Below are 72,089 nucleotides of genomic sequence, written 5' to 3' on the forward strand. Positions count from 1 at the left end.
GACCCAGGCTCTTCTGGCAAGAATACAGGCCCTCCCAACTGTCTGCTGCCCAACACAGCCTTAAACTATTCTCCTTCCAGCTGGTGGTCCCATTTGGCTGTAAATCTCCTGACCTACTTCCCACTTGCTTTCTAAGCCCATCAAGAATCCCCACTCATGGCACTGGAAGGACCCAGCACAAGGAGATGCCATAGTGGGTAACGACCGTGAAGTCAGTGCCTTCTAGCTAGCACTGAGGAAGCATCCTCACCTTCCTGCCATGAGCGTCCAAGATGCTGTGCCGAGACACATCGATCAGTGCTCCCTCCAGCAGGACACCATTTCCCCTGGGGATGAATGGGAAAGAAAGGATAGTCGGTTCTGTCACTCCTCAGCAAATCTCACCTGTGTCTCCTATTCACCCAACCCTGAGCAGGCTGGGTATTGAGCAGTTCCCTTCCCCGTGCTTCCTACATAGGGGTCTCCAACCCTGCAAGGGTCCCAAAGGCTGGGGCATTGCCCAGACGCCAGGAGGCACCTTGTCAGGCTGTCCTAAGATCAAGTTACGGTCCCCTCCTACAAGGCCACTGGGAGTTACCGGAACCAGAGTCTCAGTCTTATCTACAAAATGGGGAGGAAAACAGCCGCCTCACTCTGCTCCTCTGATGATGACACAAGATCATGTGTGTGAAGGCGTTTTGTAAGCTATTAAGTGCTTACTAAATATAAAAGATTTTACTTTTTTATTGGGCCAAATGTGAGGGTAGGTATCTAAGCTGCAATAAGCTATTTTCCCTTTCCACCTGTTTTTAAACACTCTCATATTCCTGTTCTCATTCATATCCAGGTGGTCATTAACCCGAGGAAAAGGTTATTTCTGAGAGGTGAAGAAACCAAAACTCAGAAGTCTGGGACTAGCACAAGATCACACAGTCCTTCACTGAGGGGAAGTGGACCCCTGGTTTCCTGACTCTAGCTTTCATAAAAGCAGAACCTGGAGACTTCCTTTTTTGCATCCACAGAAATGGAGAAGGGTGGGGACAGCTGAAGATGACAGTGGAAGAGGGATGGGAGTGGGAAGTGAAAACTCTACCTAAATCCAATCCATCCCCACTACCCCCCCACAATTATTTTTCTAAATATTTAACTGACAAAGACTGTATATATTCAAGGTGCACAACGCGATGATTTAAGTACACACTATGTAATGATTACCACAAATTAATGAACACACCCACCAGACCCCATGCTGTACATTAGATCCCCAGAAATTGTTTATTCTGTAACTGAAAGTTTGTACCCTTGATCATTTCCCCACCCCCATCCCCATCCCCGTCCACTATCCCCTGGCAATCACTGTTCACTGTTCTACTGTTTCTTTTTTTTTTTTTTTTTTTTTTTGAGGCGGAGTCTCGCTCTGTCGCCCAGGCTGGAGTGCAGTGGCCGGATCTCAGCTCACTGCAAGCTCCGCCTCCCGGGTTTACGCCATTCTCCTGCCTCAGCCTCCCAAGAAGCTGGGACTACAGGCGCCCGCCACCTCGCCCGGCTAGTTTTTGTATTTTTTAGTAGAGACGGGGTTTCACCGTGTTCGCCAGGATGGTCTCGATCTCCTGACCTCGTGATCCGCCCGTCTCGGCCTCCCAAAGTGCTGGGATTACAGGCTTGAGCCACCGCGCCCGGCCTACTGTTTCTTTTCTTTTGACAGAGTCTCGCTCTGTCGCCCAGGCTGGAGTGCAGTGGCACAATCTCACTGCAACCTCCACCTCGCAAGTTCAAGCGATTCTCATGCCTCAGCCTCCCAAATAGCTGGGATTACAGGTACCTGCCACCACACCCGGCTAATTTTTGTACTTTTTAGTAGAGACAGGGTTTCACCATCAGGCTGGTCTCAAACTCCTAACCTCAAGTGATCCACCTGCCTTGGCCTCCCAAAGTGCTGGGATTACAGGCGTGAACCACAGCGCCCGGCCTGTTCTGCTGTTTGTATGGTTCCACCCTTTTATAGATTCCACATACGAGATCACACAGTATTCGTCTTTCTGTGTCTGGCTTATTTCACTTAGCACAATTCTTGAGTGCAATTGTAAATGGAATGGTCCGTTCAGCCTCATAACCCTGTGACGACACGGCCTGGCCCTCCAAATCCTCCTCACCTAGGCAGGCCCTGGTCTGGACCAGCACGCCCGCTGTTCCCGCCACAGCACGGCCAGTGTCCCTTCTGGGGCAGGGCATGAGCCTGTGCAAAAGCAGCGCGGCAAGTAGCTGGAGTTTATAGTTATGGGGGTGGGGTGGGGCCGGAGGTCGGCGTGAGGCGAAGCACAGCCTTCCGAGACCTGTCTGGGGGTCGGGACCCTCTCTCCTGTCTGGGGTTCGGGACCCTCTCTCGAGGGCAGGAGGACAGGCGGGGAGCTTTAAGCCGATCTGTGTCATGGGGTCGCAGGACGGGCGCGGTGGCAGGGGCGCCGGGAGGGGTGGACTGGAGGCGGAGAGGTGGCTTTGGCAACCCCAGTTTTCCTCCACCCGCATCCCATTCCCCGATCCTGGAGCGGGGTTCGAGCCAGGGCAGGGGAGGCCGACCCGAGGCCGTGCGCCCAGGCCTACCCCTGGTGGGCGGCGGGGTCCCAGGCCCCCGGTAGCCGGACGCTCTGCACCGCCTTGTTCCGGAGCGCGCCGTGGTGGTAGATGCGGCTCATTCTCCCGACCACCCAGGCACCCACGCACAGAGCCGGCGCACTGGGCTGGGGGCGCGGCGCGGGAAGCGCTGCAGGACGCGCTGGGAACCCGCGATTCCCAGCCGGCGGATCCGGGAATGGCGCGGCCCGGCCCTCGGGCGTTCCTCGGCGGGATTTAAAGGGACCGAGTTCCATTCCTGCCCGCCAGGCCGCGCGCGGCAGGGGTTGGGCTTCCGGGAGGACCCTGGCTGGGGGTTTAGCACAGTGGGGCAGAAAGGCCATGCCTTTCTCTTGTCTCTCTCTCTTCCTCATTCCTAGAGGAAGATCCCTGCCCCAGCACACGCAAAAAGGGAAATTGAGGCCCCGAGATCCTATTAAAGAAGATCCTTTGTAGGATTAGCCCGTGAAGGATGGGTTTCTGGGAAGCAGGAAGGGAGAACAGCCACTGGGGAGGATTGGGTGGTCAGCTTAGAAGCTATCCGTTATGCCCTGCCCGCGGCCCTACAATGGCTGAGTCAGGCATCCCAGGGATCTGTGACCAGGGAGCTGGGGCATGGGTGTCAGAACAGAGACGCCTAAGTTTGAATCCCAGCTGTGAGCTTGGGCAAGCTCCTCAACCTCTCTGAGTCCATGCTTCCTCTGTAAAATGGGGTTGGTATCAAGGGGATTGTAAAGTTTAACGAGCTCACCCTTTTTACAACATAGCATTGCCCTCCTCCTTCTTCCCGCACAGCTCCTGAACTCCTCCCTGGCCCCACAGTGCCCTTTCCCCAAGTATGTCATAGTCCATAGGTGCATTTTCCAAGCCTGGTACGGGAGATTCTTCTGACCCTGGGATTGCTGAAGAATCTTGTTCTTTTGTTTGGTTTCTTAGTGCCAGACCTGGGGCAGGTGAGCCCATTCAGGGAGGCCAGGTGTAACCCCGGTGGGGGGGGGGGGCGGCATTTAAAGGGGGTGGTGGCCAGGCGGATGCCTAGGAGTCCAGCATGAGCTGTCAATGTTGAAAGAAGCAAGCACTTTCTCCCTTCCCTGGTACACACACACACACACACACACACACACACACACACCCCATGACTTTCTTGGGTCCTAGGCACTTTTGTTTTCAAGGGACCCTTTCTCCATTAAAAATTTTTTTAAAAATTATATCTTACCACTGGGTTGGCATAAAGATGAATATATGAATTTTATATATTTTATTTTATTTTATTTTTTTGAGACAGAGTCTTGGTATGTTGCCCAGGCTGGAGTGCAGTGGTGCAATCTTGGCTCACTGTAACCTTTGCCTCCCAGGTTCTAGTGATTCTCCTGCCTCAGACTCCTGAGTAGCTGGGATTACAGGCACACCACCACACCCGACTAATTTTTGTATTTTTAGTAGAGATGGAGTTTCACCATATTGGCCAGCCTGGTCTCAAACTCCTGACCTCATGTGATCTGCCTGCCTTGGCCTCCCAACGTGCTAGGATTACAGGCCTGAGCCACTGCTCCTGGCCTGAAGTATTTTCTTCAACCTAAACATATATATATTTTTTTTTCTGCATACAATCATCCATTACTAAACATATTTTTAGGAAGAAAGAGCACCTGTAGTTCCAGCTACTCAGGAGGCTGAAGTGGGAGGATCACTTGAGCCCAGGAGTTTGAGTCCAGCCTAGGCAACATAGCGAAACCCTGTCTATTAAAAAAAAAATAATGAAATTAAATTTAAATTTCAAAAGAATAAAAACATTTTGTGGACCACTAAAAGTATGATGGGCCTAATGGATGAATCAGTTCCACTCCTATCTGGCCTACCTGGCTGCCTGGTATATGTCTGAGAAGGAAAAACATAGAAAAGCCCTACTGGAAAGCCCCTCTGGGCAGAACTGTCCCTTGGCCCTCTCTGCTCAAAACCTTCCAGCTGCTCACAGCCACCTGGCTGGCATGCCCTCCTCCTCTTTCCCCTTTCTGTGTCATGTTCCCCCTCACTGTGGCTCCAACTCTGCATAGCCATCTATGGTAGCCACTAACCACATGTGGCTACTTAAATTTAGATTCTAATTGATTAAACCTAAATAAAATGTAAAACTCAATTCCTCACTTTCACTAGCCACATTTTTAAGTGCTCAATAGCAATGTGTGTTTAGCGACTACAAGACACAGAACGTTTCTTCGTTGCAGAAAGTTCTATTGGACAGGGCTACTCTACACCCTCTCAGGAAGAGTCATCTGCTTGTTAGGCTCTGCAACTTCACCCCATCAGCACAATCTGTAGGCCAGGCACCAGCAAGACAGAGGAACCCAAAAGAACAAAAGGAAAATTTTGGAAAGGTTTTGACATTTATTTCCTAAAAAGCATCAATCATCATGGGAAAAAAACCCAGAATTTTGTTGGACTTTCTTACATGTATTTTGCAGTTTAATAATGTCTCTATATTAAATTATAAACTGCAAGGTACCATGGAGACAGTATCAAGTCATCTTCGATTAACACCATTCAACATTTGATTCCTACACTAACTCCCCTTGCTTTGATTTCTTCATCATCATCAAACTTTCTAAAATGTCCAGTTTTTTGTTGTTTTTTGTTTTCTTGAGGCAGAGTCTCACTTTGTCACTCAGGCTAGAGTGCAGTGGTGCAATCTTGGTTTACTGCAACCTCTGTGATTCTCCCACCTCAGCCTCCCAAGTAGCTGGGATTACAAGCGTGCACCACCATGTGCAGCTAATTTTTTTTTTTTTTTTTTTTTTTTTGAGATGGAGTCTTGCTCTGTCACCAGGCTGGAATACAATGGCGTGATCTTGGCTCACTGCAACCTCTGCCTTCTGGGTTCAAGCGATTCTCGTGCCTCAGCCTCTCGAGTAGCTGGGATTACAGGCATGCGCCACCATGCCCCGATAATTTTTGTATTTTTAGTAGAGACAAGGTTTCACCATGTTGGCCAAGATGGTCTCAATCTCCTGACCTCAGGTGATCCGCCCACCTCAGCCTCCCAAACTGCTGGGATTACAGGTGTGAACCAGGGCACCCGGCCCTCTTTTTTTTTTTTTTTTTTTTTAATTGTTAGCTTAAACAAATTTATAGCTACAGATGCATGAGCTTTGGGCCTCTCAGTTCCATGAGCCCCTACTTAGGCCAGTGTTGGAAGGCTCTCATAACATGTTCACATGGGCATCCACTTTTGTAAAATTTTCATAGATAAAGCAATTTTGCTTCAAGCAGAGACTACTTTTTTTGCTCAGAATTCTCCTTTGCTTCATGTCAAGTGATGGTGGTATGAAATACGAGTGAGGGGAAGCTGACATGGAATACATCTAGTTTGGGTTTAGTGGAATACTTTTATGTGGTCTGTACTCTTTTCCACCTATAATTAAATTATTGCCAGCCATCCTGGTGTAGAAATATCCTACCTCCCTCTGTGCCAACTCATCTGGTACAGAGCACAAAGTAGATGACATGAAGGAGTAGGGCCAGAGGTTACATCACAGTAGAAATGTGCCCTACAGTGCCTGGCACTGAGACTTTGTGGGTGCTGGAGAAGGAAAAAAGTGTGAATCATAAAGTGCCAGAAGCTGGTGTGTAGAAAATTCTTTGGGCCAGGCACAGTGGCTCACACCTGTAATCCCAGCACTTTGGGAGGTCGAGGCAGGCGGATCACTTGAGGTTAGGAGTTCGAGACCAGCCTGCCCAACATGGTGAAACCCTGTCTCTACTAAAATACAAAAATTAGCCAGATGTCATGGTGCACGCCTGTAATCCCAGCTACTCGGGAGGCTGAGGCACAAGAATCGCTTGAACCTGAGGAGACGGAGGTTGCAGTAAGCTGAGATCGCACCGTGCACTCCAGCCTGGGGGACAGAGCGAGTCTCTGTCTCAAAAAAAAAAAAAAAAGAAAGAAAAGAAAAGAAAATTTTTCCATTTATCAGACAGATGAAATTATAAGCAGAAGATTCTCCTTAACTGTAGTCAAAACCAAAGTTCTCTCAGGAATGTCTTCCCTAAAGCTGTGCATGTAATTATAAACATACCAACCATTTTTCTCCCTGTCTTTTGATGGGCATCAGGCAAAATAGAATTTATCAGGATTCCTGTGTAGGGCACAAATGTCTAGCAGTAAAACAAACAGAAAATGCATTTGTGTGTTGAGTTTTAGATTTTAGGCATCACATCAGATCTTAGCATATCTGACACATCTTGTCCTGACAAAGTCTGGTGGTTCCAGAAGAAATAGCATGCCTGGCCAGGCGCGGTGGCTCACGCCTGTAATCCCAGCACTTTGGGAGGCCGAGACGGGCGGATCACGAGGTCAGGAGATCGAGACCATCCTGGCTAACATGGTGAAACCCCGTCTCTACTAAAAAATACAAAAAACTAGCCGGGCGAGGTGGCGGGCGCCTGTAGTCCCAACTACTCGGGAGGCTGAGGCAGGAGAATGGCATAAACCCGGGAGGCAGAGCTTGCAGTGAGCTGAGATCTGGCCACTGCACTCCAGCCTGGGCGACAGAGCGAGACTCCGTCTCAAAAAAAAAAAAAAAAAAAAAAAAAAAAAGAAATAGCATGCCAAATTGCCACCAAGATAGTGAAAAAAAAAAAAAAAAAAGGCTGAAGAAATTGTATACACACCACAGAGCAAAAGAAAAACAAAGGAATCGCTCAAGAGAGAAAGCATAACATGATGCCAGAATGAAGACCAAACCTATCCATCACATCACATCAATAAATGCAAATGGAGTAACCCTACTTTGGAAAGAAAATCTATGATATGCCTTTAGATTAGACATCTCTTTCTTTCTTTGTTTTTTTTTTTTTTTTTTTTTTTTGACAGAGTCTTGCTCTGTCAGCCAGTCTGGAGTGCAGTGGTGTGATCTCAGCTCACTGCAACCTCCACCTCCCAGGTTAAAGCTATTCTCCTGTCTCAGCCTCCCAAATAGCTAGGTTCAAGCAATTCTGCCTCAGCCTCCCAAGCAGCTAGGATTACAGGCGTGCATCACCGCACCCAGCTAATTTTTGTATTTTCAGTAGAGGCAGGGTTTTCACCATGTTGGCCAGGCTGGTCTCAAACTCCTGACCTCAGGTGATCCACCTGTCTCAGCCTCTCACAGTGCTGTGATTACAGGCAAGAGCCACTGCACCTGGCCTAGATCAAACATCTCTTAATGCCACATCAGAGCCTCTTGGCCTCACATTCTTCCCAGGTCTTTGACCTATTCTGTCCTCACCTCTCTACAGTGATCAATTCTGCCTAGGGCCCCACTGATCTCATGTGGAAACAATCCCTCATGACAGCAATAGGTACACTATTACTAGTGGTAAGGGGCTCATGATAACCCTTGACATGAAGTGGCATCAAAATTATTAAGGTTTTCATTTGTAGTTAATTGGGGGTGAGCTGTAGGTGGAGAGTGAAATTGGGCAGGTAAATGGGGTGTCTGTGGCATTTGATTGGTATGGAGCAATGATCATTATAAGAAATGTTGAGTAGGCTAGCTTTTATTGGGCCAGGTGTGGTGACTCACGCCTGTAATCCCAGTGCTTTGGGCAGACAAGGAGGTAGGATCACTTGAGGCCAGGAATTGAAGACCAACCCAGGCAACATAGTACGATCCTGTCTCTACAAAATTTATTTATTTATTTATTTATTTATTTATTTAACCATGCAACAAAAACCTTTGTTAACATTTTGAACACTTTTAGCTATTATTGAAACTGGTAATTTTACCAAAAAAAAATGTTTTATTTAGCTGGGTATGGTGAAATATGCCTGTAGTTCTAGCTACTCAGGAGACTGAGGTGGGAGACCATTTTAGCCCAGGAGTTTGAGGCTGCAGTAAGCTATGATTGCCCCATGTCACTCCAGTCTGGGCAACAGAGTGAGACTCTGTATCAAAAAAATAAAGAAAAGAAATATGGGGTAGACCAGCTTTTATTAACAGCATTGAAATCTTACAAAAAAGAAAATGATAGTCTCAGGATAGCTAACAGCCAACTTTAGACATGTACAAGCCATGGGGAGGCTGGGTGTAGGGACAGGATACAATCATTTTAAATTTTTTTTTTTTTTTTTTTGCAGGAGACCAGAGCTTAATTATTCATTACTCAAATCAGTCTCTAGAAAACTATTTTGGTATCTGTGAAAACTGAACATAGGCAAACCTTATGACCTGGCTGTTCCACTCCGAGGTACACAACCAATAGAGACATTTACATATGTACACCAAGAGATATAGACAAGGCCAGGCACAGAGGCTCATGCCTGTAATCCCAACACTCTGGGAGGCTGAGGGGGAAGAATCCTTTGAGCTCAGAAGTTTGAGACCAGCCTGGGGAACATAGTGAAATCTAGTCTCTACTAAAAATAAAAGAAATTGGCTGGACCTGGTAGATTATCCCTGTAGTCCCAGCTACTTAGGAGGCTGGGACAGGAGGACCCCTTGGGCCCATGAAATGGAGGCTGCAGTGAGCTCTGGTTGCATCACTGCACTCCCATCTGGGTGACAGAGCAAGACCAAATCTCAAAAAAAAGGAGGAGGATCACTTGAGGTCAGGAGTTCGAGACCATCCTGGCCAACATGGTAAAACCCTGTCTCTACCAAAAATATAAAAAATTAGCCAGGCATGGTGGCACACGCCTATAATCCCAGCTACTCCGGAGGGTGAGGCAAGAGAATCACTTGAACCTGTGAGGCAGAGGTTGCAGTGAGCCGAGATTAGGCCATTGCACTCCAGCCTGGGCGGACAGAGCGAGACTCCACCTCAAAAAAACAAAAGATATATTTGAGAAAATGTATGGAGGCTGGGTGCAGTGGCTCACACCTGTAATCCCAGCACTTTGGGAGGCTGAGACAGGAGGATCATGAGGTCAAGAGATGGAAACTATCCTGGCCAACATGGTGAAAACCCATCTCTACTAAAAATACAAAAATTAGCTGGGCGTGGTGGCGCTTGCCTGTAGTCCCAGCTATTCAAGAGGCTGAGGCAGAAGAACCACTTGAACTCGGGAGACAGAGGTTGCAGTGAGCCGAGATTGTACCACTGCACTCCAGCATGGTGACAGAGCAAGTCTCTATCTCAAAAAAAAACAAATAAATAAATAAATAAATAAAATTTATAGCAACACTTTTCATAATAGTTCAAAACTGGAAACAATTCAAATGTCTAGAGAAGGTAGAATTTAGAAATAAATTGTGGTGTAGTCCTATGATGGAATATGATACAGCCATAAAAATGAATGACTGCAACTCACAACAACGTGAGGACTGTCACAAATAGAATGTCATACAAAAGAAGATAGTCACTAAATAATTCATAGAGCCGTAGATTATATAGTTTCATTTATGCAATGTTCAAAAGTTAGGCAAGACTAAACTATATTGTTTGGAAATAAAAGCTTGGGTGGTTATATTCTAAAAGAAAAGCAAGGAAGTTATATTTGTGGAAGGGGAAGTAGTGATTAGGAGAGCCCAGAGGGGCCGGGTGTGGTGCTCATCATGCCTGTAATCCTAGCACTTTGGGAGGCTGATGCGGGAGGCTTGTTTGAGCCCAAGTGTTCAGGACTAGCCTGGGCAACATAGCAAGACTTCATATCTACTAAAATTTAAAAACCTGTGGTTCCCAGCTATTTGGGGGACTGAGGTGGAGGATCAGTTGAGCCTGGGATGTAGAAGCTGCAGTGAGCCCTGATTATCCCACTGCACCTTAACCTGGATGAGAGAGCAAGACTTTGTCTCAAAAAAAAAAAAAGCCATGGGAGCTTTGTGGCAGTTTTTTTAAGGAGACTCTCACTTCCTGCAGCTTCAGGGACAACTGCTAAAAATCGGACTTGGTATCTGATGACGACAGAGCTGTCAAAGAAGGCTGAGTGTGCAGCCTTGATAGGTCTGCCTCTCAGCATGATGTTCAATTTGTATTAAAAAACAAAAACAGGCTGGGCGCGGTGGCTAACATCTGTAATCCCAGCACTTTGGGAGGCCAAGGTGGGCGACTCGTCTGAGGTCAGGTGTTTGAGACTTCCTCTCTGCTGAGAACTGTCCTAGGTGCTGGAGATATAGAGGTGAACTGAACAGATCAGATCCAAATTGTCATGAGGCAGACATCCTGGTAGAGGAGAGGGGTAATGAACAAATAAAGCAACCCAGAAATGAGAGAGGTTCCGGCAGTAGTAGATGCTATGAAGGAAACTCAACAAAGGGATGGGGAAGGGAGAGACTGGGCGCACTGGGGTGGTCAGGAGACATGTAGCCAGGGAAGACTTCTCTAGAAGGTGCCTTTTGAGTTGAGGCACTGGGACCTGCAAGAACAAAGGTCGGGGACAAGAGAGAATGTAGAGTGCTGAGGGCACAAAGAAATAAGGCTGATGGAGCGCAGTGACTCTTAGGGAGTCCAGCATAGATGAGGTCTGAGTGGTAGGCAAGGCTCAGAATTTGTATTTTATTCTAAGAACATGTTCTTAGTGCATAAAAAACTGGGGATATACATATACATATACATATATTCCTGAATGATCTCAGTTCACTACAACCTCCAACTTCCGGGTTCAAGCTATTCTCCTGCCTCAGCCTCCCGAGTAGCTGGGATTACAGGCGTGCACCACCACGCCGGCTAATTTTTTGTATCTTTCATAGAGATGGGGTTTCACCATGTTGGCCAGGCTGGTCTCGAACTCCTGACATCGTGATCCATCCACCTCAGCCTCCCAAAGTGCTGGGATTTTACACCCATGAGCCACTGTGCCCAGCCTGCTTCTTTATGTACATAATATTTCTGGAGGGAGAAACAAGAAACCGATTATGGTGGCTGCCTCTGAGGGACTGGGGCTCCAAGGCGGGAAGGAGACTTATGTTTCATAGTGTACTTTTTTATGCTGTTTGATATTTTTACCATGTACATGAATTACTTTTTCAATTAAAAACTAGTTAATTTTTTAAACTGTGAAAACATCTTAATATTCAATCTCAGTTGTAATCAGATAAATGCAAATTAAAACATCAGGGAAATAAGATTTTTCAGGAAGGATTTAAAAACTCAAAAAGCTCATTGTTGATGAGGATACGAGAAAATGGACTCACGTGTTGTTTGTGTATTTTATTTGTCAGAATGAGTATTGGCAAACCTTTCCTGAGGATCACTTGACTATTTTGGTATCAAAGGCATTAATTTTTTTGGTATATCCTTGCCTCAACTATTCCACGTCCATGAATTTCCCCAAAGAATAAGAAACAGATGCAAAGATTAAGCAACAAAGATATTCATTCCAGCAGGTTTATAATAGGGAAATTATAGAAACAATTTAAATTTTAACACTAGTCACTTATTTAAATAAACTATGGTATATCCATGTAATAGAATTGTATGACTATATTTTAAATGCTGTCAAAGAATGCTAATGGCATGCAAAAATATTATCAATTTACTGTTGGATGAAAAACACAGTTACAAAAGAGAATGTTCCATATTCCAATTTTAGCACACACACACATGAAGACTACAAAAAGCCCGGGCATGGTAGCTCGCATCTGTAATCCCAATATTTTGGGAGGGCAAGGGTTCAAGACCAGCCTGGGCAACAGTAAGATCCCATCTCCACTTAAAAAAAAAAAAAAAATGACTGCAAAAATATTAGCAAGACCTAATAAGTCATGGATGATTTATGGTCTCTTTATTATCATACATTTTATAAATGACTTTTACTTTTTGAGCTTCAAGTGCATGCAATTAATAGACAGTAGGTTGGGTGTGGTGGCTCATTCCTATAATCCTAACACTTTGGGAGGCCGAGGTGAGCGGATCACCTGAAGTCAGAAATTTGAGACTAGCCTGGCCAACACGGTGAAACCCCGTCTCTACTAAAACTACAAAAATTGGTCAGTCATAGTGGCAGGAACCTGTAATCTCAGCTACTAGCTACTTGCAAGGCTGAGGCAGAAGAATTGCTTGAACCTGGGAGACAGAGGTTGCAGTGAGCCAAGACTGGGCCACTGCACTCCAGCCTGGGTGACAGGGCAAGAGTCCGTCTCAAAAACAAAACACACAAAAAAAGACTGTAATTCTTAATTAAGAATATGTTATAGGCTGGGTGCAGTGGTGAATGCCTGAAATCCCAGCACTCTGGGAGGTGAAGGTGGGAGGGAAGCCAAGTAGGTCAAGACTGTAGTGAGCAATGATCGTGCCATTGCACTCCAGGCCTGGGCAATAGAGTGAGACCCTGCCTAAAAATATACATTAAATTTAAAAAAAAATTTTAGAACTTAAAGTGTAATTTTTTAAAAATTGAAAAAAAATTTTTTAAAGAGTCCACTATCATTATTTGCCCCACACATGGTTGAGTATTTTTATAATAGTAATAAATAATAATAATACTTTTTATAATACACTCTCCACCACCCAACTACAACATTGCCAATAACTATTGCCAATAACTATCCATGGCTTGTTGCCTTTACCATCCCCATCCTCCCCCAACTAAAAGTAACCACCATCCTAATTTTGTGTTTATCAGTCCCCTCCTTTTCTTTATTTTTTATTTTTTCAATTGTGATAAAAGATGCATAACAAAATTTACTATCTTTACTATCTTTAAGTGTACATTTATGTGTCATTGAATGCACTCATTTTTTTTTTATTTTTTATTTTAGACACAGGGTCTCATTCTGTCACCCAGGCTGGAGTGCAGTGGAAGGATCACAGCTCACTATAATCCTGTACTCCCGGGCTCAAGCAATCCTCCTGCCTCAGCCTCCCATGTAGCTAGGACAATAGGTATGTACCACCATTCCCGGCTAATTTTTTAATTAATTAATTAATTAACTTATTTATTTATTTTTGAGACAGAGTCTTGCTTTGTTGCCCAGGCTGGAGGGCAGTGGCGTGATCTCAGCTCACTGCAACCTCCATCTCCCGGATTCAAGTGATTCTCCTGCCTCAGCCTCCAGAGTAGCTGGGATCACAGGCGTCTGACACCACGCCCGGCTAATTTTTGTATTTTTAGTAGAGGCAGGGTTTCGCCAAGTTGGCCAGGCTGGTCTCGACTCCTGACCTCAGATCATCTACCTGCCTCAGCCTCCCAAAGTGCTGGGATTACAGGCATGAGCCTCCAAGCCCGGCCAATTTTTTTAATTTTTGAGAAAAATTTTTGAGCCTCATCCAGGCTAGAGTGCAGTGGCATGATCATGGCTCACTGCAGCATCCACTTCCCCTGGCTCAAGCAATCCTCCTGTCTCAGCCTCCCGAGTAGCTGGGACTACAGGCACATGTCACCACATTCAGCTAATTTTTTCTACTTTTTGTAGACATGAGGATTCACTATGTTGCCCGGGCTGGTCTGGAACCCCTGGGCTCAAGTGATCCTCCCACCTCAGCCTCCCAGACTGGAGTGTAGTGGCACCATCTTAGCTCACTGAGTTCAAGTGGCACCATCTCAGCTCCACCTCCTGAGTTCAAGAGATTCTCCCCCATCAGCTTCCCAAGTAGCTGGGACTACAGGTGCCCACAACCTTGCCTGGCTAGTTTTTGTGTTTTAATAGAGATGGGGTTTCACCATGTCGGTCAGGCTTGTCTTGAACTTCTGACCTCAGGTGATCCGCCTGTCTTGGCCTCCCAAAGTGCTGGGATTTCAGGTGTGAGCCACCGCACCCAACCAACAGAATTTCATATAGCAAATGTTACAAATGGATTCTGAAGACCCTTACTCTTCCCAAATCAACATAACCTGACTACAACAGGATGTGGATGACTTGACTGAGGGACAGAATGTGGGAAATGATTCCTTCTCCCTGATCCCTGATATTTGGTACAAGTATGACAGTTTGCAAGGTAATGTTGACAGGATACCTCCCTAATTAATTTCTCTGCTTTGAGAAATATCCTTGATATTCTCAAAGCAGAAATATCAAGGTAGAGTTTCTCCAAGATTGTTCCCATTTAGCAATGCCTGTTTCTTTATGAACACTGAGGAATTGTTCATTTAGATCAATATTTGCAGTGGAAGCTTTAGGAGAAACCCCTGGTTCTGACATTCTAATCCTCAGCGATAAGACAAATAAAGATTTAAATACCATTAAAATGTGACCAGATGTCCAAGCAGACAGACCAGATGTCTGATCAGGCAAAATGATATCTAGTAATAAGAGCAGAGGAGCCAGGAGAAGGTCCCTGAATCAATGCCCACAGAAATTACACTGGCCACACCACTCTGTCAAAGGGTTTCCTGTACAGTCAGCCTTAAAACGTTTCCAACTTTGACTATGAAGAGCATTATTTTCTAAAACTCTGTCTTGCAGATAACTTCAGGAATAAAGAACAAAATGTAATACCAGCAGACAGGAGTCTCAGGCACCTCTGAAACCACAGCTATCCACTGACAGACCTGCGCCCAGTGTGAAGGCCTCTAGTCAAAGGGAAAAGAAGGTTAATTCGACCCTGGAAACAGGGAAGTTTTTCAGGTGCTCTGGTCCAATCAGCCACACGGGGTGGAGCAGCAGTAAAGACCCACTAAAAGAGGGCAGTTGGCCAGGTGTAGTGGCTCACACCTATAATCCCAGCGCTTTGGGAGGCTGAGGCGGGCAGATCATTACAGTCAGGAGTTCGAGACCAGCCTAGCCAACATGGTGAAGCACTGTCTCTACTAAAAATACAAAAGTTACCCATGTGTAGTGGTGCACACCTATAATCCCAGCTACTCGGGAAGCTGAGGCAGGACAATTGCTTTAACCCAGGAGACAGAGGTTGCAATGAGCCTAGATTGTGCCACTGTACTCCAACCTGGGTGACAGAGTGAGACTCCATCTCAAAAAAAAAAAAAAAAAAAAGAAGAAGAAGAAGAAAAACTCAGTCTGGCATAATGGGAATACCTTAGGGGAAGTTACCATCACTGACTGTGATTACCATGGAGGTTCTTGCTGGACAGAGAGAGACCTGCCTGGGAGGCCCAGCATCATTATGTCCTAAGCCCTGATAATTGATTGTCACTCCAGGGGCTCTAATCGTTCTAGAATAGATACACCTAGAAAAACAAGTGCCACAGGAAAATTCAAGGTCAGATTGACAGCCAGGACTCACAAAGGGGAACTTGCCCTGTTGGTTATTGGATTATCTCATAAAACTAAAAAAACGTAAACCATGGTACTACATGTACAGATCAGTGGACCAGAATAAAAAGCCAGGAGGCTGCTCTATGTAGTGGCCATTCTTTTATTCCTTTACTTTCCTAATAAACTTGCTTTTACTTAAAAATAAAATAAAATTAAAAACCAAGAAATATTTGCAAGTAGAGTATCCATATCTTGGGCATGGTGGCTCGTACCTGTAATCCCAGCACTTTGGGAGGCCGAGGCAGGCAGATCACCTGAGTTCGAGACCAGCCTGACCAACAGGGAGAAACCCCATCTCTACTAGAAATACAAAATTAGCCAGGCATGGTGGCACAGGCCTGTAATCCCAGTTACTCGGGAGGCTGAGGCAGGAGAATCGCTTGAACTGGAAGGCAGAGGTTACGGTGAGCCAAGATTGTGCCATTTCACTCCAACTTGGGCAACAAGAGCGAAACTCTGTCTCAAAAAAAAAAAAGTATCCATATCTTTTTTTTTTAAGGATATTACAAAGATGGCATTTCAAATAAACTTTCAGGGTTATATTTAGTTCTGAATATAATGACAAATTGGGAAATATGAGAAGCTGTTATTGATTAATGAGAGAAAGATCAATGCATTGATACAAAAATGGCTTTGCAGTTACCCACAGGCACTTCATGGAGTGTCTGAGTCAGGGTAGACCTGCACAGGCTCATGGGGTCCCTGAAATCCTTGTGCCCTCTGACCCTGCATCCTATCTGCCAGCATCTTCCTTACACATGATGATTTTGTTTCAGAGCTTCATACTCTTTCCTGCATGTGAGGGAAGACTCTAGTTCATCAGACAAGTTTGTGTGTATATATCAGTCTTCAAGTTTGAATGTGGAGAAATTGAAACCCTTGTTCACTGTTGGTGGGAATGTAAAATGGTACAGCTACTATAGAAAACAGTATGGCAGTTTCTCAGAAATTAAAAATAGAACCACCATATGTCCAGCAATTCTACTTTTGGGTATATATCCAAAAGAACTGAAAGTAGGGGCTCGAAGAGGTATTTGTCTATGCACGTTCATAGTGGGCATTATTTGCAATAGCCAAAACATAGAAGCAACCCAAATATCCATTGACAGACGAAAGAATAAACAAAAGGTGATATACACAATAGAATGGAATATCATTCAGCTTTACAAAGGAAATTCTGACACATGTTACAACATGGATGAACCTAGAGGACATTATGCAAAGTGAGAAATGAGCCAATTGCAAAAGGATAAATACTCTATGATTCCACTTACATAAGGTACTTAGGGTAGTCAAATTTATAGAAACAGAGAGCAGGATAGTGGTTGCCAGGGCAGAGGGAAGAGGAGGGGGGATGTTGTTTAACAGGCACAGAGTTTCCATTTTGCAAATTGAAATGAGTTCCATGGATGGATGGTGGTGATGGTTGTACAACAATGTGAATGGGCCAGGCATGGTCCTCATGCCTATAATCCCAAAGCTTTGGGAGGCCAAGGCGGGTGGATCACTTGAGGCCAGGAGTTCGAGACCAGCCTAGCCAACATGGTGAAATTCTGTCTCTACTAAAAATACAAAAATTAACCGGGCATGGTGGCATGAGAATATAATCCCAGCTACTTGGGAAGCTGAGGCATGAGAATTGCTTGAACCCGGGAGGCGGAGTTTGCCATGATCCGAGATCATGCCACTGCACCCCAGCCGGGGTGACAGAGCAGGACTCCGTCTCAAAACAAAAAAACAAAAAAACAAAAAAAAAACAAAAAAAGAAAAAAAAAAGAAATAATGTTTTAGGCTGGATCATGTTTACAATCCTAACAGTTTGGGAGGCCAAGGCAGGAGGATCATTTGAGCCTACGAGTTTGAGACTAGCCTGGGCAACATAGCAAGACCTCATCTCTTTAAAAAAAAAAAAAACTTTTACAACCTAATACAGTTGACCCTTGAACAATGAGGGGGTTGGGGCAGTGACACCCCCCTTCCCCAATACAGTAAAATATCTGTGTATAATTCTTCACTCTCCAAATACTTAACTACTTTTCTTTCTTTTCTTTTCTTTCTTTCTCTCTCTCTCTTCTTTCTTTTCTTTTCTTTCTTTCTCTCTCTCTCTCTCTTTCTTTCTTTCTTTCTTTCTTTCTTTCTTTCTTTCTTTCTTTTTTCTTTCTTTCTTTCTTTCTATTGGAACAGCAGAAATCACTTTACTACTAATAGCTTGCTGTTGACTGGAAGCCTTACCAATGGCATAAACATTTTACTAACACATTTTATATGTTATATGTATTATATGATGTATTTTTACAATAATGTAAGCTAGAGAAAAGAAAATGTTTTAGGAAAATTGTAAGGAAGAGAAAATATATTTACTATTTATTAAGTAAATCATCATAAAGTTCTTCATCCTTGTCATCTTCACATTGATTAGGTGAAGGAAGAGGAAGAGGAGGGTTGGTCTTGGTGTCTCAGGGGTGGCAGAGGTGAAAGAGGTGGAAGGGGAGTCAGGACAGGCAGGCATACTCAGTGCAACTTGCAGAAGTGCATCAGAATTTCAGTCTGACTTTTTGCTTTTTTATTTCTCTAAAAAATGTTCCTATATGGTCCCAATCCTTCTTTCACCATTTGCTTTAGTTTCAGTGCCTGTATCACAGAAGGGTCCATGTCATAAAAGAAGTCAAGGCAGTCTTAAATAATCGAAACCCTTCTGCCAGATTGTCTAATGTCAATTTGTGTCTGGCATTGCTGCTTCAATGTCGTCTTCCTCATGGTCTGGGAGCACTCATCTCCATCAAGACGTCTTGAATCAGTAGCTTATGTTTTTAGCTTTTTCTTGCTCCTAAGTGTTGGTGGTCTTCCAGAGCACTACCCTACCTTCTGAGCTCAAGTGCCCACCCTGCTACTCCTGACTGCAGGCAGAGGCCTCTGCTGTCCTGTTTTGGTACAAGCAGGGGAGGAAAGCAGGAAGCCAGACCCTTATTCCTACTGTGATGCCTGAATTAACCAACTTCATGGTGCCCCAGAGCTTCCTTCTGTTCTCTTACCTACCATCTCCGAGCTCAGAGCCCACAGCCCTGTTTTAACTTTCATGTCATCGGCATTTTTTTCAGAGTCCAAGCTAGTGGTCTTGTAGAAGGACTCTATCTTTTTGATCCTCAACAATGGCTTGAGGCCAGAAGTTCAAAATCACCCTTGGGAGCATAGCTAGAATAGCTAGACCCTGCTTCTACAAAACATTTAAAAAATTAGCCGGGGCTGGGTGCAGTGGCTCACGCCTGTAATCCCAGCACTATGGGAGGCAGAGGTGGGAGGATCACCTGAGGCCAGGAGTTTGAGACCAGCCTGGACAACATGGTGAAACTCCGTCTCTACTAAAAATACAAAAAATAGCCAGGCATGGTGGTGGGTGTCTGTAGTCCCAGCTACTCAGGAGGCTTAGACATGAGAATTGCTTGAACCCAGGAGTTCAAGGCTACAGTGAGCTGGGATTGTGCCGCCACACTCCAACCTGAGCAACAGAGAGAGACATACATGTCTCTAAAATCTAAAAAAAAAAAAAAGAAAAAATCATTACATTAAATTAAATAATTTACTTTTTACAAAATATTAAATAAATTCTAAATTAAAAAACATAATTTTAATAACTGTGTAAAAATCCATTTTATGCATGTGTAGTAACTTGTTAAATCATTCTCCTATGACAACATATTTGTTTCCACACTTTCATTTTTCTAAATGTAGCAGGATCTTAAAATGCAGCTCAACTATATCTGGGATGTAAAGAAAAAAAATGTAGTTCTTTTATTTTTTCTGGTCTTCCCAAGTTCTCTTCTCTGGTTAGTGTGGGGGGAAAAGTTACCTTGAAAAGTTAGTCCTATCCAATAATCCTTACACACAGGTCTCAGTCTCTCTAAGAAAAGCAGCCCATCTTCCGCTCCTGTCCCAAGGGATGGCTGGGGAGTATTAGGGGCAGGACTGTGGCTGCTGAGATCCCAGGGGCAGGAGTGGGAGGGAGGCCGAGGGGTCTCTGGCCATGCATGGGTTTGCTCAGGCCTCTTCTGAACCCAGGGTGATCCCCTCTGGCAACTTCACAGCCCACCCTAGCGACATCAGGATCCCATTCACCCCACAGGGGCTGTACAGAAGTTCAGGAAGGCTGAAGCTCAGCTCCTTGCTCTGCCTACTCAAACTGTGCCTTAATTTGATGAGACTGTGCCTTGGAGAGTTACAGGGCTTCCTCTGAGGAAACCTCCTTCAGGGGCTCCAAGCAGAAGAGAGGCAAAGCCCCCCTCACCATGAGTATCATTGAGTTACTGACTTCTCTAACTCTGGTCGCCCTTCTGCCTGAATCCCTCTCCTCCTTTGCTCCCTTTTTATTGTTGCTATTGTTGTTGTTGTTGTTGTTGTTGTTGTTGAGACGGAGTCTTGCCTTGTCATCCAGGCTGGAGTACAGTGGTGCAATCTCGGCTCACTGCAACCTCTGCCTCTCAGGTTCAAGCTATTCTCGTGCCTCAACCTCTGAAGTAGCTGGGATTACAGACGTGCACCACTGTGCCCAGCTGTATTTTTTTTTTTTTTTTTTTGAGATGGAGTCTCGCTCTGTTGCCCAGGCTGGAGGGCGGTGGCCGGATCTCAGCTCACTGCAAGCTCCGCCTCCCGGGTTTACACCATTCTCCTGCCTCAGCCTCCCACGTAGCTGGGACTACAGGCGCCCGCCACATCGCCCGGCTAGTTTTTTGTATTTTTTAGTAGAGACGGGGTTTCACCGTGTTAGCCAGGATGGACTGGATCTCCTGACCTCGTGATCGCCCGTCTCGGCCTCCCAAAGTGCTGGGATTACAGGCTTGAGCCACCGCGCCCGGCCTTAATTATTGGTTTTTTTTTTTTTTTTTTTTTTTGAGACGGAGTCTCGCTCTGTCGCCCAGGCTGGAGTGCAGTGGCCGGTTCTCAGCTCACTGCAAGCTCCGCCTCCCGGGTTCACGCCATTCTCCTGCCTCAGACTCCCGAGTAGCTGGGACTACAGGCGCCCGCCACCTCGCCCGGCTAGTTTTTTGTATTTTTAATAGAGACGGGATGTCACCATGTTGGCCAGGCTGGTCTCGAACTCCTGACCTCAAGTGATCCGCCTGCCTCGTGCTCCCAAAGTGCTGGGAGTGAGCCACCGCGCCCGACCCTTCACTGCTTTCTTCTTCCCACTTTCCCCATGGCCTCAAACAGGCAGCCTTCCACCTTGCTCTGCCACACACATCCATCCAGCGAGGCTGCAAGCCTAGAGGCCCACAGTCTAGGCTGAAAGGGCTCTCTTTTAAACTTAGGGGACAACTCTACAGGCTAAGTCCTCTGGGCTTGGTTGTTGAAATGCTAAAGGATGTCTGTGCACAGGATCGAAAGAAAATAATTTAGAAGATCTCTTAAGACAAACACCTATTTTGCAAGGCTAATGTCTTGCCGCATAATCTATTTTGAATGTCAGAACTAGATATTAATTCCTTCTTCTCTCCTCATACTTTCTATAATTTTGCATTTCACCACAACTAGCACCATCAGTTGTAAGATGCACTGTTATTTTAGGTACTCCTAAGAAAGAAAAACAAACTGCCAATTAAATTGTGAACAATGCATTCTTATTTAGAATTTTGGTTTACACTCATTCAAAAAGCTCTTTTTAGACTTATTTAGACATATATTTTTATATGTCATCTTGTGCACATGTAAAAAGGAAAATCTAAGTGAAATAGTTGGAAGGTATTTCTATACCTTCTTTACAGAAGAGACTGATGTAGACATTAATTCTTCTGAACCCCTTTTCATATCAAAGTCAATAATGATCGAGTCTCTATACAGCATTGCTGCCTGTGCATTGAGAGAGTTGTTGATAAAGGATTTCTTCATCCAGTGCTCCACCACTGCCTCTGGGATTGCCTTCCCAAATGGCGACACTCATTTGGCAAGTTTTTTTGTTTTTCGTTTTTTGAGAGTCTTGCTCTGTCGATCAGGCTGGAGTGCAGTGGTACGATCTCAGCTCAATGCAACCTCTGCCTCCCCCGTTCAAATGATTCTCCTGACTCACCTGGGATTACAGGTGCCCGCCACCATACCCGACTGATTTGTTTTATTTTTAGTAGAGACAGGGTTTCACCATGTTGGCCAGGCTAGTCTTGAACTCCCGACCTCAAGTGGTCCACCCGCCTCGGCCTCCCAAAGAGATGGGATTACGGGCGTGAGCCACCGCGCCCGTCCTCATTCTGCAGGTTTTTATGCTGCACCTCCTGTCCTTTTTTTCTTCTTTTAATCTTATAGAAGGTTTTTAGGCCAAGTTTTCATATATGCAGACAATGACAACCATATCGTAACTACTGCCTGGCCAACAGCTATTGTCAGCAAACATTGATTATAGGGACACATATGAATTTCAAAGAAATAATGAATTCTAGTAAACCTTAATACTATTCCTTCTCCCACCTCTTCTCCATCCTCTAGGAAGGCTGGATGCTTCAAACCACACAGGGAGAAGGTCATGTACTTGGAAAGGCTCTTTGATACTTTCTAAGATATTAATCCTATTACACAAATACTGCTGGAAAGGAAATCTTTGAATATAAAACTTTGACTACAACTCAGCTATTTCTTCAGATAGAATCCTAGAAAAGAGAGTTTAGATATTTAAAAATAAGGCTTTTTTTTTTTTTTTTTTTGAGACAGGGCCTGTCTCTGTTGCCCAGACCAGGGTGTAGTGGTACGATCTCAGCTCACTGCAACCTTTGCCTCTCAGGCTCAAACAATCCTCCTACGCTCAAGCAATCCTTCCACCTCAGCCTCCCAAGTACCTGGACTACAGGCACACGCCACCACATCTAGCTAATTTTTGTATTTTTTTTTTTTTGTAGAGATGGGGTTTTGCCATGTTGACCAAGCTAATCTCAAACTCCTGAGCTCAAGCGATCTATCTGCCTCTGCCTCCCAAAGTGCTGGGATTACAGGCACGAGTCATTGCACCGGGCCTATTCTTTTCATGAATACAAATCACAGTTTTTGGATCAGATGTGAGGTAGGCACATAGATACACACACACACACACACACACACACACACACACACACAGTGGCAACACTGGAAAACAGAGTGCTCTCAGTAGACCATAAATGATCAGGGACCCCCGAAAGGCAGAAAGAGAATGAGGCTAGACTACAGGAGGAAACCACAGCCTAAACCACATGCAAGAAAAGATTGCTGTACAAGTCAAAAGCATCTTAGGGGCTCTAAGCTTGGAGATGGTAGGTACGGGGAAAAGAAGGAAGCTCTGGGGCATCATGAAGGTGGTTAATTCAGGCTTCACAGTGGGAACAAAGGTCTGACTCTCTGCTTTCCTCCCCTTTTTGTACCAAACAGAGGACAGTAGAGGCCTCTGCCTGCAGTTAGGAGTAGCAGGGTGGGCACTTGAGCTCAAAAAGTAGGGCAGTGCTCTGGAAGACCACCAACACTTAGGAGCAAAAAAAAGATAAAAACCATAAGCTACTGGCTCAACCCACCCAGCAGAGTATCCCGTTCCTCTACCACAATAATTGGATTCAGGATGTAGCAAACAGTCACAGTGTCACACACTGGTCACATTAGTTAGTAATGTTTAGCAAATAAGGAATCTGACTAATAGTGACTCAAGCAAAAAAGACATTTAATGAAATCACATCATGAGATGTCTAGAGATAGGTGGTTTCAGGTTTAGTGTCTCTGACTCAAGGAAGCTATACAGAAAACAGATTTTCTACCTTTCCACTTCATCATCCTTAGTATACAGCTGCCTTATGGTCACATGATGGATGCTGCACTTCAGATTTAACATTGAGAAGTGAAGCCAGCTGGACTTCCTGGGCCCAGTGGGGACTTGGAGAACTTTCCTGCCTTACAAAAGGATTGTAAAATGCACCAATCAGCACTCTGTAGCTAGCTAGAGGTTTGTAAAATGCACCAATCAGTGCTCTGTAAAAATGCGCCAATCAGCGCTCTGTAGCTAGCTAAAGGTTTGTAAAATGGACCAATCAGCACTCTATAAAATAGACCAATAAGCACTCTGTAAAAGAGACCAATCAGCATTCTGTAAAATGGACCAATCAGCAGGACATGGGCGGGGACAAATAAGGGAATAAAAGCTAGCCACCGCCAGCCAGTACTGGCAACCTGCTGGGGTTCCCTTCCACTGTGGAACGTTTGCTGTTCACAACACATCTTGGCTGCTGGTTAGTCTGTGGGTCTGTGCCAACTTTAAGAGCTGTAACACTTACTGCAAAGGTCCATGGCTGCATTCTTCAAGTTAGCGAGACCATGAACCCACCGGAAGGAACCAACTCCAGACACAACATCTATGGCAAGGAAAAGAAGAAGGGAAAGATGCAGTGTCACTGAGTTTTCACTCATAAAAGTGTCACTTTTATGATATAGTGAAAGTTTTCCCAGAAATTCGTAAGTAGGCTTCCACTTACATCTCATTGGCCAGAACTTTGTCACACATCAGCCCTGCTGCAAGAGAGGCTGGAAAAAAACAGAATTAGAATTACAACAATTGCTTTAGAACCATCATGATTTGTTACCTGAGCGGGCTGAACATGCAATTGCACAAACTCAATTAACTTTCTGCTGGTCAGGAAGCAAGAAGTGAGAAATACCTATTACTAGCCCATTGTCAAGGTCTTCGGTGAAAGCTAACAAGGATGGTCAAATATAAAAAGACAGTCGCACATTCAGCAATCAAAAAATATTTGAGGAAAAATACAACCTTAAAACAGAGATACCAAACTCAGGAAACAGAGAAATCAAGGAGCCTTCAAATTAATTATATACACTATGATGCAGTATATATGGATAGATGGCAAGGCTCCATGGGTCACACCTGTAATCCCAGCCGAGTTGGAGGATTGCTTGAGCTCAGGAGTTCAAGACCAACCTGAGCAACATAACGAGACCTTGTCTCTACTGAAAAAAACCAAAAAAAAAAAAAAAAAAAAAAAAAAAAAAAACATTGCCAAGTGTGATGTCACGTGCCTGTGGACCCAGCTACTCAGGAGGCTGAGGTGGGAAGATTACTTGAGCACAGGAGACCAAGGCTGCAGTGACCTACGATCACGCCACTGTACTCTAGCCTGGGTGACAAAGTGAGACCCTGTCTCCCCCGCAAAAAAACCCATGGAGGTTCTTCAAAAATTTAAAAATAGAGCTATCATATAATCCAGCAATCCTACTACTAACTATATATCCCAAAGAAATGAAATCAGTATGTTAAACAGTTACCAGCACTCCAACGTTTCCTGTAGCACTATTCATAATAGCCAAGAGGCCAGGCGCGGTGGCTCAAGCCTGTAATCCCAGCACTTTGGGAGGCCGAGGCGGGCAGATCACGAGGTCAGGAGATTGAGACCATCCTGGCTAACACGGTGAAACCCCATCTCTACTAAAAATACAAAAAAAAATTAGCTGGGCATAATAGCCAAGATAGGTCATCAATTTAACTGTCAATGGATGAATGATTAAATAAAAAGGTGGTATAGGCAGGGCGTGGTGGCTCACGCCTGTAATCCCAACACTTTGGGAGGCTGAGGCGGGCGGATCACCAGGTCGGGAGATTAAGACTATCCTGGCTAACATGGTGAAACCCCGTTTCTACTACAAATACAAAAAATTGACTGGGCATGGTGGCACGTGCCTGTAGTCCCAGCTTCTCAGGAGGCTGAGGCAGGAGAATCGCCTGAATCCAGGAGGCAGAGTTTGCAGTGAGCCGAGATTGTGCCACTGCACTCCAGCCTGGGTGACAGAGCAAGACTCCATCTCAAAAGAAAAGAAAAGAAAAGAAAACAACGTACTATATACTTGAAAATTGCTAAGAGAGTAGATTTTAAGTGTTCTCAGTACAAATAAGTACGTGAGGTAATGCATACATTAATTAGCTTGATATAGCTATTCCACAGTGTTTACATATCTCGAAACATCATGCTCCTCACCATAATATGTACAATTTTGTCAAAGAAGAAAAAAATGAACTATACCCAGTGACAGTGTGGTGACATCTCACAATATCAGAGACAAAAGATAAGTCTTGGAGTGGGGTGTGGTGGCATGTGTCTGTAATCCAACAAGATAACTTGGGAGACTGAGGCGGGAGGACCACTTGAAGCCAGGAGTTCAAGACTAGCCTGGGCAACACAGTGAAACACCCATCTCTAAAAATATTTTTTTAAAGAAATCCTTCCTTAAGAGAGGAAAAACAGATCAACTAAAAAGGGACAAAAAAATGGATTGCATCAGCCCTTCTTTTGGTAACACTGGATGCAAGAAGATAATGACAGTCTGGGGAGGAAAAATATTTATTTTTATTTTTATTATTATCTTTTTGAGATGGAGTTTCACTCTTGTTGCCCAGGCTGGAGTGCAATGGTGCGATCTTGGCTCTCTGCAACCTACACCTCCCAGGTTCAAGCAATTCTTCTGCCTCACCCTCCTGAGTAGGTGGAATTACAAGCGTCTGCCACCATGCCTGGCTAATTTTTGTATTTTTAGTAGAGACGGGATCTCACCACATTGGCCAGGCTGGTCTTAAACTCCTGACCTCAGGTGATCTGCCCACCTTGGCTTTCCAAAGGGGAAAATCATTATGAGCCCAGAAATCTATCCCCATACGTACTCTCCACCAAGTGGGAGAATAAAACAGGTTCATTTCAGACCTCTGAGATCTAAAACTTTTATTTATTTATTTATTTTGAGACAGAGTCTCACTCCTGTTGCCCAGGCTAGCGTGCAGTGGCCATGATCTTGGCTCACTGCAACCTCCACCTCCCACATTCAAGCGATTCTCCTGCCTCAGCCTCCCGAGTAGCTGGGACTTCAGGAGCATGCCACCACACCCGGCTAATTTTGTATTTTTAGTAGAGACAGGATTTCTCCATGTTGGTCAGGCTGGTCTCGAACTCCCAACCTCAGGTGATCCGCCCACCTCGGCCTCCCAAAGTGCTGGGATTACAGGCATGAGCCACCGTGCCTGGCCGAGCTCTAAAACATTTTACCAGTCAAGAACCACATATGAAAGAATTATTAGAGGATGTGCTTCAACAAGAAAAATTAGTAATTTGTGGCAGACAGACACTAAGAGGGTCCCCAGTGATCCCCACCTCTTGGTGTTCACTCCCTTGTGTAATGCCCTCTCCATGAGTGTGGGTGGACCTGTGACTTGCTTCTAGCCAATAGGAGACAGCAAAAGTTCTGGCTTCTATTTTGCTAGAAAATTTTCTCCTTTGCTTGCTCAGAGGACCTAGCTGACATGCAATCTAGTCTCACTGCAACCTCCGACTCCCTAGTTCAAACAATTCTCCTGCCTCAGCCTCCCGAGTAGCTGATATTACAGGCATGTGCCACCATGCCCAGTTAATTTTTGTACTTTTAATAGAGATGGGGTTTCACGACGTTGGCCAGGATGGTCTCGATTTCCTGACCTTGTGATCCGCCCACCTTGGCCTCCCAAAGTGCTGGGATTACAGGCATGAGCCATGGCACCCAGCGGAATATTGATAATTTTTAATGCAGTGACAGATAATACAGAATCCAAGAGGAAAATGTGAGATATAAGAAGGAGTGGTGGGTAAAGAACCCAGTAAAACTTTTTGATGTCCAAGAAGGTGTCAATTAAAAATAAACAAAACAAAACTCTGCAATGGGAATCTCTGATTATTTCAACATGGGAGGTGGGAAGAGGAGAATAAATGAAAGAGGGAAGAAAGAGAGTAAAAGATTTCTTGTTTTATTTGAAGGTATGATATAGATTCTTATTAAAATCTAGAGGTTGATACATAAATATAATTCTAAATATTTATTTATTTATTTATTTATTTATTGAGACAGAATCTTGTTCTGTTGCCCAGGCTAGAGTGCAATGGTGCAATCTTGGCTCACTGCAACCTCTGCCTCCCAGGTTCAAGCAATTCTCCTGCCTCAGTCTCCCAAATTGCTGGGATTAAGGCATATGTCACTATGCCCAGCTAATTTTTGTGTACTTAGTAGAGACAGGGTTTCACCGTGTTGGCCAGGCTGGTCTCAAACTCATGACCTCAAGTGATCCGCCCACCTCAGCCTCCCAAAGTGCTGAGATTACAGGCATGAAGCACCGCACACAGCCAATTCTAAATATTTATATAAAAATTTCAAGGTAGAGAACTTCCTGAAAAAACAATTAAATTATGGTAAAGTATTGTTTAAGAGACATATAAAGTGGAGAATGGTGGAGAGGACAATAGTAAGACAATAAATAGATGGATGGATGGATGGATGGATGGATGGATGGATGGATGGATGGTAAATGATGCAGCACACCCAGGAAGACTGAGTCCTAGAGCAGGAGTTGGAGGCAGATATACTGCAGTGAAAGGATGCCATAGAAAAGGAACATTCAGGAATTTTCCAAAAATGAGAATTTTTGGAAATTAAAAACATGACAATAGAAATGAAGAGTTGGAATTGAAGTGGAGGAAATCTCCCAGAAAATAGAGCAAAGAGACAGAGACAAAGAGATGGAAAATAGAAGAGAAAATAGAAAATAAAATCAAGCCTGGCATGGTAGCTCACGCCTGTAATCTCAGCACTTTAGTAGGCCAAGGTGAGCAAATCTCCTGAGGTCAGGAGTTTGAGACCAGCATGGCCAACATGGTGAAACTGTCTCTACTAAAAATACAAAAACTAGCTGGGTGTGGTGACACATGCCTGTAATCTCAGTTATTCAAGAGGCTGAGACAGGAGAATTGCTTGAACCTGGGAGGTAGAGATTACAGTGGGCTGAGATCACACCGCTGAGATCACACCACTGCACTCCAGCCTGAGTGACAGAATAAGACTCTGTCTCAAAAAAAAAAAAAAAAAAAAAAGAAGCCAGGCATAATGACACACACCTGTAGTCCCAGCTACTTGGAAGGCTGAGGCAGGAGAATCATTTGAACCTGGGAGGCAGGGGCTGCAGTGAGCTGAGATCGTGTCATTGCGCTCCAGCCTAGGCAACAGAGCAAGACTTCGCCTCAAAAAAAAAAAAAAAAAAATCAATACAGGAAGTCCACTGGTCAAATAAAAAGCAGTTAAGAAAGAAGAAACAGAGAAAGTGGAGGGGGAAGTTTATTTTCAAAGCAATTTAATTTGATAAAAATTTCCAGAATGTTTACCATGATGCACAGCACTGCTGTGAAGTCTGTAGTTAAGAACACATTATCATTGTTTAACTCATGCTTTATCTCTTTCATTTTGTTCACTTTGATTTGGTTATGTATGCATTTATGCATGTATTTATTTATATAATGAACTCTCATTTGAATCCACAGCCCAACTAGCCAATAATATCCATGGGCTTATTGCTTTTCCCATCTCCCAGACTCCCACAACTAAAGATAACCACTATCCTAAATTTGGTATTTCCTCTTCCTCCTCCTCCTCTTCTTCTTCTTCTTCTTCTTCTTCTTCTTCTTCTTCTTCTTCTTCTTCTTCTTCTTCTTCTTCTTCATTTCATTTTATGAGACAGGGGCTCACTCTGTCACACAGACTGGAATGCAGTGGTGTGATCATAGCTCACTGCAGCCTCCACCTCCTGGGTTTAAGCAATCCTCCCACCTCAGCCTCCAGAGTAGCTGGGACTACAGGTGTGCGCCACCACGCACAGCTAATTAAAAAAAATTTTTTTTGGTAGGAAGGAATCTTGCTATATTGCCCAGACTGGTCTTGAACTCATGGCCTTAAGTGATCCTCCCACCTCAGCCTCTCAAAGTGCTGGGATTACATGTGTGAGACACAGCATCAGGCCCTTTTGATTTTTAAAAATAACTTTATCACATATATAGGGGCCTGAACATGAATTGTTGCCTTTCACTTGGTTTAGAATGTTATAAAAGGGGTATCACTCTGTGTGGTCACCTGAGACATGCTTTTTCCATTCATTATGATACCATCCAGATTCATACTTGCTGTTCCCTGGTTCTTTAATTCATTCACTTTCAGAGCTGTATAACATTCCATTGTGCAAATATACCAAAATTTATTCATTCATTCTCCTACCAGTTTGGGAGAATTGGGGAGGTGCGTGTGTGTGTGTACGTGTGTGAATGTGCACCGATAGTGAAAGAGTTCAATCTTCATCCTCTATGGTGGAAAATCAACAGATGATAACTAAAATTGAAAATGATCAAGAAGCAGCAATATATGTGTAATATTTAGAGATAAAGAAGTAAATATGAAAAGAATCATCAAAAGGAATAAGAGGCCTACGCTGGGCGCAGTGGCTCATGCCTGTCGTCCCAGCACTTTGGGAGGCTGAGGCGGGCGGATCCCTGAGCTCAGGAGTTTTAGACCAGCTTGGGCAACATGGTGAAACCCCGTCTCTACTAAAATACAAAAGATTAGCCAGACTTGGCAGCACATGCCTGTAATCCCAGCTACCTGGGAGGCTGAGGCAGGAGAATTGCTGGAACCCGGAGGTGGAGATTGCACTGAGCCGAGATGGCGCCACTGCACTCCAGCGTGGGCAACAAGAGCGAGACTCTGTCTTAAAGAAAAAAAAAAAAAAAAAAAAAGGTGGCCAGGCGCCTATAATCTTCGGGAGGCCGAGACGGATGGATCACTGAAGGTCACGAGGTCGAGACCAACCTGGCCAACATGGCAAAACCCCGTCTCTACTAAAAATACAAAAATTAGCTGGGCGTAGTGGTGGGTGCCTGTAATCCCAGCTACTCAAGAGGCTGAGGCAGGAGAATTGCTTGAACCTGGGAGGCGGAGGTTGCAGTGCACTGAGATCATGCCACTGCGCTCCAACGTGGGTTACAGAGTGAGATTCCGTCTCAAAATAAAAAATAAAAATAAGAAAAGGAATAAAAGTGGTTTCCTCTGGGGAGAAAGAGATGGTAGAGGGAGGATGGAGGAGACTTCTGTTTCTCATAACAAGATTAATTTGATGATTTGACTGTTCCACTAAGCACATGCATAACACTGAAAAATTAAGGATAACTAGCAGAATAACAAAAATAGCATATATAACTTGCAAACCACAACTGAAAAAAAAACAAAAACGGGACAAAGAAAATGTGATAAATTCAGCAGATGATAGGAAAAGAAACAACAAAAATAATTCTTAAAAACAATTATTTTTGGCAGGGCGTGGCTGCACATGCCTGTAATCCCAGCACTTTGGGAGGCTGAGTGGGGAGGACCACTTCAGGTCAGGACTTTGAGACCAGCCTGGCCAACATGGTGAAACCCTGTCTCTACTAAAAAACAAAAATTAGCTGGGCATGGTAGCAGATGCCTGTAATCCCAACTACTCAGGAAGCTGAGACAGGAGAATCGCTGGAACCCGGGAGGTGGAGGCTGCAGTGAGCCAAGATCGCACCACTACACTCCAGCCTGGGAGAGACAGAGCAAAACTTCGTCTCAAAAACAAAAAACAAACAAACAAACAAAACAAAAAAAGCAGCTACAGAAGAATTAAGAAATCAGATAAAAAAACAAAACTGGAAAAATTTTAGCAGAGAACTTAGACGGCTGTCCTTTATAACATGGAATAGGGAAAGATTTCTCAAGCGAGCTGCAAAAAACATTGACAATAAAATATAAGATTGACAATTAAACTATATTACAATTAAGACTTATTTTTGCAAAAGAAAACTTAGAGAAAGAAAAAGACATACACTGACAAAGAATTCAGCTCAAAAATGGATAAAGAACTTAATTCATTAATATTAAATGTATAAACAGGCCAGTAGAAAAATGGGCTCTTCAGGTGCATAAAAATTAAAATGTAAAAAATAAAAACAAACAAAAAAAGAAAAACAGGCAAAAGACATGAACAGCCATTTTATAGAAAGGGAGCCACATATATCAATAAATATATGAAGGGATATTCATTACTAATGATCGGGTAAATGCAAACCAAGACCACAAAAGTTATTATTTTACATACTTTTCACTGGCAAAAATTAAAAAGGTTGATATGGGCAGGTGCAGTGGCTCAAGCCTGTAATCTCAGCACTTTGGGAGGTCGAGGCAGGCAGATCACCTGACGTCAGGAGTTTGAGACCAGCCTGGCCAACACGGTGAAACCCCGTCCCTACTAAAAATACAAAAATTAGCTGGGCATGGTGGCAGGCGCCTGTAATCCCAGCTACTCGGGAGACTGAGGCAGGAGAATTGCTTGACCCAGGAGGTGGAGGTTGCAGTGAGCCGAGATTGCACCACTGCACTCCAGCCTGGGCGTCTCAAAAAAAAGAAAAAAGAAGGTCGATATGATCAAGTATTAGAGAGAATATAAATCCGTAAGACCTCTTAAACATCGCTGATGAGAATATAAATCGAGGCAACAAGTTTCAAAATAGTAAAATTGATGCAACCATGTCAGAAAACATACAATTTTTTAAAACCCAACAAGTCTACCTTAGATACATATATCCAAGATAAATTCTTGCACAGCCACACCCAGAGACACATATAAGATTGTTCACAGCAGCATTATTCAAAATATGAAAAACCTGGAAAAAATCACGGTAGGGTTGGTAAACTAAAAAAAATAAAAAGAGTTAAGTTTAAAAGAATTCCCAGGTATTGATCGGGTATGGTGGCTTACAACTGGGAGGCGAGGTTGGCAGATCCCTTGAGCCCAGGAAGTCAAGATAAACCTGGGAAACGTGATGAAAACCCGTCTCTACAAAAAGTTAGCCAGGCCTGGGGATGTACACCTATAGTCCCAGCTACCTGTGAGTGTGAGGCAGGAGAATCACCTGAGCCCAGGAGGTCGATTCTGCAGCGAGCCCTAATCCGGTACCACTGTACTCCAGTCCAGGCGATAGTTTAGATCCGGTCTCAAAAACAAAAACAAACAAACAAAACAAAACAAAACAAAAAAACACGAGAAAAACCCAAAGGAATCCCCAAGTATTGAGAAAAATTTTGAAAATAAAAATGAGTCACACACTGTTGTATCCTGAAAAAACTTCCAAATTCCAAGAGAAAGAAAAATTGTAAGACACACATACAAAAACCCTGGAAACAACCTAAGTACAAATCAATAGAAAATGAATGAATTAGCTACGGTACATTCATACAATCAAATGTACACAGGAGCCTAAATTCATACAATCAAATGTACACAGGAGCCAAAAGAAATGTGAGACACAAGAGTATGGATGAATCTTAATAAAATATAAAGTAAAAAAGACCCAAAAGATTACATAGCGCATGTACTCTTTCTATAAAGGTGAAAACAATGAAAACAAGAATATATACTTTTTAGGTATACATATAAATGCAACAAAAATGATACAAAGGACAGGAAGGAAATGATGAACACCGGATTCAGGATAATCCTATCTTGGAAGAGATCCAGAAGAGAGAAATGGGAGTGGGGGACATATGGTTAGAGATAAAGTATTGTCAAGATTCTTGCTTTTGTTTTAAGTGATGGATTAATGGATACTTACCACATTATTAATGCTAACTAAATATATAAAAGCAGGCCCCACTTGGAAAGTGTGTCATGAACTGAGGATAATGATGAACCCAAATACATGTACTTGAGGTCCACTGGGGAAAACATAAAATGGAAAAATGAGTTCAAAGTCTTAACCACAATAAACATTAATGAAACAAATTCATCTATTTAAGATAGAAACTAATATACTGGTTTTAAAAGAATCTATTGAGAAGAGATATAAAAGGATAGCCAAATTTACACCAGTTAAATACTAACAAAAATAAACAAAGTGGGCTGGGAACTGTGGCTCACACCTGTAATCCCAGCATTTGGGAGGTTGAGGCAGACGGATCACCTGAGGTCAGGAGTTCGAGACCAGCATGGGCAACATGGTGAAACCTCGTCTCTGTTAAAAATACAAAAAAAAAATTCACCAGGCGTGGTGGCACATGCCTGTAATCCCAGCTACTTGTGAGGTTGAGGTGAAAGAATCACTTGAACCAGGAGGCGGAGGTTGTGGTGAGCTGAGATGGCGCCACTGCACTCCAGCCTGGGCAATAGAGCAAGACTCCATCTCAAAAACAAACAACAACTCTCTCTCACACGCATGCTCTCTCTCTTTCTCTCTCTCTCTCTATATATATATGTATATATATGCATATACATATACATGAAATTCCTTTGAGCTGGAGCAACTCAAAGGTGGCTCACGCCTATAATCCCAGTACTTTGAGTCCAAGAGTTCAAGACCAAGCTGGGCAACATGACAAAACCCCTTTTCTACAAAAAATACAAAAACTGGCCGGGCACAGTGGCTCATGCCTGTTATCCCAGCACTTTGGGAGCCCGAGGCAGGCAGATCACGAGGTCAAGAGATTGAGACCATCCTGGCCAACATAGTGAAACCCCATCTTTACTAAAAATACAAAATTTAGCTGGGCGTGGTGGCATATGCCTATAGTCCCAGCTACTCAGGAGGCTGAGGCAGGAGAATGTCTCGAACCCAGGAGGCAGAGGTTGCAGTGAGCCAATATCGCATCACTGCACTCCAGCCTGGCGACACAGCCAAGACTCCATCTCGAAAAATAAAATAATAGTAAATTAGCTGGGCGTGGTAGCCCATACCTGTAATCCTAGCTATTCTGGAGGCTGAAGCAGGAGGTTTGCCAGAGGCTTGGGAGGTCAAGGGCCTAGGCAACAGACACTCTGTCTCAAAAAAAAACAAAAACAAAAACAAACAACAACAACAACAAAACCGATTGCATTTTTTAAAAAATTAAGAAAAACCCCACCAAGTATATACATGAAAAACAGAAATTTGAGAAATAGCAGATAAAACTGTCATTAGAGTGGGAGAACCTTAGAAATCATCAGATCAAGAAGACAAAAAATGAACATTCTGTTGGAAGTTTTTCTCAAGTTCAAGACAACTGTTCCTCCTAACAAACTTCCTGCTTTGGGGGAGGCGTCTTTCTACTTTAACAATTTCCCACTGCCTGTGGCCGAAGATTACCACTCAGCAATGCAACAAGTCTTGCAGGGCTACATAAACTGCTGGATTCAATATTCAAATCCAAACTTTGGGATGTTATAGTTCTAAGGGAAGAAAAGTGTTTTGTCCTTTACCCTCCTAGATTCTCTGGCTGGATCCCTGCAGACTAGACTCATAGAAGACAGATTAACAAGAGAAAAACAAACAAGTTTATTAACTTGTGCACATGATGTGAAAGAAACCTCGATGATGCGTAACTCAAATAGGTGGTTACAACGTGGGCTTATATAGCATCTTAGCAAAAAACAATAAATTTCCAGAGAAGTCACATGACAAAGGAGACAGGTTTTAGGCTTCCCTGGGCAGCAAACTGTGGGAAGGTAAAATATATGGGGGAAACTAATGGAATAAGGTTTGTGCAAGTCCATCTCAGCGCCAATTTCCCCTCTTTTTCATGGCCGTAAAACTTCCCTGGGAGAGGGAGTTTATGGCAGTCTTCTTTTCTCAGAAGTTTCTGCTTTTAGTCAGATAAGGAAAGCTCCAGGAAGGCTTCTTTCTGCATCTGTTGTTTCTCATTTACCTCCAGCTCAAAATAATCCTTATGCCAAAGTGGCATATTCTGTGGTGGCATATTTTGGTTTCCTACACAGTGCAAGTGTCTCCTACTTATGCACAGCACTTCCTGCTCTCTATCTAAACCTGTTCTCTAACCTGAGGCTCCTGAGCACTAAGAATGTTGGTACAATAAAAACCACCCTTTATCTTCCCCTTTCCAGTAACTTGTGAATAATGCATGAAGCTTGTGGGCAGAGACACATAGACAGCTGATTTATGCTCTTAGATATATAAACCTGAAAGGTGAATGCCAGCTGTCAGGAAAAACTTATTCAGAACTTCCAACCCAAAATAAATGAGGATTTGAATAGTACAATAAGAATGAGCTAAATCTATTTTTTCTGTTGTTGTTCATTCAGTAAGTATTCACTGAGCACCTACTATATGCCATGCATTGTTCTAGGTGCTGGGGATACAGCAGTGAAAAAAGCAACCATCAGCCAGGCCCAGTGGCTCACACCTGTAATCCCAGCACTTTGGGAGGCTGAAGCGGGTGGATCACAAGGTCAGGCGATTGAGACCATCCTGGCTAATACGATGAAACCCTGTCTCTACTAAAAATACAAAAAATTAGCTGGGCATGGTGGCGGGTGCCTGTAGTCCCAGCTACTCGGGAGGCTGAGGCAGGAGAATGGCGTGAACCTGGGAGGCGGAGCTTGCAGTGAGCAAGATCACGCCACTGTACTCCAGCCTGGGCGACAGAGCAAGACTCTGTCTCAAAAAAAAAAAAAAAAAAAAAAAAGATTCTAGCTAATTCATTAATATTTTTAAGTATAAATACCAGAAATGATGAGATAAAGCTGTCATTATTTGTATCACTCCAAAAGAAACAACTTTAAAATTCTGTAGGTTGGGTGTGGTGACTCACCCTTATAATCCCAGCACTTTGGGAGGCCAAGGCAGGTGGATCACTAGAGCCTAGGAGTTCAAGACCAGCCTGGGCAACATGGCGAAACCCCATCTCTGCAAAAACTACAAAAATTATCCAGGCATGGTGGCACACACCTGTGGTCTCAGCTATTTGCAAGGCTGAGGTGGGAGGATCACTTGAGTCCGGGAGGTAGAGGCTGCAGTAAGCCATGATCATGCCACTGCACTCCAGCCTGGGTGACAAAGTGAGATTATGTCTCAAACTAAAGAAAAGAAAAGAAAACAAAACCCTGTAATAAGTAAAACTAGTAATGCAGCTAGATACAGGATCGTATGCAGGTTAAGTATCCCTTATTTGAAATGCCTAGGTTCCATAAGTGTTTTGGATTTTGGTGGGTTTTTTTTTGGATTCTAGAATATCGGCATCAGGGATGGGATCCAAGGCCAAACACGAAAGTCATTTATGTTTCATATACACTTTATACACATGGCTTAAAGATCATTTTATAGAATATTTTTATTAATTTTGTGCATGAAACAAAGTTTGTATATTGAACCATAGATAGCAAAGGTGTCACTCTCTCAGTCACCCATGTGGACAATCTGTGGCTGTTTGGCATCACTGCCATTCCTGACTCTGAATTTTTATGTTACTGATAAGCAGTCTTTTCTTATTCACACAAAAGTACTTAACATTAAAAAATATATATGACACACTATTAATACAATGAAAAAAAATAGCATGTTCCCGGTAACTAGGCAGCATGGTAGCATCACCAGAATCTGTATCAGCTGTGAAACAACAGCAACTAATGACAGCTTTCAGTCTCCACCTACGATGCTGTGTTTTGATTAAAAGGTTATTGTACACCACATTTTATTTTTTAGGTGAGAAGAAACATCAGAAGCAGTTAAGGGACCAGGAAGTGGGTCCTCTAGGGATAAGGAGGCACTCTGTTGAATGGCTTTTTTTAAATGTTTCCTCCGGAATCATCTGCCTCATTAACAACAGTACTTTGTCTTAGAAATCTCTCTTTCATTTTACAAACTCATATGACTTTTTGTTCGGTTATGAATGTATGCTGCTCTAGTTGTCCAATAAGCCCATCATATATTTTCACTATGTTGTCTATAGTCTTTTTTTTTTTTTTTTTTTTGAGATGGAGTTTTGCTCTTGTTGCCCAGGCTGGAAAGGAATGGCACGATTTCACCTCACTGCAACCTCCACCTCCCGGCTTCAAGTGATTCTCCTGCCTCAGCCTACCCAGTAGCTGGGATTACAGGCACCCACCACCACGCCCGGCTAATTTTTTGTATTTTTAGAAGAGACGGGATTTCACCATGTTGGCCAGGCTGGTCTCAAACTCCTGACCTCAGGTGATCCACCCACTTTGGCCTCCCAAAGTGCTGGGATTACAGGCGTGAGCCACCATGCCCAGCCAACATCGTCTTTCTCGTCACTATTATCACAATCACCTTGATTCAGAACCACTTCAGCTATTTCAGCATTGGTCAATGAATGAACAATGGGAGCTTCATTAGCAGTGTTAAAAATCTCCTTGATATCCACTTCTTGTAGGTTTGTGACAGACTCTGAACATATATTTTTGACATATGTAAGAAGGTCAAACATCATTTTTGTTCTCACTTGACATAAAAAAAAATCCTTCAAACTCACTACTTTGTTCATCATCATCACTGAACACAGTCACAGGCCAGAGGTCTTGCCAGGCATGCACAGCTGTGTGTCTTTAGTCACTGTTTCAAGTGCTGGCAATATGGCATCCTTCCTGCTAAACTCCTTTTGAAAACTTTCCTTATCCATGCCTCTGTTCACTGCTGGTAGCATGCTGTTCAAGAAAGTGTTTTCATAATTACTTTTCATTGATCTAAGGATATCCTGGTCACGTGGCTGAATTGATGAAATCACACTTGGGGGAAAGTACCCGGCATAAACACTATTTGTGTGTGTGAGTGTGTATTTTTAGTAGAGATGGGTTTCACCATGTTGGCCAGGCTGGCCTCGGACTCCTGACCTCAGGTGATCCACCCACTTTGGTCTCCCAAAGTGCTGGGATTACAAAAAAATACAAAAAATATTTTTTTCATATGAGCCACCATGCCCGGCTGATAAACACTATTTTTGATAAGAACTTCAGCTGGAGGATGAGCAGAACAGCTGTCAAGGAATAACAAAATCTTGCAATCATCATCTAGTCCAGCTTCCCTGCAATAAGCGCTAGCCATTGGTACAAAATGTTTGTGAAACCAGTCACAAAATATGTCTTTGGTGAGCCATGCCTGTTGTTGTTACTGTTTTTTAAGAGAAAGGGTCTCAGTATGTTGCCTACGCTGGATTTGAGTTGGGCTCAAGCGATTTTCCCACCTCAGCCTCTCAAGTAGCTGGGACTACATGCATGTGTAGCTATGCCTAGCTTTCCACACCTTTTTGTTAGCATAATAATGGACTGGTAAGAAATTCACTCCTTTGGCTGGATCGGGGGCCCCCAGCCGCCGGGAGGCGAGGTGGCTCATGCCTGCAATCCCAGCACTTTGGGAGGCCAAGCGGGGTGGATCACTTGAGGTCAGGAATTAGAGACCAGTCTGGCCAACATGGTGAAACCCCATCTCTACCAAAAATACACACACAAAAAAATTAACTAGGCCTGGTGGCGTGTGCCTATAGTCCCAGCTACCAGGGAGGCTGAGGTGAGAGAATCGCTTGAACCCGAGAGGTAGAGGTTGCAGTGAGCTGAGATTGTGCCACTGTACTCCAGCTTAGGTGACAGAGCAAGACCCTGTCTCAAAAAAAAAAAAAAAAAAAAAAATTCACTCCTTTAAAACAATGAGGATGCAAGCTTTTGCTTCTCACAGCAAGTTTATACTTATGCATGCCTGCTGCATTAGCACATTGCAACACAGCTATTCTGTCCTTGACATCCTTAATTTCTGTAAAGGCTGCCTCATTCGCTGTAGTCATTGTCTTTCTGGTGTAATATGCCAAAACAATGGTGTCTCATGAGCATTATACATTTGTTGTGTCGTCAGATTTTCTTTTTATATTCTTTCTTTTTTCTCTTTATTTTTTGCAGTCTTGCTCTGTCACCTAGGCTGGAGTGCAGCGGCACCGTCTCAGCTCACTGCTGCAGCCTCAACCTCCCAGGCTCAAGTGATCCTCCCACCTCAGCTCCCCAAGTATCTGGGACTACAGGTGTGCGCCACCATGTCCGGTTAATTTTTTTGTATTTTTTTAGAGGCAGGGTTTCACCGTGTTTGCCAGGCTGGTCTCAAACTCCTGAGCTCAGGCAATCTGCATCCCCCCACCCCCAGTTTCCCAAAGTGCTGGAATTATAGGCATGAGTCACCATGCCAGGCACAGATTTTCATCAGTGATTTCCTTGATGAACTCATCAATAAATTTCTCCACTGCTTTGTGATCAGCAAATGCTTTATCATCACAAATCCTTAAAGACACGACTTGATGTCGTGTCTTTCCTTAAATTTCTGGAACCAGCCTGTTGAATATGCATAGTTCCCTTCAATTTTCAGTTGATCGTGATAGATTTGTGTTTTTTGTTTTTTTGGTTTTTTTTGAGATGGAGTCTTGCTGTGTCAGCCAGGCTGGAGTGCAGTGGCAGATCTCAGGTCACTGCAACCTTTGCCTCCTGGGTTCAAGACATTCTCCTGCCTCACCCTCCTGAGTAGCTAGGACTACAGGAGTGCACCTGTAGTACCAGCTACCTTTTTATATTTTTAGTAGAGACAGGGTTTTTTTGCTTTGTTTTGTTTTGTTTTTAGTAGAGACAGGGTTTCACCATGTTGGCCATGCTGGTCTCAAACTCCTGACCTCAAGTGATCCGCCCACCTCTGCCTCCCAAAGTGCTGGGATTACAGGTATGAGCCACCGCGCCCGGCCAATCATGATAGATTTTTGCTTGTTTATGGTCGGCATGTCATGAAATGGCCTGTGTTCACTGCGACAGTGACAGATCCATTCTTTCAATACATGATTCAGATCTTCATTTTTAGCTTTATGCAGTGTTTTTAAAATTTTTCGTTAACCTGTGTTCATCACTTTTAGCATAAAACTTCAACAGTTTATCCTTCTGTTTCTTCAGGTCCTATATGGTGGTCATTCCAAGACCACACTCTTCTGGAAGATATTTCACACACACTGCTGCACAGTTCCTCCAACAGCTTGACTTTTTGTGCTATAGATAAATATAAATACATCCTCTTTTTCTTTTATTTTCTTCTTTTTTTTTCTGAGACAGAGTTTCACTCTTGTTGTCCAGGCTGGAGTACAATGGTGCAATCTCGGCTTACTGGAAACTTCACCTCCCGGATTCAAGCGATTCTTCTGCCTCAGCCTCCCAAGTAGCTGGGACTACAGGCGCCCGCCACCACGCCTGGCTCATGTTTTATTTTTAGTAGAGACAGGGTTTCACTAGGTTGACCAGGATGGTCTCGAACTCCTGACCTCAGGCGATCCATCTGCCTCGGCCTCTCAAAGTGCTGGGATTACAGGCATGAGCCACTGCACCTGGCCTATCCTCTTTTTCTTGTTACTGTTACCCACAGGGAGATCTGCAAGTCTTTTTGATATTTCTTTTTTTTTTTTTTTTTTTTTTTTTTGAGATGGAGTCTCACTCTGTCACCCAGGGTGAAGTATAGTGGCACGATTTCGGCTCACTGCAACCTCCGCCCCCTGGGTTCAAGCGATTCTGCCCAGTAGCTGGGATTACAGGCACCTGCCACCATCCCCAGCTAATTTTTAGTTTTAATAGGAACGGGGTTTCACCATCTTGACCAGGCTGATCTTGAACTCCTGACCTTGTGATCTGCCCGCCTCAGCCTCCCAAAGTGCTGGGATTACAGGTGTGAGCCACCGCGCCCAGCCGGTTTGTTCCTCTTTTACTTTGTCTAGTGTATTCTTATCCTTCAAGGCCCATGCCAATTGTTGCTCCATTAATTCATTTTAACATATTTATGAGCGCTTAACTGTCCCTTCTCCTAGCTGCTGGAAATACAGAAAGGAATTAGACCAGTTCCCTGCTCTCTGTTATGGGGGGACCATACTGCCACCACACCCAGCTGATTGTTGTATTTATAGTAGAGATGGGTTTCACTGTACTTATCAGACTGGTCTTGAACTCCTGACCTCAGGTGATCCACCTGCCTTGGCCTCCCAAAGTGCTGGGATTACAGGTATGAGCCACCGCACCCAGCCCACTATTCATTTTTAATACAAGTCGAGCATCCCTAATCTGAAAATAGGAAATCTAAAATGCTCCAAAATTTGAAACTTTTTAAGGACCAACATGACACTACAAGTGGAAAATTCCACACCTGCTCTCATGTGTGTCACAATCAAAAACGCAGGCACACAACATATTGTTTATTCAGTGTCCCCATGGAAAAAAATGTCCTCCCAGCCCCCTTCAGCTATGATATATCTTTTCCCTACATGTCCAGATTCCCCCACCCAAGCATGGCCACAAAGGACATAAATGGTAAGTGCATAGGCCAGATGCATTAACGGCAGTTTCCCTGCGATGCCTAACATAGGGCCAGGACCTACGCACATTGCTCATTGTGGTTTTTTTGCTTCTTCTCTGCTCTGTGGTATAAATATTTTGCTGAAATATCAAAAAGAGGCCGGGCACGGTGGCTCACGCCTGTAATCCCAGCACTTTGGGAGGCCAAGGCCAGATAATTGCCTGAGCCCAGGAGTTCAAGACCAGCCTGGGCAACATGGCAAGACCCTGGTCTCTATTAAAAGAAAAAACGAATAGTTTTCTGTATACCACCAGCAGCCACCGATAAAATGTAATAGAAAGAAAATATACCACTGGGTGAGGTGGCTCATGTGCGTAATCCCAGCACTTTGGGAGACCGAGGCGGGATGATCACCTGAGGTCAGGAGTTCGAGACCAGCCTGGCCAACATGGTGAAACCCTGTCTCTACTGAAAATGCCAAAATTAGGCTGGGCACAGTGACTCATGCCTATAATCCCAACACGTTGGGAGGCTGAGGCAGGCAGATCACCTGACATCAGGAGTTCAAGACCAGCCTGACCAATATGGTGAAACCCCATCTCTACTAAAAATACAAAAATTAGCCGGCCTGTGGTAGCACATGCCTGTAATCCCAGCTACTCAGGAGGCTGAGGCAGGAGAATCACTTGAACCTGGGAGGCAGAGGTTGGAGTGAGCCGAGATCATGCCACCGCACTCCAGCCTGGGCCACAGAGGAAGACCCTGTCTCAAATAAATAAATAAATAAATAAATAAATAAGCCAGGCATGGTGGCACACGCCTGTCATCCCAACTACTTGGGTGGCTGATGCAGGAAAATTGCTTGAACCCAGGAAGCGGAGGTTGCCGTGAGCCAAGATCATACCACTGCACTCTAGCCTGGGAGACAGAGTGAGACTGCGTCTCAAAAAAAAAAAAAAAGATACCAAAACTAGGAATATGAGTTTGTCAATATCATTGGATACAAGATTAAGATACAAAAATTACTACTAATTGGAAATAATGAATTAAAAAATATAGTGGAAGAAACCTAACACCCAATCGTATCAAACATTATAATAGCCTTCCCCTTTCAGAAAAATTCAGTGCTGACACCTGGACAGGCAGAGCAGGGAGCCCATGGAGGGGCAGCTTGGCCTGGGGAATCAGAGCCCGAGTGGGCTGAGAGTCCACAAAAGTGAGGCAGTGTATAAGGAAAGTGAGAGCATGAGCAGGGTGAGGAGATGTACCCACTGGGGACAGCTTGATGGGGGGGCATTGGAGTCTAAACAGGGTGAAGGGACTGCCAAGTACAATCTGGCATGAGGCGAGGGGAGAGGAGAGTTTCATGTGGCGAAGGTGATCCTTCTGCTGGGAGACAGAGGAAGGCATCCACATGGGGGCTGGGAGGGAGGTGGCAGCAGTCAGAGGCTGGTTACGTATAAGGCAATTGATCAAATCATGTAATATGTCAAAGACAACAGAGCCGAGTTTCTCACTGTCAGAGAAGGCAGTTACAAATATGGAAAGGGGAAAGCTACAGTGTACGTTGTGGGGTTGGACTGGAACTGGAGGTGTTATGTGAATCATGGTTTTCAATACAGACATAAAAAGGAACATAGACATGCATATATAGAGAGAGATACACTTTATTCCTTAGCTTTGCCCACTGAGAGGCCCTGGGAGAGGCCCTTAAAGCTATGTACATGCGTCATTTTCAGATATGGAAGGCAGGCAAAGAACCACTATCAAAGAGCTATAAGCCTAACTATCCCAAGGTTCATGAGAGCTCAGGGATGTTTGAGTTCTAGCCATCCAGAATAGACAGGCCTCTTTAAATACCCTGGCATTCTTTGAAAAGTCATTTAATAAAAAAAAATTACCAAAGGGATTGAGAAGAAATAGGCAATCTGAATATTGGTGTATCTGTTAAAGAAATTGAATTTGTAATTTAAAAACGAAAAACAGGGCCGGGCGCGGTGGCTCAAGCCTGTAATCCCAGCACTTTGGGAGGCCGAGGCGGGCGGATCAGGAGGTCAGGAGATCAAGACCATCCTGGCTAACACGGTGAAACCCCGTCTCTACTAAAAAAGACAAAAAAACTAGCCGGGCAAGGTGGCCGGCGCCTGTGGTCCCAGCTACTCGGGAGGCTGAGGCAGGAGAATGGCCTAAACCCGGGAGGCGGAGCTTGCAGTGAGCCGAGATCCGGCCACCGCCCTCCAGCCTGGGCGACAGAGCGAGACTCCGTCTCAAAAAAAAATAAATAAATAAAAAATAAAAACAAATAAAAACAAAAAACAGGCCAGGTGTAGTGGCCCACACCTGTCATCCCAGCACTTTGGGAGGCTGAGGTGGGAGGATCACTGGAGCTCAAGAGTTCGAGACCAGCCTGGACAACATGGTGAAACCCATCTCTACAAAAATTAGCCGGGTGTGGTGGTGTGCCTCTGTAGTCTCAGCTACCTGGAGGGTTGAGATGAAAGGATGCCTTGAGCCCAGGAGGCAGATGTTATAGTGAGCAGAGATTGTACCACTGCACTCCAGCCTGAGCAAGAGAGCCAGACCTAGCCTCAAAAAAAAGAAAAACCCAAAACCAAAAACAACTCATCAAACACACACACACTCACACACACAAGCAAGCATGCACACACACACATAGGGACACACACAAGCAAGCATGCACACACACACATAGGGACTCACTATTCTTAGAGGGAAATTCATAGATGTGCAACTATTAGCATTAGAAAAGAAGAAAATTTTTAAATTAACTTTCCATCTTAAGTAACTAGAAAAAGAAGGGCAAATTCAACTCAGAGGGGAGGAAATAAGATAAGAGAGGAAATCAATCAAATAAGAAACAAACAAACATTAGAGAAAAATCAATGATGCCAAAAGCTGGTTCTCTGAAAAGATCAATAAAATTGATAAACCTCTAGATAGACTGATCAAGAAAAAAGAAAGACACAAATTACCAATACATGTTGATTTCAGTTTGTTTTACTCTTATGTTAAACATTCACATAATTCTAGAGTTAAATGTACAAAACAAGGTATATTCCAGGAAGTATGGCTTCTACCCCATCCATTCCATCCTGTCTCCTTCCTCTCCTATACGTAATCATTTTATTTATTATTTGTGGTTTCCAAATTCTTCCATTTTTTAGCATAAGAAAAAAACACGTATAGTGAATACATTTGCAGTGTTGTTTTAAGGAACATTGTGTCTCTCAGGGTTCTCAGGGACTGGTTTAAGACTCTTGCGAATATAGTGATTATATTCAAACATAATCAATATATTCAAACAAAGCCTTTTAGTATGCTCAAAACCACATGAAAGAGTGTGCTCAGTAGATCAATTAAACTGGTTATATTTAATAAATATCTACAGAGAATATCTAAGGGGTTCACCCTGACCCTGCTGAAGGAGGATTCCATCTTTTTGTTGACTGAGCAAAAAAGCATCTGACCACCCAAATTAGGCTCCTGTGAAAGATGTGTTCTGTTTATTTATCAAAATCCTACTTTGTATTCTAAAAGTCCTACTGATGCAGATTCTCTTTATAATGTGACCAGTGAAGTTTGTGGACCTGATACCATCAAAGGACAAATGCATCCCAACTGGGGGATGGAAATCTTTCAAAAGTCTTTTGTTGACAGCATCTAATTGTGTTATCCTTTTGCTTTCATAAAGTCCTTTTATAAAGACTTAACTAAAACTCTTGATTAAAACTGTAGTTACTTGTTTGTTTTATCCTGAAATAAAATATAATATCATCCCTGATAATAGAACTGGTGAGTTCATAATGAAATGTAATATTATAACTGTCCTGGGTAGCCTTCTAATGCGTATCTGTACTTGGTGCTAGGTATTTGTAATAATTCCTGATTCTACTGAGGAAACACTTGTGTAGCTTGATCCAAGTGCGTGAGTTTATTTTCAGTTTGAAGGTGATAGTGTTCCAATAACCTACAATTTATACTTGGAAGAGGTTTTTGGCTACTAGTCCTTACTTGGCAGACAAGTCTAGCTGCTAACGTGAAAAGAAATCTCCTTTACCTATCTCCTTTATGACACAGTGGAAAACATGGGCCATACTGTACAAGAGTCGTGGATGAATTTGGATCAGCCTGTCTCTGGTTCAATGTTGGTTAAATGTGCAAGATTCAAACATAAGAATTCTTGTTGGGCTGTGTATTAGTCTGTTTTCACGCTGCTGATAAAGACATACCTGGGATTGGGCAATTTATAAAAGAAAGCGGTTTAGTGGACTTACAGTTCCATGTGGCTGGGGAAGTCTCACAATTATGGCAGAAGGCAAGGAAGAGCAAGTCATCTTACATGGATGGTAGCAGGCAAAGAGAGAGTTTGTGCAGGGAAACTCCCATTTTTAAAACCATCAGATCTCATGAGACCTATTCACTATCACGAGAATAGCACGGGAAAGACCTGCCCCCATGATTCAATTACCTCCTACCAGGTTCCTCTCATAATACATGGGAATTGTGGGAGTTACAATTCAAGATGTGAATTGGGTGGTGACACAGCCAAACCATATCAGGCTGAGTGCAGTGGCTCATGCCTGTAATCCCAGCTACTCGGGAGGCAGAGGCAATAGAATCGCTTGAACCTGGGAGGTGGAGGTTGTAGTGAGCTGAGATTACACCACTGCATGCCAGCCCTGGGTGACAGAGTGAGACTCCGTCTCAATTAAAAACAATAAATTTCACATTCATCTTTCCCCTACTTCTGAACTATCAGAGCTTTTCTGTTCATTGTTTGTTGTTTCTTTTTAGTCCTGCTCCACCTATTCCTGTACACCTCTTCTATGTGTACACAATCATACATACGTAACATGGGATGTGAAACTTTGCAAATGAAGGTGGTTTATGACATAAATTTAAAAATAAAGGGTTCCAAAAATTAGAAATAAAAATATAAAGTTAGTTCTTTCTATAGATATAAAACAAACACACATATACACACATATGTATAAGAGAGATTGTTATAGCAAAGTATATTAAATTATTATCTTATTTAGAGCTTTAATAACCTTAATTTTAAAACACAATTACACTTTCACATGGCAAAATTATAAGATCCAAACCTATAATACATTAATTATTTTACTAGTAACTAATAACATTTTGAGTTCGAGAAAGAATCAGTGTATTTTGCAATTAGACAAAAATAGACTTAGAGTTCATGTAGGGATTGTGCAGTAGCCATAAATTCTTTTTCCTTTTCTTTTAGGCTCAAATATCTTGGAACTGATTTACAGTGTCTAGGTCTAGATCCTTTTCATTGTTAGCATCATTTAACACAACACTAGTTATTTTAAAAGGAAAAAATAAAAGTCTTAATATACCATTAGGGAAACATAGGAGAAAATGCCTATTGGTAGATGGAGTTTTATATGAGTAAAACAGGTTGGAATATATAAAAATATACACTTTTGAGATATGGACAAAATTTTCCCTTTGCTTTTTAGGTTTTATACCTAGATATGGATGCATTTTTTAAAAAGTTTAAAGTACACATTTAATTTATCTATTAAATTATTTATTTTTTATCACAGATAATATTCTGTTGAACTTCAATTATTCACAAGTCTTTGGATAAACAGATAAATTTTTAAATTCAATATTGTTTTTCTTCAAAATCCCCAAAGCATGTGATTGTAAAAAAATAAAATTAAGTAAATATTAAAATATAATACATTAATATTATTATCAATAGTAATTCAAGAAATGTTATTCTTTAAAATCTTACCCAGAAAGTTTAAGCAGAAAATTGTATAGGCTCATAATTTTTAATATAAATTTATAATACAATATGAGTTTTACAGAGAGTGCAGAGCTTAAAAAAGGAGTCTTTTAAGGTAAAAGATGACAAGGACTTGGATAAAAACCACAGGAGAAAATGGTTAAAGTGGAAGCGGAGGAAGAAATCCTTGGAAGTAAAAAAGGCAAAGAACTAAGAAGCCAGCATGTTGAATGTTTTATCTACATGGGAAGTGAAATCACCAAGATTAACACTGGAGAAGTGGGAGGGAGAAAGAGAGAGATGGTACAACAGGAGGTGCTAAATATTTCAATGAGTAAGGGTACTTTGAGGATGGTAGATGGTAATAAGAAGAGGAAATGAGTAGTTAGCCTGATCCTTTTTTTTTTTTTTTTTTTGAGATAGAATTTCGCTCTGTTGCCCAGGCTGGGGTGCAGTGGCACGATCTCAGCTCACTGCAACCTAAGCCTCCTGGGTTCAAGGAATTCTCCTGCCTCAGCCTCCCAAGTAGCTGGGATTACAGGCACCCACCACCACGCCCGGCTAATTTTTGCATTTTTAGTAGAGACAGGGTTTTACCATGTTGGCCAGGCTGGTCTCGAACTCTTGACCTCAGGTGATCAGCCCACCTCGGCCTCCCAAAGTGCTGGGATTACAGGCATGAGCCACCAAGCCCGGCCTTGATCTTATGTGTTTCAGATGAGCAGAGTGTATGTGTGTGTGTGTGTGTGTGTGTGTGTGTGTGTGTGTGTGTGTTGGGTGGTGGGGGAGTGGAAGGAACCCTGTGTGGAGGGAAGTAGGGTGTCTAACCCAGTTCTCAGACCAGAGGCACAGGTGGGGACACAGGCAGGGATGTACCTTTCACAGGGGGCTCCAGAGAGAGGGCCAGAAATACAGTTCATGTTCCCCTCACCGCCCTTGTGCTTGGGAGTCAGCCAACCAGAAGAGACGCCTTTTCCTAATTGACCTCAAGGTACTATAGAGTGCAGTCAGTAGTCCTGGGTTCAAGGGCATGACAGAAAAGGCCGCAGCCATTTGAGAGGACTGCCACAGGAGCCACGCCCACAGGGAGACTTGGGGTTCTTTTAGAGCAAGAAGGTGAAGGTGAAGGGAGTATCCAAAGCAAGGGCTGGAGATGCAGGGGAGTTTGCTAATGACAGACCCTGGGGTCCAGAGAATATGAAGAAAGGTTCCGGGGTCAAAATTACTGGGAGAAAATGTAGTTGCTCACGATTACAACCTTGGGGGCAGGGAGGATCTCTTAAACAAGATTTTTAAAAAATGCTGAAGGGCATTTAAAAAAAAAATCAATAGATTTAAGCATTGAAAACACTCTAGTTCAATAGAGTGCCCCATAGACAGCGCAAGCAGACTAGTGACAGTCTGGGAGAAGCTTGTGCAAAGCCAAGAAGAGAGTCATAGCTGGAACATTCAAGAACTCCTGCAAATCAGCAAGAGAAGAAAAGGAAACCCAATTTTTTTTTTTTTTTTTTTTTTTGAGATAGTCTCGCTCTGTTGCCCAGGCTGAAGTGCAGAGGTGCAGTCTCAGCTCACTGCAACCTCTGCCTCCTGGGTTTAGCAATTCTCCTGCCTCAAGCTCCCTAGTAGCTGGCATTACAGGTGCCCACCATCACGCCCAGCTAATTTTTTGTATTTTTAGTTGAGACAGGGTTTCATCATGTTGGCCAGGCTGGTCTCGAACTCCTGACCTCAGATGATCCACCTGCCTCAGCTTCCCAAAGTGCGAGGATTACAGGTGTGAGCCACTGCTCCTGTCCAGAAAACCCAATTTTTAAATGGACAAGGGATTTCATAGACAACTCACTGAAGGGGAAACATACCTGGCTAGTGAGCATTTGAAGGGAGGTTTGATCTCACCAGTAATGAGAACAATGCAAATCAAAACAACAGATGCCTCTTCACTAAAATCAGAAGTCATACGCTATCAAGTTCTGGCAAATATGGTGGAGAGCCTTAGGTCCTGCTGATGTAAGTGCAAAGTGGTACAGCCGTCTGGAGAGAAGGCTGATAGTACTTAGTGAAATGAAGAGCACATACTTCCCATGACATAACAATCCCCATGATTGCTATGGATACACCTTCCCTCCCCACTTCCCAAAAAACCTGTCTTTCCAAGGCTCATAAGGTTTACAGTAACAATGTGTGTCCTAATGAGGAGCTGGAAAGAGGCTGGAGCTGTGGCTCATGCTTATAATCCTAGCACTTTGGGATGCCAAGGCAGGAGGATCACTTGAGGCCAGGAGTTTGAGACCAGCCTGATCAACACTGAGAGACCCCACCTCTGCAAAAATGAAAAAAAAAAATTAACTGAGTATGGTGGTGCACACCTGTAGTCCCAGCTTCTTGGGAGGCTGAGGTGAGAGGATCACTTGAGCCCAGGAGACTGCCGTGAGCCATGATCATGCCACTGCACTCCAGCCTGGTGACAGAGGGAGACCTTGTCTATAAAATAAAATAAAATGAAATAAAATAGGCAAATCTATAGAGCCAGAAAGTAGATTCATGTTTGCCTAGGCCTGGAAGTAATGGGTGGGTTGGGGGTGGGTGATGATTAAGGAGTGTGGGGTTTGTTTTGGAGGTGATGAAAACATTCTAAAATTGATCATGGTGATGGTTCCGTAACAGTGAATATACTGAAAGCCACTGAGTTGTATACTTACATGAGTGAATTGTATGGCATGTGAATGATATCTTAATAAGGCTGTTTAAAAATGAGTATGAAAGCAAACCACAGAATAGGAGAAGATATTTGCAACACTTATAATCAAAACAGAACTCATATTCAGAAAACATAAAGAACTTCAAGCCTAGGCCACATGGCAAGACCCCATCTTTACAAAAAATACAAAAATTAGCCAGGTGTGGTGGTGTACATGTAGTACTTGGGAGGCTGAGGTGGGAGGATTGTTTGAACCCAAGAGGTCAAGGCTGCAGTGAGCCATGATTGCACCACTGCACTCCAGACTGGCTGGCAGAGCGAGACACTATCTCAAAAAACAATAATAAAAAATAAAAATAAAGAACTTTATTTATTTATTTATTTATTTGAGATGGAGTCTCACTCTGTCACCCAGGCTGGAGTGCAGTGGTGGAATCTTGGCTCACTGCAACCTCTGCCTCCCAGGTTCAAGCAATCCTCCTGCCTCAGCCTCCAGTGTAGCTGGGATTACAGGCGCCCACCACCATGCCTGGCTAATTTTCATATTTTTAGTAGAGACAGTGTTTCACCATATTGGTCAGGCTGATCTCAAACTCCTGACCTCAGGTGATCCACCCGCCTCGGCCTCCCAAAGTGCTGGGATTACAGGTTTGAGCCACTGTGCCCAGCCAAAAAATAAAGAAATTTAAATGTTAATAAGAAAACATAAAGACAACCTCATATCAAAAGAAAAAAAAAGACTTGAGTAAGTACAATCATTCCTTGGTATCTGCCAGGGATTGGTTCCAGGACCCGTGGATATCAAAATCCACAGATACTCAAGTTCCTTATATAAAATGATGTAGTATTTGCATATAACCTATACACATCCTTCCACATACATGAAATTATCTCTAGATTACTTATAATACCTAGTACAATGTAAATGCTATGTAAATAGTTGTTATACTGTATTGTTTTTATTTGTATTATTTTTTATTGTTGTATTGTCATTTTTATTTATTTATTTTTTCTGAATATTTCCAATCTGCAGTTGGTCGGATCTGTGGATTCAGAGCACCAACTGTATTGCAAAAAGAGAATCTCTAAATGGTCAATAAGCAAGTGAAAAGTACTCAATATTGACAGCAGTGATGGAAATGTGTACTAAGCCACATATGTACTAAAAGCCACAATAAGAAGCCAGAGGCTGCGTGGTGGTGCTGGGGAAGCAGAGAGTACGAGCGCGAGTGAGCGGCTGAGTGGGCCTGGACCCGGGGCTGGTGCAGAAGTTCGGCTGCTTGGGCACCACCAACAAGGACATGCTCATCTCTGAGTTCCAGGGGCTGCTTGGCTTCCAGTTGAACTCTGCTGAGGGCACCTTCTTCCTAGACACGACCAGCTGGAACCTGCAAGCAGCAACTGGTGCCTATTGTGACTTTGATAGCCCAAACATCAGTGTGCCCTCTATGTCCTTTGTTGAAGATGTCACCAAAGGAGAAGCAGAGTCAATACCTCCTGATACTTAGTTTGTAAAATCATGGTAGATTCAGAATTCTGGGACAGAGGCCTGGCTTCCAGAGGTTTGTCTTAAGTATGTTGGGGGAGACCAATTTGGACTCATGAATGTGGTGATAGTGAGAGCACTAGAAGCCCCTCAAAATTGCAGATGTCAGCGTCCAGATGTGCAGCTCCAGCAGAGCAGGAATGTATCAGGGACAGTGGTGGATGTGCACTGCTATAGGACTCTGCTATGGAGCTGTTACCAGGAAGATTCTTTTTTTTTTTTTTTTTTTTTTTTAAGGTCCACTCCAGACCCTGTTTGCCTGGGTATCAGCAGCAGAGGTTGCAGAAGATAGAGGAAGATTCTTGATGTAAAGATGGGTGGACTTTTAGGAGTAATGCAGCTGCCGTCATCTTTTGAAACTCAGCTCAATGCACCGCTGCATCCCAAGGTAGAAGGAAACTTAAATCAGCTTGCCTCTTCCCAAAAGAACCAAGAATCAGAAGAAAACAACTTAAAAGACCCTGGGGGTTCCGGGTTCCACCCAATCAGTGAAAACACACTGGCTCCTGCTCCTGACCAAACAGAACAAGATCAGAATAGACTCACAGAACTCTGTAAATCTGTCCCCCAGCAGTCACGCAAACAACTTATCAGTAGTAAGGCTCCACAGGCCTTAGCCCATCAGGCAGCCTTAAACAGGGGCCAAGCCAGGCAAGGTGGTTCATGTTTCTAATCCCAGCAGTTTGAGAGGTCAAGGCGGGAGAATCTCTTGAGGAGTTCGAGGCCAGCCTGGGCAACATCAGGAGACCCCCCATCTGTGCAAAAAAAAAATTTAAACAGGTGTCAGCAACAAGAAAAATTAACAAAAGACAGAAGACCTGGCTCTGGGGTGGGAAGGTAGGAAAGGGGTTCCTCTGGATTGCAGACCACGTGGCCCGGACCCCCAGTTCTGAGCCCCTATCCCAAAAGAGGAAGAAACAGAACAGACTTTTTTATTTTTTAGACAGATTCTTAGTCCGTCGCCAGGCTGGAGCATAGTGATGCAATCTTAGTTCACTGCAACCTCTGCCTCCCAGGTTCAAGCAATTCTCCTGCCTCAGCCTCCCAAGTAGCTGGGACTACAGGCACATGCCACCACATCTGGTTAATTTTATTTAGTAGAGACACGGTTTCACCATGTTGGCCAGGATGGTCTTGATCTCTTGACCTTGTAATCCGCCTGCCTCAGCCTCCCAAAGTGCTGGGATTACAGGTCTGAGCTACTGCGCCCAGGCCAGAATAGACTACTTTTGAATAAACTCATTACGCATGTGTGAATGCTGGGTTGCAAGAACGGTATTGAGGCTACCAAGTAGAAATCCACACAGCCACCTTGGATTTTGTTGATTAGGCATCAGGCTAACAAGTCATTAGGTCATTTGGGAAGGGGGGAAAAAAGTTTAAAATTGGCAGGGGGAGCCATCTTTTTAAACAAAAAGTATTTTGCCTATGCATAAAAAATAAGATAAAACCACAATGAGACATCATCAGAATGGCTAAAATTAAAATTCTTGACAATATCAAGAATTAACAACTGGAATTCTCTTACACAGCTGGTAGAAGGATACAATTATTTTAGAAAACTATTTTTGGTATCTATGAAAACTGAACATAGGCAAACCTTATAACCTGGCTATTCCATTCCCAGGTACACAATCAATAGAAGTATTTATAGATGTACACCAAGAGATATAGACAAAGCCAGGTGTGGTAGCTCACACCTGTAATCCTAGCACTTTGGGAGGACAAGGTGGGAGAAATGCTTGAGCCCAGGAGTTCAAGACCAGCCTGGGCAACATGGTGGGATCCCCGTCTCTACAAAAAATATATATATATAAATTAGCCAGGTGTGGTGGCACACACCTGTAGTCCCAGCTACTCGAGAGGCTGAGGTGGGAGGATCACTTGAGCCTGGGAGGTCAAGGCTGCAGTGAGCCACAAGCATGCCACTGCACTCCAGCCTCAACAACAGAGTGAGACCCCGTCTCAAATAAATAAATAAATAAATAAATAAATAAATAAATAAATAAATAAATAAATGAAACAAAATGAGAGAGAGAGAGAGCACAGAGCAAGAGGATGGGCTTCCAGGGTGCTGACAATGTTGTACTTCTCGACTTCAGTAGTGGTTGGTTATATGGGTGTTTGCTTTGCGATAAATCATTGAACTAAATGTGTTCATTTTGTGTACTTTTCTGTATGCATGTTATATCTTACAATTGAGAAGTTTTAAAAAGAAGACTATTTGCTGGCAAGGAAACATATTCCTGAAGTATCATGAAATGAAAAAAGTTTACAAAACCATTTATATGGTGTGATCTCAATTTTACTCTATGAATGTACATATTTCTATACATTTATATAAATTAAATGATCTGGAGTGATAAACATCCAGGTAAAATGGGGTAATCCCTGGATGCAAGCACGAGTGTTTCTTTTTGTTTTATTTTTTAGTGTCTATATATTTCTGATCTTTCTGTAATAAGCTTTTATTGCTTTTCTAATAAGAAATAAAGTCATTTTGTAGTATCGACCCAGGAATAAGCCAACAGATCGATAGAACAGAATAGAAAACTGAGAAAGAGATTCAATAGATATAAGAATTTGATGTGTGATGAAGGGGGGATTTTGAATCAATGGAGAAAAGATGGGTAGTTCGATACATTTTGTTGGTTCAATTGGCTAACCATTTGGAAGAGAAAGTTGAGCTCCATCTCATACCAGATGCTAAGAAAAGCCCCTACATTCCTTAAAAGCAAACAAAAAACTTGTATGTATTTTAAGTAGAAACATGAAAGTTTTAAAAGAAAATATAAGCAAATAGTTCCATAATCTTGGAGTGGAGAAGCCCTTTCTAAGCCTGGTAACAAAGTTGGCAGGCACAAAGTAACAGATTTGACAATATAAAAATATAAATATATGTGCATGCAAAAAGTTTACAATAATAACTGTTGTAAAATACCTAGGATAAATTTAACAAAAACTGTGGCCTGCCTATATGACAAAAACGATACAACTTTACTGAAGGACATAAATGAAGACTTAGAAATAGGGAGAGCTTTGTCGAGGGTAGGAGGGCTGACTCCCAGCAGCTTTGCTAATATTTTTTAAAGGGCAGGGAAGGGAACTTAAATGTTCATGAGTAGGTTAACCCTTCCGACTGAGTGACGTGCAGTAATTTAAAAGAACGCATTACTGGTGCATGCCCTTCTACCTCTCGGGAGGGCCTCTCTGCCCCTTCCTCCCACATGCTCTAAGCCTGGAGTAGAAGGAGTTGCTAAGCGTTAATTGGGTCCTGTTTGGCAGCCGGCCGGGTCACTGTGTTGGACACGCCCCGTGCCCGATGTTCCCTAGGCTGCCCCGCCCTGTTCGCCCTATTGTTCCAGCAGCTCCCAGGCTGTCTTGGGGCAAGCCTGGCCTTGCCTCACCTCCCTTCACACTGGGAACTGCTGATCAGCTGCAAGTTCCCTTACCTTGAGGCTAGCCAGATTCCCAGGTTTAGCCCAGCCTCAGTGCTCCAATCCAGGTTCTATCCCGGAGTCCAGAGGGGAGGCTCTGTTAGACATGGCCAGACCTGCAAGCTCAGACTGCCCAGGGCCTCCTGACCCAGAAGAAAAATGAAAATGCATGTACGCGTGGTCGCAGCGCGACTGCAACAGGCAATGCCCAGTCATCACTTTATAATGAAAGACACTACAGGCCCGGTGCGGTGGCTTACACCTGTAAACTCAGCACTATGGGAGGCTAAGGTGGGAGGACAGCCTGAGGCCAGGAGTTCAAGACTAATCTGGGCAACATAGCAAGACCCCATTTCTAAAAAAAAATACCATAATTAGCCAGGCATGATGGCACATTCCTGTAATCCCAGCTGCTTAGGAGGTTGAGGTGGGACGATCGCTTGAGCTCCTGTGGTCGGGGCTGTAGTGAGCTGTGATTGCATCTTTGCCCTTCAGCTTAGGCGACAGAGCAAGACCCTGTTTCAACCACAATAACAACAAAAACACAAAGGACAGATTTTTAAACTGCCTAGGTTCAGATCCAGGTTCCATGTTTGCTAGTTAGTTGTGTGACCTTTGTTCTTTTCATTTTTTTTTTTAATTTTTAATTTTTGAGACAGGATCCCCTTTATGTTGCCCAGGAAGGAGCACAGTAGCTCTGCATAGGTGCAATCATAGCACACTACAACCTCAAACTCCTGGCCTCAAGTGATCCACCTTGGCCTCTTGAGTAGCTGGTGATTTGCTTTAATGCGACACCCAGAGCAAATGCCAGAGAAAAGGCAAGTAGGCAAGGCAAAAAAACTTTATTTACAAGCCAATGTGAAGGAGGGAGCGAGGTTCACCGGTCTCCCGTGGTGGAGGCCGACGAAGTTGCTCTGGCGTTCTCGGGCGAGGTTCCTAGGTCCGCACAGGAGCGGGGGCCAAGGAAGTTCGCACCAGCATTCTCGGACGAGGTTCCTGGGTCCCGCGGAAGAGGAGGGGCCGAGGAAGTTCGCTCCGGCATTCTCGGACGAGGTTCCTGGGTCCCGCGTACAAGGAGGGGCCGAGGAAGTTCGCTCTGGCGTTCTTCGACGAGGTTCCTGGGTCCCGCGCACAAGGAGGGGCCGAGGAAGTTTGCTCTGGCGTTCTCGGACGAGGTTCCTGGGTCCCACGTACGAGGAGGGGCCGAGGAAGTTCGTTCCGCGCGCCCGCCGGGAGCGGCTTTTATGTCCTGGGCCCAGGAGTGGGAGGGCAGTGGGCGGGACATAGGCGGGTCGGGGGCGGGTCGGTAGGCGTGGCTAGGCGGGTTCCGGTTTTTCTCCGTCAGAGGTCGGGTTGCGCCTGCGCAGTCGACCCGTGTCTTTCCCGGTGCGGGAAAGTTGACGGTGAAGAACCCAGAACTGCGCCATCTTGCCTCCGTTCATCCAAACAGCTGGGACTACAGAACATGGCTCTGACAAGTTACTTAACCACTCTGCGTTTCCATTTTCTCCTCTGTTCCATACTATTAAACTAAAATGCTATTATGAAAGTATCTGCCTTCCAGAGCTCTTATGAGTATATTCTAAGCATACTTAGAACTGTGCCTGGCACATAACTATTTAAGTTAGTTGTTATCATCATTACAATGCAATCAAAGAGTCTCAAAAAAAACCCTTCCCAGGCAGAGTTCCACCCCATGGACTGGCTGGCTGCCCTAGCACTTCTACGGAGAACCAGGAAACTGGAGAAAGCACCTTTTTTTTTTTTTTTTTTTTTTTTTCCTGAGACAAGGTCTTGCTCTGTGGCCCAGGCTGCAGGCTGGAGTACAGTAGTGTGGTGCAATCTAGGCTCACTGCAACCTCCTCTGCGCCCCAGACTCAGGTGAGCCTCCTGCCTCAGCCTCCCGAGTAGCTGGGACAATAGACCTACACCACCACACCTGGCAAATTTTTCTATTTTTAGTAGAGACGGGGTTTCTCCATGTTGCCCGGACTGGTCTCAAACTCCATCTGCCTGCCTTGGCCTCCCAAAGTGCTGGGATTACAGGCGTAAGCCACCACATCCGGCCTGAAGAAACCACTTTCTAACACGCCAGCCTGCTGGCCTCCTGTGCACTAACTGCAGTCAAATGGAACCGAAACAAGATGGAAGTGTCAGGAGGGGGCACATTTTGTGCTGGTTCTCAAATCCAGGCCTCTCTGGTGTGAGGCATTTGCTCAGCTAATAATGAAATGAATTGTGCTTTGATCCTCATCTGGTTGCTGATCCACGGGCATGGACTCCTGTGGGAACCTTTCTGGAGATTGGCAAGGGCAGCCTTCCAAGGTTGCCTGGCTCAGGGCCAAAGCCTCATCCTAGCTGTGGTCCCTTCGAAACTCCACCTCCATCCTGCACAGGGCCAACATGGAAAGATGCTCATCATATAATAAGAAAACGAAAAAACAATAACAACGACAAAAAACCAGAAAGATGCTCATGATGTGTTGTTAAGTGAAAAAGCAAAAGGTAGAACAATGTGTCTAATATAATTAGTGTTTAAAACATACATAAAAATGCATTTTCTGTCTAGAAGGATGTATGCTACATACAGTCAGCTGTCCCTCAGTATCCTCGGGGAATTGATTCAGGACCTCATGGATACCAAAATCCTCATTCTCAGATACTCAAGTCCCTTATTTGCATATAACCTATGCACATCCTGCCATATAATTTGAATAATCTCTAGATTACTTATATCTAATACGATGTAAATGTTATGTAAATAGTTGTTACACTGTATTTTTACATTTTAAAAATTATATTGGTTTTCTTTTTTCTGAAGTACATATATAGTTATATAACTATATATAACTGTACATATATATCTATATAGTTTTTTTTTTCTTTTTGAGACAGAGTCTCATTCTATCACCCAGGCTGGAGTGCAGTGGCACAGTCACAGTTCAACACAGACTCAACCTCCCAGACTCAAGCGATCCTCCCACCTCAGCCTCCCAAGTAGATGGGACTACAGGCACACACCACCACACCTGGCTAATTTTTTGTATTTTTTGTGAAGACAGGTTCCCATTATGTTGCCCAGGTTGGTCTCAAACTCCTGGTCTCAAGAGATCTGCCGCTTTTGCCTTGTAAAGTGCTCTGATCCAAATATTTTTGATCCACTGTTAGCTGAATCCATGGATACAGAATCTGTGGATTTGGAGGATAGACTGTAGTTCATAGTGGTTAGTTACTTTGGGGCTGGTTTTCCCAGGAACCAGGTGTGAGTATGATGGAGGAAATATTTTTCCTGTTTGCTGTATGCCCATCAGTATTGTTTGCAGTTTCCATAGAAAACACATGCAACTTTATTTTTTAAAATAAAGTTTTTGCCCGGGTGTGATGGCTCATGCCTGTAATCCTAGCACCTTGGGAGGCCAAGGGGGATCATGAGGTCAGAAGTTCAAGACCAGCCTGGCCAACATGGTGAAACTCCGCCTCTACTAAAAATACAAAAAATTAGCTGGGTGTGGTGGTGTGTGCCTGTAATCCCAGCTACTCCGGAGGCTGAGGCAGATCACGTGAGCTAAGATGGTGCCATTGCACTCCAGCCCAGGAGACAGTGTGAGACTCCATCTCAAATAAACAAACAAACAAATTAATTAAATAAATAAATTTTTTTTTTCCGGCCAGGTGCCGTGGCTCACGCCTGTAATCCCAGCACTTTGGGAGGCTGAGGTGGGCAGATCACTTGAGGTCAGGAGTTCGAGACCAGCCTGGCCAACATGGCGAAACTCTGTCTCTACTACAAATACAAAAATTAGCCAGGTGTAGTGGCACACACCTGTAGTCCCAGGTACTTGGGTGGCTGGGGCACAAGATTCGCTTGAATCTGGGAGGCAGAGGTTGAAGTGAGCAGAGATTGCACTGCTGCACTCCAGCCTGGGTAACAGAGCGAGACTCTATCTCAAAAAGAAACAAACAAAAAGTTTTTTCTACAAACATCGAATCACAGAAAACTATTTACAACATATTGCCGGCAAGGTGTTAAAGTGATGTCTGTGTTTATGTGTAGAAAAAAATAGTCGGCTGGGCACAGTGGCTCACTCCTGTAATCCCAGCACTTTGGCAGGCCGAGGCGAGTGGATCACAAGGTCAGGAGGTGAAGACCATCCTGGCTAACACAGTAAAACCCCGTCTCTACTAAAAATACAAAAAATTAGCCGGATGAGGTGGCGGGCACCTGTAGTCCCAGCTTCTCGGGACGCTGAGGCAGGAGAATGGCATGAACCCAGGAAGCGGAGCTTGCAGTGAGCTGACATCACGCCACTGCACCTCAGCCTGGGCGACAGAGTGAGATTCCATCTCAAAAAAAAAAAAAAGAAAAAGAAAAAAATAGTCGAAGAGAATGGAATAAAACAACAGTGGTTGTTATCCCTATATTTTAATTTTGTTTTTTACCCTTTCCTATATTTTTCAAACATTAGAAATAAAAATAGATTACTACAAAATTTTCTAGTCAGAAAAAATGACCTTTTTTTGTTTGTTTGTTTGTTTTGAGACAAGGTCTCACTCTGTCATCCAGGCTAGAGTGCAGTGGCAAGATCATGGTTCACTGCAGCCTCACCCTCCTGGGCTCCAGTGACCCTCTTGCCTCAGCCTCCTGAGTAACTGAGACTACAGGCACATGCCACCATGTCCAGCTAATTGATATTTTATAGAGACGGGATCTAGCTATGTTGCCCAGGCTAGTCTCCAATTCCTGGGCTTGAGTGATCTTTCCACCTCAGCCTCCCAAAGATTATAGGCGTGAGCCACTGCGCCTGGCCAGTGTTTTTAATTAAAGGAAAATATAATAAAAACAGATAATTAAGGATATGTGAAAGGAAACCAGAAAACTTGAAAGATTTGAAAGGGTAAACAAGAAAATGAAACCATTTAGTAAGGAAAAATAATTGGGAACAATACAAATCAGAACGATAAGATATACAAAATAGGCCATGTGTGGTGGCTCATGCCTGTAATCCCAGCACTTTGGGAGGCTGAGACGGGTAGGTCACCTGAGATCGGGAGTTCGAGAGCAGCCTGATCAACATGGAGAAACCCCATCTCTACTAAAAATACAAAATTAGCCAGGCGTGGTGGCTCATGATTGTAATCCCAGCTACTCAGAAGGATGAAGCAGGAGAATCGCTTGAACCTGGGAGGCGGAGGTTGCAGTGAGCCGAGATTGTGCCATTGCACTCCAGCCTGGGCAACAAGAGCGAAACTCCATCTCAAAAAAAAAAAAAAAAAAAAAAAAAAAGAGAGAGAGAGAGAGAGATACTAAAATAATCTAAAAGAATCAGCTAAGCTATTAAGAGTAATAGCCAGAAACAGTCAGGCATGGTGGCTCATGCCTGTAATCCCAGCACGTTTGGAGGCCAACGCAGGTGGATTGCTTGAGCCCAGGAGAGTTTGAGACCAGCTTGGACAGTATGGAAAAACCCTGTCTCTACAAAAAATACAAAAATTAGCCGGGCACAGTGGCGTGTGCCTGTAGTCCCAGCCACTCAGGAGGGTGAGGTGGAAGGATCACTTGAGCCCAGGAGGTCAAGGCTGCAATGGGCTATGATCCCGTGCCACTGCACTCCAGCCTGGGCAGCAGAGTGAGACCCTGTCTCAAATAATAATAAAGAAAAAAACGGAAACCGCTAGAAAGCATACAAGTGGGGAGCCTTGCCCAGGCTTTGCAGACAGGAGGCCCCAGCTAAGGCCCAGGAGCATTCTCTTCATCACGGGGCCCTTCAAGGGGTTCCCTGAGAGGGAGATCACAGCTCTTTGGTAACTTTGTGGCCACCCAGGAGCCAAGGCTCCACCTTCTGAGTTCTTCCACCCTATTTCAGTCACATGGGCATTTGCCTAACACTCTGAGGACCACAAACTCTTTGAGGGCCAGTGCCGGGCTGCCACATGCTCACTTTCCTGCTTGATCTATAGCTTCCCCGTTGCTTGCCTCTGACCACCTTGAGCCCTTCCAGGCTCCACATCTGGGCATTTTCAAATCAGGCCTGCAGTCCAGGCCCCTGTACAGCCTGAGCGAGTCACCTCACCCACGTGAGCCTCAGCTGCCATCCCACTTTAGGGAGATCAGTTGCGCAGATCAATCAGATGATGTTTGCCAAGTGCTGGGCACACAGTAGGGCAGTTGACAGATGTCTAGGGAGGAAGTGACTATGACTGGCATTCCATCTTGCAAGTATGGCATGTAAAATGTAGAACAGAAATTCAGGATTCCATCCTTCCCGAGTTCCATGTGCCCGCTGCTCTGCCCTCCCGCAATGACAGACCTCTCATAGCAGCAACTGCCCTTGGCCTACAGATCAAAGAATGCCATGGACTGCCCTATGCTAACCCCAGGACAGTCAAGGAGACTTCTTGTGCAGGAGAGAATGGGGTTCTGCAAACACAGAGGGTGCCCTGAGACTGACAGTGAGCCCTCAGCAGGCCCCTTCCCTACACGGACCCTAGACCCCAGAATATAGGTCCCTGGCTGAGCCTTCAGCAGGCTCTGTTGGGGCTTTCAGTTGTCCATGGGAGATGCACTGGTGGTTATCAGTTAATATTAGGGCAATGGCTCCTCCCTAAATTACAAATAAGCCCTTAAACTTATAGCTGTGTTCAGCCCAGGACTGGCATTGCTAGTAAGATCAACAAAGTTTGTCTGGGAATGAGAGTACTGTTTCTCAAACTGTCATATGCACGTGATTATGGAGGATCTTGTAAAAATGCAGATTCTGATTTAGTAGGTCTGAGTGAAGCCTGAGATTCACATTTATAACAAGCTCCTGACTGATCCTGCTGCTGTTGCTGCCCCAGGAATCACACTTTGACTAGCAAGCTGCTAGACAATGCCCCCATACCTATGAAATCACTAGACTGGAAGGGACTCCAGAGACCACATTTCCTGCTTCCCATTGAGGACAGTAATTCTTCCTGCAGCATTTCTGATGGTGGGACAGGGCCTGGCATGCACCAGGTGCTAAGTAGATGTTAGTTGGCCTGAAATAAAATTATTTCCAGCAACAGGAAGCTCTTCTGGTAGAGGCAGCTCCCTTATGGTTAGAAAACTCCTTCTGTTGAGCCAACACAGGCTCTCTTAAAGTGCCACCCACTGGCCTTGGCACACCCCACATCGCTCCATCCACCAGGCACTGTGGCAAAGTGCCAAGGTCTAACAAAATGTTTGCAAGCTAAAAAATAACCAACAAGAAGACAGAAAAGATTGACTCTGAAAAATACAAATGGCACAATCACAATAAATGTTAACTGTCTGCAAAATGTAACATTTGCCAAATAGGCAATGGCAATGTGACTGTTACGTTGTTAGATATAAATTCTATTTAACTGTGGGTATAGATGCATTTTAATATGCTTCATGTGACCTGGGGTGGGGCCTCCAAAAGTAAATGTGTCTCTGGACCTCAAAGATCTTAAATGACCCTATACCATCTTCCTTAGACTCTCAGAAGTCAGCAATTGTGACCTCCCCAAGCCTCACTGCCTCCCCTAAAATAAACCAATTCCACAGGTCTCCAGGCTTGAGCCTGGAGTAAAACACAGTAAAACACTGGAGCCACAGTAAAACACACCTCACAAAGAATTTAGAATGCTTCCATTTTTTTCCCCATCAAAAAATAACAAGGGAGAGCTGGGCACAGTGGCTCACACCTGAAATCTCAACAGTTTGGGAGGCCAAGGCAGGTGGATCAGTTGAGCCCAGGACTTCACGATCACCATGGACAACAAAGGGAGACTCTGTCTCTAAAAAAACCAAATGACAGAGGAAGCTGGGGGCAGTGGTTCATACCTGTAATACCAGCAATTTGGGAGGCTGAGGCAGGAGGATTGCTTGAGTCCAGGAGTTCAAGATCAGCCTGCGCAACATAGCAAGACCCCATCTCTATTTTTTATATATACACCACACACACACACACACACACACACACACACACACACATACACACACACACACACAGAGTTTTCCAAACCCATCCCAGACCTAACTGCATCAAAAACTCTAGGAAGGACACCAGATATATATATTTTGTTTAAAATACTCAAGAATAGACCTAAGAAACAGGTAACACTAGACGCCTCTAGGAAGGAGAAATGGCGGCTGGGAGACAGAAATCGAAAGACCTTTTGTATTTTTAAAAGTCTGAGCCGACCGGGTACAGTGGCTCACACATGTAATCCCAGCACTTTGGGAGGCCGAGGTGGGTGAATGATGAAGTCAGGAGTTTGAGACCAGCCTGGCCAACGTGGCGAAACCCTATCTCTACTAAAAATACAAAAAATTAGCTGGGCGTAGTGGCAGGCACTACTCGGAAGGCTGAGGCAGGAGAACTGCTCGAACCCGGGAGGCAGAGGTTGCAGTGAGCCGAGATGGCACCATTGTAGTCCATCCAGCCTGGGTGACAGAGTAAGACTCCATCTCAAAAAAAAACAAAAAACAAAAAACAACTCTGAGTTATGTCAATGAATTATCTTTGTTTTGTTTGATTGTTTTGAGACAGTCTTGCTCTGTTGCTCAGGCTGGAGTGCAGTGGTGTGATCTCAGCCCACTGCAACCTCTGCCTCCCAGGTTCAAGTGATTCTCGTACCTCAGCCTCCTGAGTAGCTGGGATTGCAGGCACGCACCACTATACCTGGCTTTTTTGTTTTTTGGGTTTTTTTTGAGATGGAATTTCGCTCTTGTTGCCCAGGCTGGAGTGCAATGGCGTGATCTTGGCTCATGGCAACCTCCACCTCCAGGTTCAAGCGATTCTCCTGCCTCAGCCTCCCGAATAGCTGGGATTACAGGCATGTGCCACCACACCTGGCTAATTTTGTATTTTTCAGTAGAGACAGGATTTCTCTGTGTTGGTCAGGCTGGTCTCGAACTCCCAACCTCAGGTGATCCGCCCACCTCGGCCTCCCAAAGTGCTGGGATTATAGGCATGAACCACTGCGCCCAGCCTTAATTTTTGTATTTTTGGTAGAGATGGGGTTTCACCATTACGGTCAGGCTGGTCTCAAACTCCTGACCTCAAGTGATCTGAGAATGACTCGGCCCCTCAAAGTGCTGGGATTACAGCCATGAGCCACCGCACCCGGCTGATGTTAATGTATTATCTTTTAAAATATAGCATAATTTTTTAAAGGAAAAAAATAGAACAACCAGATGGAAGATCAATAAGGAAATAATTGATCAACACTGTAGAGCAATTCACCTTAACTGATTTGTAGAAAACTTCACCCAACAACAGCAGAATATATATTCTTCGCAGGTGCACAGAACATTCTCCAGGATATGCCACATGTTAGGCCACAAAACAAGTCTTTTTTTTTTTTTTTTTTTTTTTTTGAGACGGAGTCTTGCTTTGTGTCCGGGCTGGAGTGCAGTGGCCGGATCTCAGCTCACTGCAAGCTCCGCCTCCCGGGTTTACGCCATTCTCCTGCCTCAGCCTCCGGAGTAGCTGGGACTACAGGCGCCCGCCACCTCGCCCGGCTAATTTTTTGTATTTTTTAGTAGAGACGGGGTTTCACCATGTTAGCCAGGATGGTCTCGATCTCCTGACCTCGTGATCCGCCAGTCTCGGCCTCCCAAAGTGCTGGGATTACAGGCTTCAGCCACCGAGCCCGGTCAAAACAAATCTTAATAAATTTTAAAAGATTGAAATCATAGAAAGCATCTGTTTTAATAAAAATGGAATGAGGCTGGGCGCGGTGGCTCACGCCTGTAATCCCACACTTTGGGAGGTCGAGGCAGGCAGATCACAAGGTCAGGAATTTGAGACCAGTCTGGCCAATATGGTGGAACCCTGTCTCTACTAAAAATACAAAGAAATTAGCCAGGTGTGGTGGCGCATGCCTGTAATCCCAGCTACTCTGGAGGCTGAGGCAGGAGAATTGCTTGAACCCGGGATGAGGAGGTTGCAGTGAGCTGAGATCAAGTCACTACACTCTAGCCTGGGCGACAGAGCAAGACTCCGTCTCAAAATAATGGAATGAAACTAGAAATCAAAGGCAGAAGAAAAATTGGAAAAATCCATAAATTGGTGGGAATAAAACAACACACTTTTAAATAACCAAAGGGTCAAATAAGAAATCACAAGGGAAATTAGAAAATATATTGAAACAAATGAAAACAAAACACAACATACCAAAACTTATGGGATAAGGGAAATTTATAGCTGCAAATGCTTACATTAAAAAAGAAGAGGCCAGGCGAGGTGACTCACGCCTGTAATCCCAGCACTTTGGGAGGCTGAGAGGGATGGATCACCTGAGGTCAGGAGTTTGAGACCAGCCTGGACAACATGGCGAAACCCTGTCACTACTAAAAATACAAAAATTAGCTGGACATGGTGGCGGGAGCCTATAATCCCAGCTACTCAGGAGGCTGAGGCAGGGAGAATTGCTTGAACCCGGGAGGAGGAGGTTGCAATGAGCCAAGATCTCACCATTGCACTCCAGCCTGGGTGACAGAGCAAGACTCCATCTCAAAAAGAAGAAGAAGAAGAAGAAGAAGAAGGAGAAGGAGAAGGAGAAGGAGAAGGAGGGGGAGGGGGAGGGGGAGGGGGAGGGGGAGGGGGAGGGGGAGGGGGAGGGGGAGGAAGAAGAAAATGTTAGGCGTGGTGGTTCATGCCTAGCACTTTGGGAAGCCAAGGCGGCTGGATTACTTGAAGCCAGGAGTTCGAGACCAGCCTGGCCAACAAGGTAAAACTCCATTTCTACTAAAAATACAAGAATTAGCACGGTTGGCCGGGTGCGGTGGCTCAAGCTTGTAATCCCAGCAGTTTGGGAGGCCGAGACGGGCGGATCACGAGGTCAGGAGATAGAGACCATCCTGGCTAACACGGTGAAACCCCGTCTCTACTAAAAAAAAAAAATACAAAAAACTAGCCGGGGGAGGTGGCGGGCGCCTGTAGTCCCAGCTACTCGGGAGGCTGAGGCAGGAGAATGGCCTAAACCCCGGAGGCGGAGCTTGCAGTGAGCTGAGATCGGGCCACTGCACTCCAGCCCGGGCGACAGAGCGAGACTTCGTCTCAAAAAAAAAAAAAAAAAAAAAAAAAAAAAAAAGAATTAGCATGGTGGTGCACATCTGTAATCCCAGTTACTCGGGAGGCTGAGGCACAAAAATCGCCTGAACCCAGGAGGGAGAGGTTGCAGTGAGCTGAGAGATTGTGTCATTGCACTCCAGCCTGGGCGATGGAGCGAGACTGTCGCAACAGAAAAAAAAAGAAGAAGAAGATGATGACGATGATGAAGAAAGAAGAGGGAGAGGAAGAGAGAAGAAGGAGGAGGAGGAGGGAGTAGGGGGAGGGGGGAGAAGGAGAAGGGAAAGGGGAAGGAGGGGGAAGGGGAGGAGAAGGAGGAGAGGAAGAGGAAGAAAGAAGAAGATGAGGGGGGAGGAGGAGGGGAAGGCGTAGGAGGAGGAGGAGAGGTCGTGCGAGGTGGCTCACACCTGTAATCCCAGCACTTTGGTAGGCTGAGGTGGGAGGATTGCTTGAGGCCAGGAGTTCAAGACCACCCTGGGCAATCACTCAACATAGTGAGACCTCATCGCCACTAAAAAAAAAAAAACAAAAAAGGGCATGGTGAAGCAGGCCTGTAGTTCCAGCTACTTGGGAGGCTGAGGCAGGAGAATGACTTGGGCCTGTAAGGCTGAGGTTGCAGTGAGCCATGATTGCACCATTGCACTCAGACTGGGTGACAGAGTGAGACCCTGTCTTTAAATAAATAAATAAATAATAGAAGAAGAAAGAGCCAGGCATGGTGGCTTATGCCTTTAATTCCAGTACTTTGAGAGGACGAGGCAGAAGAATTACCTGAACCCAGGAGTTTGAGACCAGAGCCTAGACAATATGGTAAAACCCTGTCTCTGTTTGAAAAAAAGAAAATGAAAGACACGTATATAAAAAATGTGTATATATTTTTTAAAAGAAGAAAAAAGATCACAAACCAACAACCTAACTCTACACCTCAAGGAACTAGAAAAAGAACAAAGTAAACACAAAGCTAGCGAAAGGAATGAAATAAAGTTCAGAACAGAGATAAATGGAATCGAGAATAGAAAAACAATAGAAAAAAATCAATGAAAATAAGAGTTGATTTGTTGAAAAGATCAACAAAATTGACAAACCCTTAGCTAGATTAACAAAGAAAAAAGGGAGAAGATTCAAGCAACTAAAATCAGAAATGGGTTAGGTGCAGTAGTTCACATCTGTAATCTCAACACTCTGGGAGGCTGAGGTGGGAGGATTGCTTGAGCCCAGGAGTTTGAGACCAGTCTGGGCAACATGGCGAGACCCTGTCTCTATCTAATCTAATAGATAGAGTCTCGTCTAATCAGAAGGCTGAGGCAGGAGGATCCCTTGAGCCCAGGAGGTTGAGGCTGCAGTGAGCCATGATTTCTCCATTGCACTCCAGCCTGAGCAACAGAGTGAGACCCTATCTCAAAAGATAAAACAAAATAAAAAAAAATCAGAACTGAAGACAACAAATGGTGCTGGGGAAACTATTTTCACATGCAGAAGAACAAAATTGGACCCTTATCATACAGCATACATAACAATCAATCGTAATGGATAAAAGACCTAAATGTAAAACTTGAAATCATAAATCTCCTAGATAAGAACACAGGGGAAAAGCTCCTTGACATTGGTCTTGGCAATTACTTTTTAATATAACACCAAGAGGTCAAGCTATAAAAGCAAAAATAAATAATGGGACTAGATTAAAGAAAAAAACCTTTTGCACGGCAAAGAAGACAAAATGGGAAGCAGTCTATGGACTGAGAAAAATATTTGCCAACCACATACCTGATATGGAATTAGTATTCAAAATGTATAAAGAACTGTTAAAACTCGGCCTGGCACGGTGGCTCGCTCACTCCTGTAATCCCAGCACTTCAGGCGTTTGAGACCAGCCTGGCCAACAGGGTAAAACTGGGTCTCTACAAAAAATACAAGTATTAGCCAGGCGTGGTGGCGGGCGCCTGTAATCCCAGCTACTCGGAAGGTTGAGGCAGGAGAATCCCTTGAAGCCAGCAGGCGGAGGTTACAGTGAGCCAAGATCACACCACTGTACTCCAGCCTACGCAAGAGAGCAAAACCTCCATCTCAAGGAAAAAAAAAAAAAAGATGGCTGGGCACAGTGGCTCATGCCTGTAATCCCAGCACTTTGGGAGGTCGAGACGAGTGGATCACCTGAGGTCAGGAGTTCGAGACCAGCCTGGCCAAACTTCATGAAGCCCGTCTCTACTAAAACTAGAAAAATTATCCGGGTGTGGTGGCAGGCACTTGTAATTGCAGCTACTTGGAGGGCTGAGGCAGGAGAATCATTTGAACCCAGGAGGCAGAGGTTGCAGTGAGCCAAGATTGCACCACTGCACTCTAGGCTGGGTGACAGAGCGAGACTCTCTCAAAACACAACAAAACAGCAACAAACTCTTACAACTCAGTGATAGAAAAACAAGTAACTCGATTTGCCAAAGCACTTGAACAGACATTTCCTCAAGGAAGACATAAAAATGGCCAACAGGTATATAAAAAAGTGCTTACATCACTAATCATCCAGCAAGTGAAAATCAAAACCATTATGAGAGGCCAGGCACGGTGGCTCACACCCTGTAATCCCAGCACTTTGGGAGGCCAAGGCGGATGTATCACCTGAGGTCAAGAGTTCGAGACCAGCCTGGCCAATGTGGTGAAACCCCGTCTCTACTAAAAATACAAAAATTAGACAGTCATGATGGTGGGCACCTGTAATCCCAGCTACTCAGGAGGCTGAGGCAAGAGAATCGCTTGAACCTGGGAGGTACAGGTTGCAGTGAGCCGACACCATGCCATTGCACTCCAGCCTGGGTGACGAGCGAAACTCCGTCTGCAAAAAAAAAAAAAAAAAAAAAAAAAATTGTTAGGATGGTAAATTTTACGTTAAAAATGGTTATGATGGTAAAAAATAAAAAATTGTTACCACCAAAAAAAGTTTAACCATGCAAAAAAAATAAAAAAGGAAAGAAATTAAAAAAGAAAACCCAGGTGATTCTGAAGTGCCCCAGGTTTGGAAACACAGTTACATGGTGATCCTGGATGACTTCCAAGAGGAAGAGGAGCTTTGAGTTGAGCTGTAAAGGGCAGAAACGTTTTGGTTGGGGGAAGGGAAGGGGGAAGTTACAAAGGAAGGAATGAGTTCAGTGGCAGGAGCGACATCACAAACATTTAACATATTCTAACTGCCTATTATATACCAGGTGTGTGGTTCACATGTGTTCTCTTGTTTAAGCCACACGACGGTAACTCTAGGAGGTGGGCACAACTGGTGCCATTTTATGGAATAGAAACTGGGTGGCAGTTTGGGGCAGCCAAAGAGGGAGACCAGCCTGCCTATGTAGAGACTATGCAGATTGGAACAGAGCAGGCAATTTACCAAAGGCCTTGACACCAGTCAGCAAAGTCCACCTGATACCATGGACATAGGGAGTCGTTACAGGTTCTTGAGCAAAAGAGTGGTGTGATTTGAGAGGTGTTTTCAGCAAGTGAATCCGGCAGCAGTGTGCAGGAAAGTTCTGGCTGAACCCATGTGCCCTGCACAAGAGTGGAAGCCCAATCCATGCAAAATGGGCAACAAACAGATGTGCAAGTTGAGAATCAAAGGAAATCCACTCCTGAAGAGGGTGCCCCAGTCTCCCTCTCCCCTACCTGACCCCAACATGCCCAGGTCTCTCCTCTGAGTGGCTCACACCCTGAAGAAGCAGGTCTTCTGGTGCCTGCCCTGCTCTAGCTGAGAAAACCAGATGGGGAAGGGCTGTGTTCTGCAATTTGGAGGCTGGGACTGTGGGGGCATGGTTGACGTGTCCTGTCCCTCTGAGCGCTCTCTGCTGGAGGATCCCGGCCTGGCATGAGTCTGCAGGCTCTGGGCACTGGGCCCAGATGGCTTTCATTTTTTATTAGTGATGGGGAGTCTTTCAGACTCCTGGTGATATTAATTACAGCCTGTTGTATAACAAGCTATGGTTTCACAGAGGACAGAGCTCACTGTCTCAAAGGCCTCTGGCCCCTGAGTTATTGGACTTCAATATGAATGTCTCAAAAAAATTGTTCTGTTTTTTTTGAGACAGAGTTTCCCTCTGTTGCCCAGGCTGGAGTGCCGTGGCATGATCTGAGCTCACTGCACCCTCTGTCTCCCGGGTTCAAGCAATTCTCATGCCTCAGCTTCCTGAGAGTACCTGGGATTACAGGCATGTGCCGCCACACCTGGCTAAGTTGTGTATTTTTAGTAGAGATGAGTTTTCACCGTGTTGGCTAGGCTGGTCTCGAATTCCTGGCCTTCAGTGATCCACCCACCTTGGCCTAAAAATGGATTATCAAGGATGCTGGGCTCCTTCCTTCTTCTGAGGCTCAGCAGGAGCTGTCAGTCCCCCAGCTTCCTCAGGAGGGCCCATGGGGCAGAACCCTGCAGTTCCTGTGGGTTATGCTGGAAGCTGTTCCTTAAGAATGAAGAATTCAGCCAAGTGCGGTGGCTCATGCCTGTAATCCCAACAATTTGGGAGGCTGTGGCAGGAGGAGTGCTTGAGCCCAGGAGTTTGAGACCAGCCTGGACAACATAGGAAGACCCCATTGCTACAAAAAACAAAAAAAAAACAAAAAAAAAAAAACAAAAAATTGAAGTTAAAGTTAAAAAAAAAAACAAATGGAGAATTCTAGAAATCAGGTCTAGAAGCTGGACGCAGATGGCCATGACAGGGCAGTAGATTCCTCTTCCAATAAAGAAAGGTAGTGATGTCTAATGTTACAGAATTATTCAAAGAAGGGCCTCAGTCTCATACCAGGAACATCAGAATGGGTTTATGCATTGAGCTGTGGGGCTTAAAAACTTCTTTCAGGGGCAAATCCCTGGAACTCTGCTCACTGGGCCTTCCTGGCACTGAGGCAGCTCTGCTGAGCCTAGGATTCCTGTGGCCACACTGCAAGCCCTGCCTAATGTCCTTTCCAACCAAGACAGCCCATACTCTGCCATTCTAAGTCAATTAAATATTATTAAATGAAGTAAGATAAGTCATTTGAAAATCAGACACTCCCTTAGTGGATCAAATGTTCATTTCTGAATGAACTCAGACTGTATTCAGGTATTCCTGAGTTTCTAATTTGTTTCTCCTATTTAATAATTCAATAAAACTCATGGGGATTGAAAACGTGTCCGGGGCCGGGCGCGGTGGCTCAAGCCTGTAATCCCAGCACTTTGGGAGGCCGAGGTGGGCGGATCACGAGGTCAGGAGATCGAGACCATCCTGGCTAACATGGTGAAACCCCGTCTCTACTAAAAAAAAAAAAAAAAAAAAAAAAAAAAGAAAACGTGTCCGGGACCATGCTAAGTGCTTTAAACATGTTTCTTTTTAATTCTCACAATAACATTCTCATTCTCAAGAATTAAGGGAGGCTGGAGAGTTTCTAAGTGACCTGCCCAAGGTCTCCCAGCTGGAGGCCAGAATTCAGGTTCAGGTCATCTAGGCTGTCTGCCTTTCTGCCACCTCACTTCTGCCCCATTTAACAGCCCCACCCCAACCACCTTCTCCATCAGGGAGTCCAGCCCATGCCAAATTCTGTGTTGCTACCCTCCCTGCTCTGTCCCCACCCTGTCCATCCTTCAGGGCATAAAACAGACACAGAAAAAGTATATTGAAAATACGTCATGTGGCCAGGTGCAGTGGCTCATGCCTGTAATCCCAGCACTTTGGAAGGCTAAGGCGGGAGAATCATTTGAGTCCAGGAGTTTGAGACCAGCCTGGGCAACACAGTGAGGCCCAGTCTTAAATTAAAAATTATTTTAATTATTGTAAATTTTATTTTTAAAAAGATATAAAATATTTTAAATGTTTTAAAAAGGAAATATGTCATGTATATTGTAAAGTTGCAGGACCCAAACCATAGATCCTTAAGGCTTTCTGGGGCCAGAAGAGG

The 72,089-nt window shown here is 44.2% G+C and overlaps 1 protein-coding gene and 1 pseudogene across 1 annotated transcript in view; one reads left to right on the forward strand and one right to left on the reverse strand.

The window, feature by feature from the left end:
* Positions 1-2,788, reverse strand: part of ARPIN (actin related protein 2/3 complex inhibitor) — a 15,458-nt gene extending 12,670 nt beyond the window's left edge. The window contains 2 exon segments of the mRNA XM_010378620.2: positions 251-326; positions 2,581-2,788. Coding sequence (XP_010376922.1) covers positions 251-326; positions 2,581-2,672 — 168 coding nt within the window. The 5' untranslated portion in view covers positions 2,673-2,788.
* Positions 2,789-42,811: 40,023 nt separating this feature from the next.
* On the forward strand, positions 42,812-52,575 carry LOC104674359 (annotated as a pseudogene).
* The last annotated feature ends 19,514 nt before the right edge of the window (positions 52,576-72,089 follow it).

The sequence above is a fragment of the Rhinopithecus roxellana genome, chromosome 5 (assembly GCF_007565055.1).
Source record: "Rhinopithecus roxellana isolate Shanxi Qingling chromosome 5, ASM756505v1, whole genome shotgun sequence".
Lineage (NCBI taxonomy): Eukaryota > Metazoa > Chordata > Mammalia > Primates > Cercopithecidae > Rhinopithecus > Rhinopithecus roxellana.